Source organism: Ranitomeya variabilis, chromosome 5 (assembly GCF_051348905.1).
Source record: "Ranitomeya variabilis isolate aRanVar5 chromosome 5, aRanVar5.hap1, whole genome shotgun sequence".
NCBI lineage: Eukaryota > Metazoa > Chordata > Amphibia > Anura > Dendrobatidae > Ranitomeya > Ranitomeya variabilis.
In genome coordinates this window covers 419,289,672-419,361,760 of record NC_135236.1, presented here as the reverse complement: position 1 = coordinate 419,361,760, position 72,089 = coordinate 419,289,672, and the positions used below count along the sequence as shown (strand labels likewise).

At 44.0% G+C, this 72,089-nt stretch overlaps 1 protein-coding gene across 5 annotated transcripts; it reads right to left on the bottom strand.

Moving 5' to 3' along the window:
* Positions 1-11,841: 11,841 nt before the first annotated feature.
* DYRK2 (dual specificity tyrosine phosphorylation regulated kinase 2) lies at positions 11,842-69,220 on the bottom strand. Of its 5 annotated transcripts, none has more exons than XM_077265220.1 (3): positions 69,018-69,220; positions 26,559-26,683; positions 11,842-17,454 (listed from the first exon to the last, which is right to left on the bottom strand). In XM_077265220.1, exons 1-3 carry the CDS (start codon positions 69,019-69,021, stop codon positions 15,853-15,855), a joined length of 1,731 nt encoding a protein of 576 aa, XP_077121335.1. In that variant the 5' UTR covers positions 69,022-69,220; the 3' UTR covers positions 11,842-15,852. The 5 variants fall into 5 exon arrangements, with proteins under 5 accessions (XP_077121335.1, XP_077121336.1, XP_077121337.1 ...); XM_077265221.1 differs by lacking the exon at positions 69,018-69,220 and adding an exon at positions 29,828-30,614; XM_077265222.1 differs by lacking the exon at positions 69,018-69,220 and adding an exon at positions 29,513-29,800.
* Positions 69,221-72,089: the final 2,869 nt, after the last annotated feature.

Genomic DNA, 72,089 nt, shown 5'->3' with positions numbered 1-72,089 from the left:
AAGCCTTCCTAATGTAAACAAATCCCTCAGCAGTAGAACTGCTTGAGCAAAACATACCCAGGCTTCCATCACAGGGCCCCCCAGCTCTGCGATACATACCATCCATTAATCACATGACCAGTCGCTATGCCAATATATATACACATACATACATATATATATATATATTTTTTATTTTTTTTACAGTGGGGGAAATAATAATTTGCACCCTTGCTGATTTTGTAAGTTTGCCCACTTAAACATGAACATACTACAATTTTAAGGGTAGGTTAATTTTAACACAGAGATAGAATATCAAAAATAAAATCCAGAAAATCACATTGTATAAAGTATATACATTGATTTGCATTTTGCAGTGAGAAATAAGTATTTGATCCCTATGGCAAACAAGACTTAATACTTGGTGGCAAAAACGTTGTTGGCAAGCACAGCAGTCAGACGTTTTTTGTAGTTGATGAGGTTTGTGCACATGTCAGGAGGAATTTCGATCCACTCCTCTTTGCAGATCATCTCTAAATCATTAAGATTTTGTGGCTGTCGCTTGGCAACTTGGAGTTTCAACTCCCTCCATAAGTTTTCTATGGGATTAAGGTCTGGAGACTGGCTAGGCCACTCCATGACCTTAATGTGCTTCTTTTTGAGCCACTCCTTTGTTGCCTTGGCTGTATGTTTTGGGTCATTATCTTGCTAGAAGATCCAGTCACGACCCATTTTTAATGTCCTGGTAGAGGGAAAGAGGTCACTCACGATTTTATGGTACATGGCTCTGTACATTTCTGTTCTTTGGGTCATAGGCATTTCTCTTCCTCTAAACACGGCGAGTTGAGATAATGCCAAAGACCTTAATTTTTGTCTCATCTGACCACAGCACCTTCTACCACTCACAGAATCATCCAGGTGTTCATTGGCAAACTTTAGACGGGCCTGCACATGTGCCTTCTTGAGCTGGGGGACCTTGCTGGCACTGCAGGATTTTAAACTTTTACGGTGTAATGTGTTACCAATGGTTTTCTTGGTGACTTTGGTCCCAGTTGCCTTGACATCATTAACAAGTCACCCCTGTGTAGTTTTAGGTTGATCTCTCACTTCCTTCATGATCAAGGGTAACCCATGAAGTGAGATTTTACTTGGTGCCCCAGACCAACAGTTGTCTCCTTCTCACCCAGCGTCTTACTTATGGTTTGCAGCCCATTCCAGCTTTCTGTAGGTCTATGATCCTGTCCCTGACATCCTTATAAAGCACTTTAGAGATTAGAGTCTGATTGAGTCTGTGGACAGGAGTCTTTTTTTTTTATATATAAAGGTGACTATGTAAGACAGCTGTATTTAATGCAGGTAATGAGTTGATTAGGAGCGTCTAAATGGTCTGTAGGAGCCAGAACTCTTAATGGTTGGTAGGGGATCAAATACTTATTTCTCACTGCAAAATGCAAATAAATTTATATAATTTATACAATGTGATATTCTGGACTTTATATTTGATATTCTATCCCTCAATGATAAAAATAACCTACCCTTAAAATTATAGACTGTTCAGGTCTTTGTCAGTGGGCAAACTTACAAAATCAGCAAGGGATCAAATACTTATTTCCCCCATTGTATATACAGCTCTGGCAAAAGTTGAGGGACCACTGCAACAAAACCCTGTCATGGGCAGCCCAATCTCCAGACCTGAACCCCATTGAAAACCTCTGGAATGTAATCAAGAGGAAGATGGATAGTCACAAACCATAAAACAAAGAACTGCTTAAATTTTTGCGCCAGTTTCAGTGTGAAAGACTGGTGGAAAGCATGCCAAGACGCATGAAAACTAAAAATCATAGTTATTCCACAAAATATTGATTTCTGAACTTTCACAGTGTTCAGGCACCCGCCTGAGCTTAAGCCCCGCAAAACGGGAGTCAGGCAGATGCGTCGAGGGGCCATGGACTATAACGTTGGCAGAGAGATCCGTGTATCATTGTCAGGCATGTACGTCTACTGGAGGCAGACACTCAGACGTAGTAGACTATACATTTGCTCTGCCGATACCATTATGGTCTACGGGTCCGTAGACGCAGACGACTGAATCCAGTTTTGCGAGGGGAATATGGAAGCATGCCCCGTCGGGACCACCAAGCGTGTAACTAAATGCAAAGTGAAAGCACCCTAACAGTAAAGATTTGCTACCTTTGATTTTAAGTGTAACCACTTTCCTCTCTTTTTTTTTTTTTTTCCTACAAGATATATTACCGTGTATCTTGGGGTACATAATTCATTAAGATGAATAAATAAGCGAAGGGCAATAAAACTGTAAATACAAATTCATAAATTTATAGTTCGGGGTTACTTTCTACTGTACGGTTATAGCTTATTAAAATCCTATTACATCTAATTTATTTGCAAAATCTTGAAGAGTGGGATGGAGAGTAGAAAACCAGAGCTCATCAGCTAGTTGGCCGTAATTCAAAGAACAGTGTCATTTATTAAAGCCTACTACTTGCAATGGGAGAAAAATTTATATTTCATTTAGAATGCTCCTCCAGAACTGGAAAGTAAATGAGAATGATTTTCATGCTGTACTTGCTTAGATGACCAGATTAACATTTGACGAATATGAAATGAAAAATATTAGAGAGACAATCATTGAAATCAAACATAAAAGCAGGAATAAAAATAAAAGCGTGGTGTATGGATATATATTAATTGTCCACCCGCTTAAGGCCTCATTCAAACATCAAGATATCCAAATAAATAGTTCAAGAATTGTTAATAGTTTTTTTTCAAATCAGGGATTAGTCAGCTTTTACCATTAGTGATTTTTACGTGTCAAAAAATTAATTATAAAGCTTCTTTACTTATTGCAACGTTAATCGCAATCAGCACCTGGACTGCATACTGATGTCATTCATTTGCCGCCCTGGATTTTTATGGACTCGTTATCCTTTATGGGCAATTTAATGTGCAACTCCAATCAAAAATGGGACAGGTCTACCTGATTTTGCTGGCGGATATACGGTCCGCCAAAAAACGTTGACATGTGAATAGCATCATAGATTAATTGGTACTTTTTCTATCAGAAAAAAACCATGGATAGAACATGTATGTAAAACAGACATCTGAATGGGGCTTAATACTGTGTTGGTCACCATCAAACAACCAAAATAGCCATGTCTTGTCCAGGCAATGACTCCAACAGAACTCAAATTGTAATTGTTGTATCTGCTTCAAGATGTTAGCAGATTATCACATCCCGCAAATCCTTGATCAATAAGAAAAATTTCAAGTTATAATTTCATACGCCACAATTTCATTACCATCATTTATATTAAAAGGTTTCTATTTTTCTCACTGTTTAAAAAAAATTACAGTATATGCAAATTATTCTTAATATAATTCCTTGATAATGTGGAGATCAGAGTTCTGTTGGGACCATATTATCAGTTCCAGGACTGCTTGCTTTTGGTCAAATTTGGAATTGTGCTGCTGCAGAATAAATTTGGAGCCAATCAAATGCTTCTCTTATGGTATTGCATGACGAGAAAGTATCTTTGTGTATTTCTCAGCACTGAGGACACCAAGAAATGGACAACAGTGAGGACCATAGATGTAGAGGTCAGCCAAGGAAGTACGGTATTCTGCTGAAGAATGGCAGCCAAAAGTCAAACCTTTAACATGGAAACAAAGCCAAGAGCCACAAAACATAAGAACTGGGGTGCAGAAAAATGGCTGTGGGTGCTTTAGACCAGTGTTCAACAACTCCGGTCCTCAAGAGCCACCAACAGGTCATGTTTTGAGGATTTCACAGTATTGTATTGCACAGGTGATAATTGCATCATATTTCTCCCATATTTCCATCAAACTTGACTTAAACATCTACAGTAATTACCAAAAGTGTTGGCACCCTTGAAATTGTTCCAGAAAATTATTCTGGTTACACGTTTTGCTATACACACACGTTTATTTCCTTTGTGTGTATTGGAACACAAAAAAAAAAAAAAACAGAGGGAAAAAAAAATTAGACATTATTTCACAGAAACTACCAAAAATGGCTTGCACAAAAAATGTTGGCACCTTCAACATAATACTTGGCTACACACCCTATATAATAAATTAAATAAAATGTTTCAAAATAACCATCTTACACCTCTCAGCTGGAAATTTTGTCCAACTTCAGGGGTGCCAACACTCCCGGCCATGACTTTATATCAATATCGATGCAATTAACCTGATTTTATGATTATATTATAGCCCAGAATTGCCAATATTCCTTATGCTAGCATCAGGGAATCCACAGAATACAGCAGCAAGACTGATCACTTTTACATAACAGGGAAGTTGGTCTTGTCTATTGAACAATAAAAGTAATGCCTTCTCATCAATGGTAAACTGATTGTATCCTGAAGGTTTTTTGCTGTGCACAGTCAATAGGTGAATTACTTGGTTTCCATTGTAAGAACAGTATTCTATGAGCATGAAAGTAAAAGAAGTGGAGGATGAAATTTAATAGAAACACCAGAGCAATAGAACATGTTTTCCAGGAGCAGCTGTTCAGTTTATACATTCAAGAGATGATAGCTTGTGACAGGCAAAAACCGACGGACAATGCAGCTGCAGCCTAAGGAATAAGGCAATTGCATTATAATGCGCCCTCCATAAACATGTGGCTTTTAGATGGTGTACATGATAAAATGATGACGCCAAAAAAGAAAAGATCATAAAGTTGTAGACCGTGTTATATAAAGCACCATTCAGATTATACATTGTATCATCCAAACTAGAGTAGGGAAACATTCTAAGTTCTACATCTGAAGTATTGTTAAAGCCTAGATTAAGTACTTGCATGCATATACACATGGTCACAATTGTTGGTACCCCTCGTTTAATGAAAGAAAAACCCACAATGGTAACAGAAATAACTTAAATCTGACAAAAGTAATACATAAAAAAAAATCTATGATAATCAACAAATGAAAGTCAGACATTGCTTTTCAACCATGCTTCCACAGGATTTAAAAATAAATAAATAAATAAAACCCATGAAATAGTCCTGGACAGAAATGATGGTACCCTTAACTTAATATTTTGTTGCACAACGTTTTGAGGCAATCACTGCAACTGCCAATGAGGAGCTGCGGAGACACCATCACGTGTTTCTCAACGCAGGCAGTGAATAGCCAGGCCTTTCCCCGGGAAGGAACAACCAAGGGAAGGGCAGCATCCAATAAAGGAAAACATCCAATAAAGGAAAACCACCTATGCCAAGCATGGTATCCATCCACAGACAGCTGTTTCGGGGTTTTTGCCCCTCATCAGTGTGGAGTAGGAAACTGGCTATCAGGAGCAGTGCCTAGTAGAAAGACTATAAAGGCACGGATGATTGACCTCGTGGAGACCAAAACACCCAACACTGCGGAGACACCATCACGTGTTTCTCAACGCAGTGATCCAGAACACTGCCCCCAAATATGCAAATGCAAGTAGAGGAGCTGCGGAGACACCATCACGTGTTTCTCAACGCAGGCAGTGAATAGCCAGGCCTTTCCCCGGGAAGGAACAACCAAGGGAAGGGCAGCATCCAATAAAGGAAAACATCCAATAAAGGAAAACCACCTATGCCAAGCATGGTATCCATCCACAGACAGCTGTTTCGGGGTTTTTGCCCCTCATCAGTGTGGAGTAGGAAACTGGCTATCAGGAGCAGTGCCTAGTAGAAAGACTATAAAGGCACGGATGATTGACCTCGTGGAGACCAAAACACCCAACACTGCGGAGACACCATCACGTGTTTCTCAACGCAGTGATCCAGAACACTGCCCCCAAATATGCAAATGCAAGTAGAGGAGCTGCGGAGACACCATCACGTGTTTCTCAACGCAGGCAGTGAATAGCCAGGCCTTTCCCCGGGAAGGAACAACCAAGGGAAGGGCAGCATCCAATAAAGGAAAACATCCAATAAAGGAAAACCACCTATGCCAAGCATGGTATCCATCCACAGACAGCTGTTTCGGGGTTTTTGCCCCTCATCAGTGTGGAGTAGGAAACTGGCTATCAGGAGCAGTGCCTAGTAGAAAGACTATAAAGGCACGGATGATTGACCTCGTGGAGACCAAAACACCCAACACTGCGGAGACACCATCACGTGTTTCTCAACGCAGTGATCCAGAACACTGCCCCCAAATATGCAAATGCAAGTAGAGGAGCTGCGGAGACACCATCACGTGTTTCTCAACGCAGGCAGTGAATAGCCAGGCCTTTCCCCGGGAAGGAACAACCAAGGGAAGGGCAGCATCCAATAAAGGAAAACATCCAATAAAGGAAAACCACCTATGCCAAGCATGGTATCCATCCACAGACAGCTGTTTCGGGGTTTTTGCCCCTCATCAGTGTGGAGTAGGAAACTGGCTATCAGGAGCAGTGCCTAGTAGAAAGACTATAAAGGCACGGATGATTGACCTCGTGGAGACCAAAACACCCAACACTGCGGAGACACCATCACGTGTTTCTCAACGCAGTGATCCAGAACACTGCCCCCAAATATGCAAATGCAAGTAGAGGAGCTGCGGAGACACCATCACGTGTTTCTCAACGCAGGCAGTGAATAGCCAGGCCTTTCCCCGGGAAGGAACAACCAAGGGAAGGGCAGCATCCAATAAAGGAAAACATCCAATAAAGGAAAACCACCTATGCCAAGCATGGTATCCATCCACAGACAGCTGTTTCGGGGTTTTTGCCCCTCATCAGTGTGGAGTAGGAAACTGGCTATCAGGAGCAGTGCCTAGTAGAAAGACTATAAAGGCACGGATGATTGACCTCGTGGAGACCAAAACACCCAACACTGCGGAGACACCATCACGTGTTTCTCAACGCAGTGATCCAGAACACTGCCCCCAAATATGCAAATGCAAGTAGAGGAGCTGCGGAGACACCATCACGTGTTTCTCAACGCAGGCAGTGAATAGCCAGGCCTTTCCCCGGGAAGGAACAACCAAGGGAAGGGCAGCATCCAATAAAGGAAAACATCCAATAAAGGAAAACCACCTATGCCAAGCATGGTATCCATCCACAGACAGCTGTTTCGGGGTTTTTGCCCCTCATCAGTGTGGAGTAGGAAACTGGCTATCAGGAGCAGTGCCTAGTAGAAAGACTATAAAGGCACGGATGATTGACCTCGTGGAGACCAAAACACCCAACACTGCGGAGACACCATCACGTGTTTCTCAACGCAGTGATCCAGAACACTGCCCCCAAATATGCAAATGCAAGTAGAGGAGCTGCGGAGACACCATCACGTGTTTCTCAACGCAGGCAGTGAATAGCCAGGCCTTTCCCCGGGAAGGAACAACCAAGGGAAGGGCAGCATCCAATAAAGGAAAACATCCAATAAAGGAAAACCACCTATGCCAAGCATGGTATCCATCCACAGACAGCTGTTTCGGGGTTTTTGCCCCTCATCAGTGTGGAGTAGGAAACTGGCTATCAGGAGCAGTGCCTAGTAGAAAGACTATAAAGGCACGGATGATTGACCTCGTGGAGACCAAAACACCCAACACTGCGGAGACACCATCACGTGTTTCTCAACGCAGTGATCCAGAACACTGCCCCCAAATATGCAAATGCAAGTAGAGGAGCTGCGGAGACACCATCACGTGTTTCTCAACGCAGGCAGTGAATAGCCAGGCCTTTCCCCGGGAAGGAACAACCAAGGGAAGGGCAGCATCCAATAAAGGAAAACATCCAATAAAGGAAAACCACCTATGCCAAGCATGGTATCCATCCACAGACAGCTGTTTCGGGGTTTTTGCCCCTCATCAGTGTGGAGTAGGAAACTGGCTATCAGGAGCAGTGCCTAGTAGAAAGACTATAAAGGCACGGATGATTGACCTCGTGGAGACCAAAACACCCAACACTGCGGAGACACCATCACGTGTTTCTCAACGCAGTGATCCAGAACACTGCCCCCAAATATGCAAATGCAAGTAGAGGAGCTGCGGAGACACCATCACGTGTTTCTCAACGCAGGCAGTGAATAGCCAGGCCTTTCCCCGGGAAGGAACAACCAAGGGAAGGGCAGCATCCAATAAAGGAAAACATCCAATAAAGGAAAACCACCTATGCCAAGCATGGTATCCATCCACAGACAGCTGTTTCGGGGTTTTTGCCCCTCATCAGTGTGGAGTAGGAAACTGGCTATCAGGAGCAGTGCCTAGTAGAAAGACCAGTGTCTCCGCAGCTCCTCTACTTGCATTTGCATATTTGGGGGCAGTGTTCTGGATCACTGCGTTGAGAAACACGTGATGGTGTCTCCGCAGTGTTGGGTGTTTTGGTCTCCACGAGGTCAATCATCCGTGCCTTTATAGTCTTTCTACTAGGCACTGCTCCTGATAGCCAGTTTCCTACTCCACACTGATGAGGGGCAAAAACCCCGAAACAGCTGTCTGTGGATGGATACCATGCTTGGCATAGGTGGTTTTCCTTTATTGGATGTTTTCCTTTATTGGATGCTGCCCTTCCCTTGGTTGTTCCTTCCCGGGGAAAGGCCTGGCTATTCACTGCCTGCATTGAGAAACACGTGATGGTGTCTCCGCAGCTCCTCTACTTGCATTTGCATATTTGGGGGCAGTGTTCTGGATCACTGCGTTGAGAAACACGTGATGGTGTCTCCGCAGTGTTGGGTGTTTTGGTCTCCACGAGGTCAATCATCCGTGCCTTTATAGTCTTTCTACTAGGCACTGCTCCTGATAGCCAGTTTCCTACTCCACACTGATGAGGGGCAAAAACCCCGAAACAGCTGTCTGTGGATGGATACCATGCTTGGCATAGGTGGTTTTCCTTTATTGGATGTTTTCCTTTATTGGATGCTGCCCTTCCCTTGGTTGTTCCTTCCCGGGGAAAGGCCTGGCTATTCACTGCCTGCGTTGAGAAACACGTGATGGTGTCTCCGCAGCTCCTCTACTTGCATTTGCATATTTGGGGGCAGTGTTCTGGATCACTGCGTTGAGAAACACGTGATGGTGTCTCCGCAGTGTTGGGTGTTTTGGTCTCCACGAGGTCAATCATCCGTGCCTTTATAGTGCAACTGCCAATGAGACTTCTGCACCTCTCGGCAGGTATTTTGGCCACTCCTCAAGAACAGAGCAAACTGTTCCAGTTGTCTCGTGTTTGACGGTTGCCTTTTCCAGACGGCATGTTTCAGATCTTTCCAAAGATGCTCAATAGGATTTAGGTCAGGGCTCATAGAAGGCCACTTCAGAATAGTCCAATGTTTTCCTCTTAGCCATTCTTGGGTGTTTTTAGCTGTGTGTTTTGGGTCATTATCCTGTTGCAAGACCCATGACCTGTGACTGAGACCAAGCTTTCTGACACTGGGCAGCACATTTCTCTCTAGAATCCCTTGATAGTCTTGAGATTTCATTGTACCCTGCACAGATTCTAGACACCCTATGCCAGATGCAGCAAAGCAGCCCTGGAACATAACAGAGCCTCCTCCATGTTTCACAGTAGGGACAGTGTTCTTTTCTTGATGTTTCATTTTTCCATCTGTGAACATAGTGCTGATGTGCCTCGCCAAAAAGTTCCATTTTTGTCTCATCTGTCCATAGGACATTCTCCCAGAAGCTTTGTGGCTTGTCATCATGTAGTTTTGCAAATTCCAGTCTGGCTTTTTTATTATTTCTTTTTCAACAATGGTGTCCTCCTTGGTCGTCTCCCATGAAGTCCACTTTGGCTCATATGACGGACGGATGGTGCGATCTGACACTGATGTTCCTTGAGCTTGAAGTTCACCTTTAATCTGTTTAGAAGTTTTTCCGGGCTCTTTTGTTACTATTCGTATTATCAGTCTCTTTGATTTGTCATCAATTTTGCTCCTGCAACCATGTCTGGGGAGATTGGCTACAGTCCCATACATCTTAAATTTCTGAATATGTGCAACTGTAGTCACAGGAACATCAAGCTTCTTGGAGATGGTCTTATAACTTTTACCTTCGACATGCTTGTCCATAATTTTTTTTCTAATCTCCTGAGACAACTCTTTCCTTCGCTTCCTCTGGTGCATCTTGAGTGTGATACAGACCATGTCACCAAACAGCACAGTGAGTATCTGTAGCCCTATATACAGGCCCACTCACTGATTCCAAGATTGTAGACATCTGTGATGCTAGTTGGTGGACACACATTTAACATGTCCCTTTTGTCACATTATTTTCAGGGGTACCATCATTTCTGTCCAGGCCTATTTCATGAGTTTTATATTTTTTAAAAAGTCTGTGGTAGCGTGGTTAAAAAGCAATGTCTGACTTTCATTTGTTCATTTTCATAGATTTTTTTTTTTTTTTATCAGATTCAAGTTATTTCTGTGACCATTGTGGGTTTTTCTTTCATTAAACGACGGGTACCAACAATTTTGACGTGTGTACATAAGATTTCAACATAGTGAAATCCAATCATTATAATTAAAAGGACATAAAAATGGAACTTAAAGGGGTTGTCTACTACTAAGACAACCCCTTCTTATTCTCCACGCTTGCCTCCGATAAAATAAAAAAAACCTTATACTCCCCTCCCGTTCCAGCGGTGTTAGCACTCGCGGTCCCAGGGCTCTTGTACGGTTGCATGACACATGGTGCCTGGCGCCCAATCAGTACTGGCATCACTGTCCCCACCTTCTGTCAACTTGAACATGAAGAGGAAGCCCGATCAGTAGCAGCCTGGCTTTCATCGTCATGTTCAGTTTGCTTGAAGTCGGAGGGACAGTGACACCAGTGCTGATTGGGCTCCGGGGTCATGTGTCATGCAACCGCACAAGAGCCATGGTACCGCAGTGACGACGCCAACATGGGAGGGGAGTATAAGCTTTATTTTATCAGGGCCAAGCGTGGTGAAGGAGAATGGGTTGTCCAAGTAGTCGACAACCCCTTTAATATCTTTTGTGCACGCAGTTATAAGAAGCCAATTGACTAGGGATTGGCAAAAAGCACACATAGGGCATTCTCAAAATAGAAAGCGGTTTTATTGTGCTCAGCTTGAGATGCTGTGAAACCACAGCAATTGAATAGCCTTAGATAATACCCCAGCTCCTGCTGCTCCACTGGTTGGATAAACCAACATCAATATGTACCAGAGGGAGAAATGCAGGTGTTCAGCACTGACGGTAAGGAGTTCACAGGATTCAGATAAAGATAGATAGTAGTTAATTTCCAACGAATTTTTAGGTCGAACGGACCTCTTCCTAGGGGGACCACAATTTAGAGCTTTATTGTGGTTCCACTGAGGAAGACATCTGCTCAACCTAAAACCGCGTTGTAAATAAACCAGAATCTATTTCTATTCACCTGAATCCTGTGAACTCCGTACCGTCAGTGCTGCACACCCGCATTTCTCCCTCTGGTGCATTATGTGAAGCTGACAATTTAGTGGTAATGTATTACCCATGGAATCTAAGGATAAAACTTATGCTTTCCGAAAGCAGAAGCCATGAGCACAGGTCTCATACGCACAATGTCCTGTTTTGAAATGTTACCTTTTTGACTGTGTCTACCCACTGATTGCATAACTAAGTGACATCTATACTACATGAAGTAGACATGAAGTTGGAATTTTGGAAAACCAGTTTTACCCTAGATAAACATTTGTGAAATAATGTGAGCTGAATCCTGAGAGAGAGGAACCTGGCATCCTGATTTTCAGGATTGTAGGCGTTGGACATTTATGGCATGTCTAATCTGTAAGCCATGAATATCTTATAGTAGGAAAGCCTTTAAAGACAAGGTCAACCATTCATATGACAAAACACGAATGAGGAGCTTTTCTGAATCTTCATAGAAGCAAAAACCTCTCAGCCCAATTTATAAAACAGGCAAATAAAGGCAAAAGGGACATACGTTTTATTCTGAAATGATCTCTGGCCACGACAATAAATTTTAACAAATATTCACTGGAAATGCATTCTTTCATCTGCTGTTCAATACATACAGTATTATAAAACTGGCCACTGATTCTAGTCCACTAGAACATCTCCAATGTAAAAAGTGGAGCCAGCAGCATCGCACAGAAAATGTACAAGTCCACATTCAATCCAAGGGTTTCACATATTATCAGTACACACAATTGCAGCATATTACAGTCACATGTCTAAGATGTTGCTCATGAAGCAAAGCGAAAGCCTAAGGCCGTGGTTATTACAATCAATCCCAAAAGCGAGAATGCTCTGAAGACCTCGTAAGGAGCAGGTTTCGTGTATCCGATCCCTCATGTGGCATTCAACATTCTCCATTTAGGATGCTGGAGGTCTCGGATTAATAACCAGAGACATAAGCTATTGTGAGAATTCACATAGAAATCTTCATAAGAAGATATCTGCCACGATGTAAAAAAAACCAAAACAAAAATAAAAACCTTCAATACAAGATCACTCACAGTCATGTTTATGATAAATGTGATCACGGGGCTACACTGTAATCTAGAGAAAAGCAGGAATCTGCCGGAAACCCTTCTAATAAGGGTACGAGACTTACCGACTGTCCCTCTGGGTTACAGTAGAGCCCAACGTAAGAGCATATGCACTCCAAGGTCAGACATGAAGAGAGGCTCAAATGCCTCGCACCTAGTAAAAGTCCCCGGCTTCACGAGGCCAGGTTATTAGAAAAGGAATGCACTTTGGTTCTTACCAAATGCCCTGGGATTGAACACACTACAAAAACTGAAAAAAATGTTTGAGGTAATTCTTCAAAGAAAAGAAAGATTTCCTACCAAGTGTAGCATAACAAAACATTGTACAAAAAGAAGGATCGGTGTACAAACGTAGGGAACCAATAAATCATGGATTGTACCTGGAGATTGACTCAAGAGCTTCCTCAACCCTTCAATAGCATGGAAGTCATTTCCAGCAGTCTGGTCAGCGAGAAGAAAACAATACTACTGTTATCATTCTTTGTAAGGCCTCGAAGTAAGATGGTGATATTAAGACAAGTCCGAACAATCTGTAATAAAGATGCCTTTACCGCGAGGAGTAAAATGAGGCCAAAACATGCCCAGCATGGCATCAGTGTCAGAAAGGCACGTGGTTCACAAAGGGCACAATTTAACTCCTTCTGTTGCTGCACTTTAATTATAAACATACTTATGAGCTAAATAAGCCCCAGAGGGTTCATAAAACTGAGCTAAACAAGACTGCAACCAAAGAAACAGCAACGCATTGTGCCATCACGACCGCTGTGAATAGTCCAAGACGTCCCTCGACAATGGGAACCTGTGAGACGCAATATTGTTTCCAGGACAACTTATAGCAGCTCAGCCCTTAAGAAAGTAATGACAAACTTGCACTTAACATGCTTAGTGTTTTTCCGCTTTACACTACAAAAGGCTTCAGAGAAGAGAGCCGCTATAAACTGAGACATTGCATGGCTGTAAGTTCAAAAGTAAAAATAGACGTGTTCAATTAGATTGGAAAAATGGGTAATAGCGCCACTTAAGTCCTCAGGCTAGGACTGGTACAGCAGCTCTTATCCATCTACTTGAATGGGGCAGAGCTGCATTACCATATATTGCCCATGGACAAGAGCGGCGTTGCTACTGAAAGAAGGCACCCATGCTTTTCCAATATTACACAACTCTATAAAAAACTAAAAAAAAAAAAAAAGTCCTGACACTAAGCTACAGACACAAAATAGATGACGAAATAAGTGCATTCAATGCCCAGTGGGCGCAGGAAACATACAACATATTAATGGGGTCATCATTAAATTAGAGTTTAGAATATATAGTCCATATTCTGCTGGCACAGTCAGTGACGGCCAGTGTTCTTTCACTAAACACAATGTGCAAATTACCAGTGTGAATATTTAGTCTGACAACTATATAGAAAGAGCCTTCTATAATAAATACATCCCTATAATTGGAGCAGACGGCTAGGAATTCTTCATATTAACGAATATTAACTCAGATTACGGATCAATACAGTTTACCTGTGAAAAGATGGCAAACACTGTAAAATAAAGTGTTAAAAATTCACGTTGCCTCACATCAGTGCCGATGCTGAACTGTGCCTTTATCGAAAGTTTAAGAAAACGGACCACCAGCAGATCTAGTGGTATTGGGGGACCATGCTTTAAGTGCAACTAGAAAAACACAGCTGCAGGCTTGCAGAGTAAAGAAAAAGGGGTTAACAGTCATTCCTTCAAAGGATCAGTCTTTTCAGGATTTTACCATTGGGGTAGATTGTGCTATGGTGGAAATTTTAGAGAGGGATTTATAGATTTTTGCTGTAAAGATTTATTTTAATTATTAATGTGACTAAATTCAAGCTCACTGCTCCTGGGACTGAATGGTATTCCGACAGTGCTATAAAAGCAGGGAAAGATAATATTGGGCAGATACCAAACTTTGAATTGTATAATCCATGTCACAGAGGGTCTTCCCCGACCAGCAAATTCTGGCAGGTCAGACTACCTAGAACACCCATGCTGAGAAGGGAAGTCATGGTGTAAATATTTTTAATGCCTCTACTAAAGGCCCCATACATACTAGATTATAGTTGTCCAAAGCCGACAATTTAGTATGTACCGGGGTCTCGGACTCTGCCTCCCCCGGTAATGTTGGGTGAGATAAGGGTTGGAATTTAAAATACCCGACCATTTTGTTCTTTACCAATGCAAGTTTGCAGCAGCCTACTTTGCTCTCCCTATAGAGAATGCATGAACACTTGGCCCAGCTAAGCATTCATGTGCATGGAGGACAAAGCAGTTGGCTATAAACTCAAGGCATTTGGGCACCTTAAGTAGTAGGAGGTACTGAAATCCATACCCATCCACAACCTAAAGTAATTCCTATATTCTGTATACCTTATCACGATTAATCCAGGTCCTAAATGGGGGTGGTACATAACAGATCCTTTCCTGAGGAAGGAATTCGTATCTGCTAAACACCAGCTCAATTTTTATTAAAGGACAGCTGAGTTAAAAGTTTGCAGCCCTTTACACTTTCCACCTCAAGAGAAGACAAGGAGCCCGGAAGACCCCCTTTTCTTCTTAATCCTTTTCCACTTTGGAACTTGTGTATGAACTTACATTTTTCGACTTTCCAATTGTTTAACTACTACACTATCATTCTCTTTCTTTTTTGTGCCTTGTGCATGGATCCTCTCTTTAGTGGTCCCGGTGTCATACCCCAACCCATGGTGCTCTGCCCTATGCATAGCATGGTGGATTGATAACGATCAACGTTCTGTTGTGGTCAGAACAAGTAGTGGGGTTGATTGGGCACATACAAAAGAAAAAAAAAAAAGTTAATGTATACCTGACAATCCCTAAGTACCTAAAATAATAAATATATGTATTGAAATCTTTTAAAAAGGTTCACTTTCCCTCATACCAGTTTACTTGCTTAAAAACCTTGTCCATCAGTTCTTTGAAAGACATGAAAAAATATGCAAAATGCATACTCCACAAGGGATGTTTTCACTCCAAATGTGCACTGTATATGCATACCATAGTGTGCGTCTGTACGAAGTAGTTGAAATAATACAGGGCTAGATTGTAGTAGTGCGACAGTCACGGCTTTAAAAATGAATCAATGCTAGTTAAACCATCTGAAGACAATAAGTTATGTTTAACAGTCACCAAGTCAGTGGCCAGCCACTGATTTTGACACTTTCTAGACAAAGCCAATTATAAACTATATACTTTAAAAAAAAAAAAATGATAAAACCTTAAAGCATCGTCCCCAATGTTTAAATACAAAATTGCATTATTACTAAAAAAAAATGACAATGGCTGCACAGAAAGAGAGTTGTTACAAACAGAGCGATTAAAAATATTCTGAATGCGAGCTGTAAGCATAAGGCTCAACAAGGTGTTCGAAGAGTTGTTCATTAGATCAGCTAACAAGCTTTGGCAACACAGTCCTCTGCTGAATATTTCCATTGGCGTCAGTCATTTGGGCCAAATTAGTTCTTAGTTTTGCAGCTGAGCCTGATGTGGGAGGTAACTTAGAAATGGATGTTATAGCACCAGAGCTTTCAGTTATTCTTTTGGAAGAGGCCTTTTCTCCAGTTGGAGGCTTTGGCAAGCGTCTACGTAGCCAATGGTGTCGTAACGCCTGGCTGGGCGTCATGCGCAAAGCAGGATCCCATTCTAAACACTGTGCTAGAAAATCAAGAAACATGGGATCATCACAGCCTTTCAAGGCAGTTACCCAGTCCCTACTTCCAGGAGGGCCTCGTAGTTTTCCTCTTCGAGAACGGCTGCCGTTCAGAACCACAGACCCATCTGGCAGAGTGGTAACAGTGCAATAACGAGGGTAACCTTTGGAGCTGACAAAATTCTTGCCCCGTTTTGAAGAATCAAGCAATTTTTGAGATGGCATCCCCAGTAATTCAATCATACATGCCAATTGATCTCCTTCATCTTCACCAGGTAAAAGTGGATAACCAGTCAACAATTCTGCTAGAATGCAGCCCAAGCTCCACATGTCAATAGGCATGCCATAGCGACCGCCAAGTATTACCTCTGGAGCTCGATAAAAGCGGGACTGTATGTATGTGTACACACGCTGATGCTCATAACAGCTGGAACCAAAATCGATCACTTTGATGCCACTTCTACCCTGTTGTTTCAATAAAATATTTTCCGGTTTAAGGTCACAGTGGATTATTCTGTTTTTGTGCAAAGCATCCAAGCACTGTAAAATTGAGTGGGCAAACTTGCGGACTAAAGGCAGGCTGAAGCCTTGAAATTTGTTTTTCTTTATGAGCTCATAGAGATTCATGCTCAGCAGCTCGAACGTCATGCAAATATGATTGCGGAATGTAAAGTTCTCCAACATGTGGATGACGTTCATGTTGTTGTCTTTATCCTGCTTCTTTAGATGCTCCAAGATCCGTATTTCTTCTGCGGCTTGACGATGGAAACGTTTCTCATTCCTTACCATTTTTAAGGCCACGTGCTGATGGAGTTTGTGATCATAAGCCTTCACAACTTGCCCAAAACTTCCTTTGCCAATTACTTTAAGAACTTCGTAACGGTAAGCAACATGATCATGTGGCACTTGCACATAAGAACCCTGGACATCATCGTAACCACCATTATTTGAACCACCAATCACACCTTGACGCTTCTTTGCATTTGGACCCAAAAAGTGAATTTCAGGATAGTTGAAAATTTCATGGTGCTCAAAAGCGGTTAGTTTTTGCATGTATTGCTTCATTGCTTGTTCTGGGGTTAATGAAGAGGACTTTACTTTGGTTGTCCCATCTGAGGATTTCAAAGAGCTAGAACTTCCTTGTCTACGGTGTGTGCTTTCGAGTTGTCTATCGGAAACAACAGGCAATCCAGTTTTACTAACAGCTGTGAGCCCGTTGGGTTGTGTTGTCAGAACAGTTCTTTTGTTGCTATTGTCTTCAAACAGCTGCTGAACCTGGATCTGTCCATGGCTGCTAATGTGCAGATGTTCATTCATCGTGTGCTTATTGCCTCCAATCTGAAATACACAATTTCATGTATTAAGTTTTTTCTTTAAAGGAAACAATTATGTTAACCATCTCAGAAAATGTCAGCATTGACGTGAACCTTGCTCTGGCTCATTGCTTGCATACTTCAACCAGGCAAAATGATAATGTTGTTTACTTTACGTATCCGTTCACACACAGTCAGATACTGCTGTCACCTTGTCACCATTGTTTTTTCTTCAAATTTCCAAAGCATTAAGAAGGGATGTCCTACTAGGACAACAATTCCATAAAGGGGAGTTATCATAAAATGACCTATTGTTTAAATGGAATCGGTCAGAAAATTTCAAACCCAAACTATTTATATGTGCATGCAAAGGGCCTGAAAAAAGTATTCATACCCTGTGAACTTTTTCACATTACATCAGCAAACTTAAATGTCTTTTTCTGCGATTTTATATGATTTACCAACACAAAGTAGCAAGTATTGTGAAGTGTAGAGGAAATTATACATTGTTTTATAAATATTAAAAAAATATATAAATCTGAAAACTGACGTGCAATTGTATTCAGCACCCTGTAGCCTGACACCTCTAAATAAAATGCCTCCAGAAGTTACATAATTAGTAAAATGAGTCCACTTGTGAGTAAATTATTCTCAGTGTAACTACAGCTGTTCTGTGAAGGCCTCAGAGGTTTGTTGGATAATATTAGGGCTCAAGCAGCATCATGAAAACCAAGGAACACACCAGACAGGTCAGGGATAAAGTTGTGGAGAAGAATAAAGTAGGCATCACGCTTGGAACATGGGTAAGTCCGGCGAAAACACAGCATACAAATAAGACGGGATAGAAAAAGGAGAGGAAGGCACTAAAGGTAGGGCCATCTCCTGATACCAACCAGTGACTCTGTCCCTAAGCTTCCCTAATCCCCTAAGCAGGTCCTTCCCCCACCCTGATGTCACAGGCCTTGTCCCTGACTGTCACCGCAATGTACCCTGGTTAGTGCACTGGCCATCAAGGACGCTAGGTAATACACAGGGGAAGAGAAACACGGAACAGTCAAAAATTGAAATACCCAGCTCCTGCTCAGCTGCTAAGCTCCAAACCAGCAGAGAAAAAAACAGTAGTATAGCAGAACTCCCAAAGCAGCAACACCACTGTCACACTCGAGTGCCACACACCAAGGTGGTCTTGCATAGAACAAAAACACTATAACCAACTATTTAAAGGGAGATTGGAGTGACTACCAACCAACATCAGCTGACCAGCCTAAAAGAACAGCCAGCAAGTGACTGACATTAACTCTTGCTGGACCAAAATGAAAAAACAATATTTTGATTTCAGCAGACCTAGAGTTGCCACAAATCCCTTAACCCCTTCCCGACATGTGACGGAATAGTACGTCACATGTCGGGACCCCCGCTTTGATGTGCGCTCCGGCGGTGAGCGCACATCAAAGTCGCGACATGTCAGCTGTTTTTTGCAGCTGACATGTGCGCGCAATAGTGGCGGGTGAAATCGCGATCACCCGCCGCTATTAACTAGTTAAATGCCGCTGTCAAACGCAGACAGCGGCATTTAACTACCGCATCCGGCCGTGCGGCCGGATATGAGCGCATCGCCGACCCCCGTCACATGATCGGGGGTCGGCGATGCTCCTCCATTGTAACCATAGAGGTCCTTGAGACCTCTATGGTTACTGATCGCCGGTGGCTGTGAGCGCCACCCTGTGGTCGGCGCTCACAGCACACCTGCAATTCTCCTACATAACAGCGATCTGATGATCGCTGTTATGTAGCAGAGCCGATCGGGCTGTGCCTGCTTCTAGCCTCCCATGGAGGCTATAGAAGCATGGCAAAAGTAAAAAAAGTGAAAAAAATAAAAAAAATATAAAAGTTTAAATCACCCCCCTTTCGCCCCAATCAAAATAAATCAATAAAAAAAAACCCCAACCTACACATATTTGGTATCGCCGCATTCAGAATCGCCCGATCTATCAATAACAAAAAGCATTAACCTGATCGCTAAATGGCGTAATGAGAAAAAAATTTGAAACGCCAGATTTACGTTTTTTTGGTCGCCAGGACATTGCATTAAAATGCAATAACGGGCGATCAAAAGAACGTATCTACACCAAAATGCTATCATTAAAAACGCCAGCTCAGCACGCAAAAAATAAGCCCTCACCTGACCCCAGATCACGAAAAATGGAGACGCTACGAGTATCGGAAAATGGCGCAATTTTGTTTTGTTTTTTGCAAAGTTTGGAATTTTTTTTCACCACTTAGGTGAAAAATAACCTAGTCATGTTAGGTGTCTATGAACTCTTAGTGACCTGGAGAATCATAATGGCAGGTCAGTTTTAGCATTTAGTGAACCTAGCAAAATAGGCAAGCAAAAAACAAGTGTGGGATTGCACTTTTTTTGCAATTTCACTGCACTTGGAATTTTTTTCCCGTTTTCTAGTACACGACATGCTAAAACCAATGATGTCGTTCAAAAGTACAACTCGTCCCGCAAAAAATAAGCCCTCACATGGCCAAATTGACGGAAAAATAAAAAAGTTATGGCTCTGGGAAGGAGGGGAGCGAAAAACGAAAACGGAAAAAGCTCCGGGGGTGAAGGGGTTAATGATTTGTGACAGCAGGGTTTAGTTATAAAAAAATAAATAGCCCAATCTCTGAACATCTCACGGAGCACTGTTCAATCTCTCATCCAAAAATGGAAGGAGTATGGCACAACTGCAAACCTAAAAAGACATGGCCGTCCACATAATACGTACATCCTAAGAAAGGAGAACACTAATTAGAGAAGCAGCCAAGAGGCCATGATCATTCTGGAGGAGTCCAGCTTGCAGTATTAAAAAAGTCATGAAGGGGACACAGCTAGCATGTGGCGAAAGTGCAAACTCTATGTAAACACTGTGTGGCAGAAAACATTAGCCTGAAAACAACATCCCCAAAGTAAAACATGGTGATGGCAGAATCATGCTGTGGGAAGGCTTTTCTTCAGCTGGGACAGGAAGTTGGTCAGAGTTGATGAGAAGATAGAAAGAGCGAAATACAGGGCAATTATGGAGGAAAACCTGTTAGAGGCTGCCAAAGTCTTAAGACTTGGGTGTAAATGCACCTTCCAGCAGGACAATAACCCTAAAAATACTGCCCGAGCTACAACGGAATGGTTTAGATCAGAGTACTGTATATTCATGTGTTTCAATGGCCCAGTCACAGACCGGACCTAAAGCCCATTGACAATCTGTGGCAAGACTTGATAATTGCTGTTCATAGATGCTCATCATCCAATTTCACAGAGAGAGAGCTAGTTTGCAAGGAAGAATGGGCAAAAATGTCATCCTCTAGATGTGCAAAACTAGTAGAGACATACCTCAAAAGAGCTGCAGCAGTAATTGCAGAGAAAGGATTTCTAAAAAAGTATTTACTCAGTGTAAGTGGGGAAGGGGGGACAGAATACAAATGCACGTCACCACTTTCAGATTTACACCTTTAAAATATTTCTAGAACAATGCCTCGTTTCCTAGATATTTCACAAATACTTGCTAATATGTGTTGGTATATCACAAAAATATCTCCCAAAAAATACATTAAAGTTTGTGGGTGTAACATGCAATAATGCGGAAAAGTTCTTCACGGGGGTATACCGTAAATACCTTTTAAAGACACTATAGATCTTTCCAAGATAAATCCAACAATACCTTTACATAACAAGTCCATTCTTATGGTACTAAGAAATCAGCAATTTTGATATGCAAATGAGGCTGAACAGCTATTTGTAGATCTGAAGTCTCTGTCACTCCAGCTCTATTCTCTGTGCTGTGCTGTGTGACTTCAGGCAAAAATGTTGTCAGTCAAACAGAGGGTAGAAAACAAAAGTGCAGTGCCATGATTTTGCTAGGATGGACGCCTCCCAAAGAAGCAGAGCAAAACGCGCGTTGGGGCAGAGGGATGCCATAGTATCCACTGGGATTTGTGCAATACAGCTATACATCCACGTTTTTCTGCTATTTTAAAAGCCCCGTCTCACATAGCGATTTACCAACGATCACGACCAGCGATACGACCTGGCCGTGATCGTTGGTAAGTCGCTGTGTGGTCGCTGGGGAGCTGTCACACAGACAGCTCTCCCCAGCGACCAACGATCAGGGGAACGACTTCGGCATCGTTGAAACTGTCTTCAACGATGCCGAAGTCCCCCTGCAGCACCCGGGTAACCAGGGTAAACATCGGGTTACTAAGCGCAGGGCCGCGCTTAGTAACCCGATGTTTACCCTGGTTACCAAAAAAAACAAACAGTACATACTCGCCTTTCGGTGTCCGTCAGGTCCCTTGCCGTCCGCTTCCTGCTCTGACTGAGCCGCCGTACACTGAGAGCAGAGCGCAGCGGTGACGTCACTGCTGTGCTCTCACTTCTCACTGTACGGCCGGATCTCAGTCAGTGAGAGCAGGAAGCAGACGGCAAGGGACCTGGACACCGAAAGGCGAGTATGTACTGTTTGTTTTTTTTTACATTTACGCTGGTAACCAGGGTAAACATCGGGTTACTAAGCGCGGCCCTGCGCTTAGTAACCCGATGTTTACCCTGGTTACCAGTGAAGACATCGCTGGATCGGTGTCACACACACCGATTCAGCGATGTCAGCGGGACCTCAACGACCGAAAAAAGGTCCAGGCCATTCCGACACGACCAGCGATCTCGCAGCAGGGGCCTGATCGCTGGTACGTGTCACACATAGCAAGATCGCTATGGAGGTCGCTGTTGCGTCACAAAACTTGTGACTCAGCAGCGATCTCGCTATGTGAGACGGGGCCTTAACATCGGACCTAACAAATCATTGCACTGCACTTTTGCTTGCGGCTAGCAGACATTTGGCCTTTGGTTCACTAACAGGCTGACTTACAAATCTTTCCACGTAGGCATGCTTATATAGCAGCCATTAACCACTTGTTTTTTTACCCTGTTTTTCCTGTGATACCTTACTGATATCGTATTTGCACTTTATACAACCAATTGTTTTCAACCCATCACAGATCGGTTCTCGTATTTTTATAGGCATAGTGTTAGGCAGAGTATCTAATCACTGAGGGATGCTATACGAGCAGCCTTTGGGTACAGTCCCTGGGTAGTTCAGTCATGACTACTTACCATTGGCATATTTTGTAACTGATTAGGATTGGTAGAATATATAATTGCATGTTTACATCCTGTGACATACTGTGAACAGAGTCCTTTTTATCCAGCATCTTTCTTTGTTAAATTTACTTTTTTAAATACATTTTTTTTAACAGTTCTCAATAAAATATAATATTTTACTTGAACTGAATATACTTTTACCTGGGTAACTTATCTGTGGTAAATTTGGTGGCCGTAAAGATAATTGTCACATGCATCATTTCTGCCATAATCAAGGCGACTGGCCTGACAAGCCCATCAAAGACTTCAGCTGCTAGCTTTGGAATCCACAGTAACCAGAAAATCAGACTCGCCTTTATTTCTGGCAACATTGCTAAATAAGATAATTTTGGTACCCATAACTGATTAGGCATCATAACTTATACAATTCTGGAATCTAAAGGTGTCTCCAAGGTAACAGCTATTAACAGATAAGACAATGCTGTACACCAAGATGAAATGTTTTCTATCATTTAGAATACTAGCTGGCTCTACCACTGCAGTGTAATATATGCAGCTCACAAACAGAGGGATCGGCTGACAGTCATGTTTACTATGCCAGCTTAATAGGTGCCCCCAGACATAGATCAGACTGGTTGCTCTCCCAGTCCTGGTTTCTCGGGGAGATAAATAGCATTTGAGGGGTCTCCAGATACTTGTCCATCTCTGCCTATCGAAATAAATCCATGTATGGCTATAAGGAAGCAGGGCAAGACAGCTCTTTACCATTCACCTAAGGGTATGGCCATCTTAAGTAACAAGCGGAGACATGATTGAGGATATTGAAGGTATGCAACAGAAGAGCAGCAGAAGAAAACAAGGAAGTAAATAGACATTTACTACCAAATCCTTTTATTGTAGCTGGGAACTATAAGGGAAAGGTTTGCTGGACGGCTCAGTGACCCCAAGACGACGACCACCGAACAGCAGCAGAACGGGGAACTGACATCTTATTCCTAAAATGTTTCAATACGGAGCAGCTGTCCGCCACCTGTCTGCCCAATACCACAGCATCCAACAGCTGCTATACACTAAAAAGCAGAAAAGATGTAGCTGGTGTAAAACAGGCGCCACACGAGCTGACCGAATGTGACCCAGCACAGATAATTAACTAAAAACTCTGCATCCTCTAATGAATAATACAAGGCTCAACTATAAAAAGCCATTAACTGCCATTTGTATCTCTTAGAGAAAGTTCAGGGAAGGTGAAGAAGAAACCAGATGACTACAGCCAGAGTCTGACAAAAAGAAGACTCAAACGGAAAATAATGGAATGTATCTCAATGGTGGGTCTAAATCTGAAAGAATGATATATTTACACAAACACTGAAACACCACAACATACACAACACAATATACCTAACCGCTGAAATAACACACAATATACCCAACCGCTGAAATAACACAATATATACCCAACCGCTGAAATAACACAATATATACCCAACCGCTGAAATAACACAATATATACCCAGCCACTGAAATAACACAATATATACCAAACCGCTGAAATAACACACAATATACCCAACCGCTGAAATAACACAATATATACCCAAGCGCTGAAATAACACACAATATACCCAGAAACTGAAATAACACACAATATACCCAACCGCTGAAATAACACAATATATACCCAGCCGCTGAAATAACACACAATATACCCAAGCGCTGAAATAACACACAATATACCCAGCCACTGAAATAACACAATATATACCAAACCGCTGAAATAACACAATATATACCCAAGCGCTGAAATAACACAATATACCCAACCACTGAAATAACACACAATATACCCAGCCACTGAAATAACACAATATATACCAAACCGCTGAAATAACACAATATATACCCAAGCGCTGAAATAACACAATATATACAACCACTGAAATAACATAATATATACCCAACCGCTGAAATAACACAATATATACCCAACCGCTGAAATAACAATATATACACAACTGCTGAAATAACACAATATACCCAACCGCTGAAATAACACAATATACACAACCACTGAAATAACACAATATATACAACCACTGAAATAACACAATATACACCCAACCGCTGAAATAACACAACATATACAACCACTGAAATAACACAATATATACCCAACCGCTGAAATAACACAATATATACCCAGCCACTGAAATAACACAATATATACCAAACCGCTGAAATAACACACAATATACCCAACCGCTGAAATAACACAATATATACCAAACCGCTGAAATAACACAATATATACCCAAGCGCTGAAATAACACAATATACCCAACCACTGAAATAACACACAATATACCCAGCCACTGAAATAACACAATATATACCAAACCGCTGAAATAACACAATATATACCCAAGCGCTGAAATAACACAATATATACAACCACTGAAATAACATAATATATACCCAACCGCTGAAATAACACAATATATACCCAACCGCTGAAATAACAATATATACACAACTGCTGAAATAACACAATATACCCAACCGCTGAAATAACACAATATACACAACCACTGAAATAACACAATATATACAACCACTGAAATAACACAATATATACAACCACTGAAATAACACAATATATACCCAACCGCTGAAATAACACAATATATACCCAACCGCTGAAATAACACAATATATACCCAACCGCTGAAATAACACAATATATACCCAGCCACTGAAATAACACAATATATACCAAACCGCTGAAATAACACACAATATACCCAACCGCTGAAATAACACAATATATACCCAAGCGCTGAAATAACACACAATATACCCAGAAACTGAAATAACACACAATATACCCAACCGCTGAAATAACACAATATATACCCAGCCGCTGAAATAACACACAATATACCCAAGCGCTGAAATAACACACAATATACCCAGCCACTGAAATAACACAATATATACCAAACCGCTGAAATAACACAATATATACCCAAGCGCTGAAATAACACAATATACCCAACCACTGAAATAACACACAATATACCCAGCCACTGAAATAACACAATATATACCAAACCGCTGAAATAACACAATATATACCCAAGCGCTGAAATAACACAATATATACAACCACTGAAATAACATAATATATACCCAACCGCTGAAATAACACAATATATACCCAACCGCTGAAATAACAATATATACACAACTGCTGAAATAACACAATATACCCAACCGCTGAAATAACACAATATACACAACCACTGAAATAACACAATATATACAACCACTGAAATAACACAATATACACCCAACCGCTGAAATAACACAACATATACAACCACTGAAATAACACAATATATACCCAACCGCTGAAATAACACAATATATACCCAACCACTGAAATAACACAATATATACCCAACCGCTGAAATAACACACAATATACCCAACCGCTGAAATAACACAATATACCCAACCGCTGAAATAACGCAATATACACAACCGCTGAAATAACACAATATACACAACCGCTGAAATAACACAATATACACAACCGCTGAAATAACACAATATACACAACCGCTGAAATAACACAATATACACAACCGCATAAATAACAATAAATACAAATACTGAAATAACACAATATATACACAACCACTGAAATAACACAATATATACAAACACGAATATATACAAGCAGTAGAATAAAAATACTAACAATGAAAAAGCCCATTTATTCCTCCGGTAATGTACAGGAACCTTGTAGCCTCCCCAGCAGACATGAAACAGACGCCTCTGCTGCTTGGCTGTCACCCTGGCTGCACCTTGCACATTTATTTCTATAAATATCAATGTCTTGGCTGAATTTAGAAGCCAAAGACGATTAACAGACAATCTAGGAAGGCTAATAGGCTAATGTTGTACTGGCCATCCGAGATGCTTACCGTGTGTGTTGCGTTGCTGGTTCTTAAGGGCGGCAATGATACCGGTGATGATGGCACTGTTCCTGCTGCAGAACGGGGCAAGGCCGGAGACTGCTGCAGTTGGCTAGTACCCTCACTTCCTCTGCCTAAAATGCAAGGGGGAAAAAAAAACACATGATTCAAAACAGTTATAGCAAATATGTCCATTACATCCCGCTAATGTCCGGTGCCGAGCGCACTGCACCATGTGAGATCCCGGCTACACCCAATGTAATAGAAAACCGCGAGCATCCAGTGCAGGGTAGATGTATGGCCATGATACACAACACAATAAACTTCTACTATAGTACTATATATAACATGGAAAAGAAAAGGTGCATAGCAAGAGATAAGACACAGGCCACCGTGCCCTGCAGTGTGGGGTCATACGTCACTGCCATGCCCCGCGCAGAACGTCGCCGCAGGAGGCCGGGCCCTACAGAGAGGGTTCATAAGTCACCAATATGCCCTACAGAGAATATCGTCACACACAGGCCATGCCCAGCACCAGCCATAGCCACAGACAGCCGTGCCCGGTGTAGGACACAGCCACAGGCAGCCGTGCCCAGTGCCAGCCCCAGCCGCACACAGGCCGTAACCGGTGTAGAACACAGCTGCACACAAGCCCGTGCCCGATGCGGGACGCCGGCCCGTGCCCGCTGCGGGACACAGCCACACACACAGCCGTACCCGGCGTAGGACACAGCCACACACACAGCCGTACCCGGCGTAGGACACAGCCACACACACAGCCGTACCCGGCGTAGGACACAGCCACACACACAGCCGTACCCGGCGTAGGACACAGCCACACACACAGCCGTACCCGGCGTAGGACACAGCCACACACACAGCCGTACCCGGCGTAGGACACAGCCACACACACAGCCGTACCCGGCGTAGGACACAGCCACACACACAGCCGTACCCGGCGTAGGACACAGCCACACACACAGCCGTACCCGGCGTAGGACACAGCCACACACACAGCCGTACCCGGCGTAGGACACAGCCACACACACAGCCGTACCCGGCGTAGGACACAGCCACACACACAGCCGTACCCGGCGTAGGACACAGCCACACACACAGCCGTACCCGGCGTAGGACACAGCCACACACACAGCCGTACCCGGCGTAGGACACAGCCACACACACAGCCGTACCCGGCGTAGGACACAGCCACACACACAGCCGTACCCGGCGTAGGACACAGCCACACACACAGCCGTACCCGGCGTAGGACACAGCCACACACACAGCCGTACCCGGCGTAGGACACAGCCACACACACAGCCGTACCCGGCGTAGGACACAGCCACACACAGCCGTACCCGGCGTAGGACACAGCCACACACAGCTGTACCCGGCGTAGGACACAGCCACACACAGCCGTACCCGGCGTAGGACACAGCCACACACAGCCGTACCCGGCGTAGGACCCGGCCACACACAGCTGTACCCGGCGTAGGACACGGCCACACACAGCCGTACCCGGCGTAGGACCCAGCCACACACAGCCGTACCCGGCGTAGGACCCGGTGTAGGACACAGCCACACACAGCCGTACCCGGCGTAGGACCCAGCCACACACAGCCGTACCCGGCGTAGGACCCGGCCACACACAGCTGTACCCGGCGTAGGACACAGCCACACACAGCCGTACCCGGCGTAGGACACGGCCACACACAGCTGTACCCGGCGTAGGACCCAGCCACACACAGCCGTACCCGGCGTAGGACACGGCCACACACAGCTGTACCCGGCGTAGGACACAGCCACACACAGCCGTACCCGGCGTAGGACCCAGCCACACACAGCCGTACCCGGCGTAGGACACGGCCACACACAGCTGTACCCGGCGTAGGACCCAGCCACACACAGCCGTACCCGGCGTAGGACCCGGCCACACACAGCTGTACCCGGCGTAGGACACAGCCACACACAGCCGTACCCGGCGTAGGACCCGGCCACACACAGCTGTACCCGGCGTAGGACCCAGCCACACACAGCTGTACCCGGCGTAGGACCCAGCCACACACAGCCGTACCCGGCGTAGGACCCGGCCACACACAGCTGTACCCGGCGTAGGACCCAGCCACACACAGCCGTACCCGGCGTAGGACCCGGCCACACACAGCTGTACCCGGCGTAGGACACAGCCACACACAGCCGTACCCGGCGTAGGACACGGCCACACACAGCCGTACCCGGCGTAGGACACAGCCACACATAATAGACATAACGTGCCGGCCCCAGCCATACGTAACAGACATAATGTGCTGGCCCCAGACTGCACACAAGGGTGGGCACACATTAGGACCAGCCATGCGGCCATTGTTCAGGGCTTCCCATTAGATGGGCCATGGAGCAGCTTTCCCTAGTGACAGGTCTCCCGGTCACCGCCGGTTCCGTCTCCAGGTACACGGACCAGACAAAGCGGGGAAGGCGGGTGTTAACCCCGTCGGGCCCCTGCCAGGCCTGCAGGAACATGTCTGGAGAGGGTGGCAGCACAGGCAATGGCCACAGCTGTGGCAGTGGGAGCAGCAGGCGCCGCCTGTCACCTGCAGTGTCCCCGGAGCTCACGTTTCATTGTCCCGCGATCAGCCCTTACCGCTCGGATGCACCGCCGCAGCCGCACACGGTTTCCTCGTTAACATGGCGGCTGAGCAGGGCGAGTACAGCCGGGCGCAGGGACCTGAACTCCGGACTCTTGATCCCCCACCGTCTCCACGACCTCCGCTCCCCGGCTTCGTCTCCGACCAGCGCGACAGCGCCCCGGCATCCCCGACCTCGTCACCGACTCACAGCACGAGCAGCCCTCCGCTCCCGGCGATCACCCAGGGGAGTCAGTGTGGGAGGAGAGCAGCCGGGAACACAGGCCCCGCCCCCCGCACTGCGGCCACTCCCACACACTGACCGCCCACACGTCTCACCGACCCTCGCACAGGCAGAGCGGCGGCTGGAGCTGCTGTCGAGGCCGTACTGCTGCCTGTCTGGCTCGGAGGCGGGCGGCGGTCACACGCTCTGGAGCGGGAGGAGGAGACGCCACTTCTGGTGACCAACCGTTGGCGAGCGGCTGCAGTGTTGCTAAGCAGCGACATGACACACTATGCACAGACTATCAACAAGAAAAAGCCGTGCGGGAGGGCGTTTGTTTTTAAGAATTAAGGTGGCAGGAGGCGGTGTGTAATCATCAGATGGCCGGCAGACGATGGCAGACGAGGGCGGGCCCGAGAAGCGAGAAGTACCTGCTGGCGGAGGCTGTCATTAGTGCAGTCCTGTAGCCTCTCCGGCATGGCGCCCCCTAATCCCCCGGATCACACACTGCACCCAGACCTCCAGCACATGGGCTAGCTGGCTGACAATGCGCGCTGTGTTGCTAGGACTCCATGTGTTTGGTTTGGCAGCCATCCATTGTCACCTGCTGCCATCACACAGTGCCCCACTGGTGGCATGCACAGGGCTGTGGGAGTTACTGGTTGTAGGGTCAGACGGGTTTACTGACAGAGCAGCTGTGTGTTAGTATCCCTGACAGAAGAGGCCATGGATGGGGGCTGGGATGTATAGGATCTGTATGGGGCGGGCTTCCTGTACAGTATTATGCCATAACCCTGGACCACCAAGAGTCCACAAAACTGGATTTCTGCCTAAGAAGAGCGCAGCAGCCGATGACAAACCCATACTGACTGGTGCGCTCTGCATAGGCGCTGACTGAGATGATGAAGGCTGCCCTTTACTCTCCCGCAGAGACCTACTGGGGAACCTGTGCTGGATTTAAACAAATTACCACCTGTAAAAAACACTAAAGTTACAATAAACTTTGAGAAAAGTTTTTAGATGCCACATCTAATTCTAATGAGGATTGGGGATAGTGTGAAGAATAAAGTTAAGGTAATAAAGTAGTTACACAAAAAAAAAAAAGTACAAAAAATATAACAAAGTTTAGCTTTGGTTTTAAAATTTGATGTAAAAATTCAGTAAAAAGAAGAAAATCGAGGGTGAAACTGATTACATTAGAATGTTCTAGCAATCTAATACACATGCTTGGGCAATAAGGGCTTCAATACTGGACTGGTGGGAGGGACTCGGAAGTGCCAGTGGTCCATGGAGCAGGAGGGCAGCGTGGTTCTCTGGCCATACGCCAGTCCTGCCCATCACATGAGTTACTGGTTGGCCACTGGTTAGATCACATGTTGCAACTTCATGTCAGTCCAGCAGTTTTCTGACCTTGGATCAGTCGGTAGAAAAGAAAAAAAAATCAAGAAACAGTTGCACAAATGCTTCATTCACTTTTATGGCGAGGGTGGTGGTGTGGGGGGGTAATCAGCTGCTTGAAGAGATATTCCCCCAATATCAATTTCAGCTCAGTGATTTAAAGGCCAAATATAAATAAAGTTGTAAAATACAATCAATTCCTAACAGCGGTCTCTGCTGACATCACACAAGGGCACACCCTGTAGCTCCTTTATGGCAGGTCGCACATGCTCAGTGGGTACCTGCAGAGAGGCAGTGTATGTGTGATGGCACCATCCTCACTGCACAGGGTGCAGACTTGTAGGATCGCTGCTTCCAAAAGGTGGCACTAGAGTTCTAGTCCTCTTCCTATCTGAAGAGACAATTTGCATATTTAACTTCCCAGAGGAGCATTGCAAGGCTTAAAAGTCTCAGCTTGAAAGACATGATCAGATTGGATGCGGTGATCATCTACTTCACTTTTAGTCTGCGATATGTTTCTTCTTTCACTTAGGTTTCAAGAGAAAAGTAATCAGAAGAAAAATCCTAGCATTTCTGAAAGTTGAATCATGGTTACACACAATATTGAATGCAATCCACTAGTAAAATAGCGGCTACAGCAACTTGGAAAGTAGTGCAAGTAATGCAAGGGACCCAGAGGAGAGGTTACCTGTGAACCTCATAGACTTATAGGAGAAAATTGCTGGGGATGCCAAATCCCCTTTCTTATCGGGAAGGGAATCTGTCATGTTGAAAATTATATCTAATTTCCAGGAAGGATGTTATATAGCAGGAATTGATCAGATGTGCATTTTGTTGGGAAAAGTTTCAGTAAAACTTTCATGTTATTCTTGGATACCCCTGGTTTTTGTGTGCATATGAGTCCAGTGGGCAGTCTGACTAGTGATTTAGAGTCTTCCCAGTTTGACTGCACGCCCACTGAACTCGTATACATTTGTGTGAAAGTGTTTGCCCCCTTCCTGATTTCCTATTCTTTTGCATGTTGCAAGTAACACAAAATGCAGTTACATGAAGGTCTTCATTAAGGGCAAATGAAATCCAAACCTACAGGGCCCTGTGTGAAAAAGTGATTGCCCCCTAAATGTAATAACTGGTTGGGCGTCCTTCAGCAGCAACAACTGCAATCAGGCATTTGCAATAAATGAGTCTTTTACAACACTCTGGAGGAATTTTGTCCCACTCATCTTTGCAGAATTGTTGTAATTCAGCCACATTGGAGGGTGTTATGACCTGGTGGTTAAGAGGCCACACTGATTTGACCTGGTGGCTAAAACGCAACATTGAACGAGCTCTGAGGAGGTGGTATCTCTACTGACCGCAGTCCCTAATCCTAACAACAACACTAGTAATAGCCGTGGGATGTTCCTGACTCTCCCTAGACACCTCTTCACAGCCTAAGAACTAGCTACCCCTAAAGAAGGAAATAGAAAGCTATCTTGCCTCAGAGAAAACCCCAAAAGGAAAGATAGCCCCCCACAAATATTGACTGTGAGTGGAGAGGGAAATGACATACACACAGAAATGAAATCAGATATCAGCAAAGGAGGCCAATACTAAACTTGATAGACAGAAAAGGATACTGTGCGGTCAGTATAAAAAACTACAAAATCCACGCAGAGTTTACAAAAATGAACAAAGAAGCTGGACAAAAAGAGACATATTTGCAGAGCAATAGAGTCCAAAGCAAATGGACAAACAAGAACAAGCAAAAACATATCTTTTGCTGACAAGGACAGGCCATATGAGAAATCCAAGGAGAGAACCAAATCCAACCTAAGACATTGACAGCTGGCATGAACTAAAGCCCAGAGCAGGTTTAAATAATAAACCCAGGCAAGGCGATTAGTGAAGGCAGCTGCTACAGCTACCTAAAGGAGCAGCAGTTCCACTCGAAACCACCAGAGGGAGCCCAAGGGCAGAACTCACAAAAATACCATTAGCAACCACAGGAGGGAGCTCCAGAACGGAATTCACAACAGTACCCCCCCCCCTTGAGGAGGAGTCACCGAACCCTCACCAGAGCTCCCAGGCCGATCAGGATGAGCCAAATGGAAAGCACGAACCAAATCGGCAGCATGAACATCGGAGGCAACAACCCAAGAATTATCCTCCTGGCCATAACCCTTCCACTTGACCAGATACTGAAGCTTCCGCCTCGAAAAACGAGAATCCAAAATCTTCTCCACCACATATTCCAATTCCCCCTCAACCAACACCGGAGCAGGAGGATCAACGGAGGGAACCATAGGTACCACATATCTCCACAACAAGGATCTATGGAACACATTATGAATGGAAAAAGAAGCTGGAAGGGCCAAACGAAAAGACACCGGATTGATAATTTCAGAAATCTTATAAGGCCCAATAAAGCGAGGCTTGAACTTAGGGGAAGAAACCTTCATAGGAACATGACGAGAAGACAACCAGACCAGATCCCCAACACGAAGCCGGGGACCAACACACCAACGACAGTTAGCAAAACGTTGAGCCTTTTCCTGAGACAATGTCAAATTGTCCACCACAAGAGTCCAAATTTGCTGCAACCTGTCCACCACAGAATCCACACCAGGACAGTCAGAAGGCTCAAGCTGCCCTGAAGAAAAATGAGGATGAAAACCAAAGTTACAAAAGAAAGGCGAAACCAAGGTAGCCGAACTAGCCCGATTATTAAGGGCAAACTCGGCCAACGGCAAAAAGGTCACCCAATCATCCTGATCAGCAGACACGAAGCATCTCAAATAGGTTTCCAAGGTCTGATTGGTTCGCTCCATTTGGCCATTTGTCTGAGGATGGAATGCTGAAGAAAAAGACAAATCAATGCCCATTCTAGCACAAAAAGACCGCCAAAACCTAGAAACGAACTGGGAACCTCTATCAGACACAATATTCTCCGGAATACCATGCAAACGAACCACATGCTGAAAAATAATGGAACCAAATCAGAGGAGGAAGGCAACTTAGGCAAAGGTACCAAATGGACCATCTTAGAAAACCGGTCACAAACCACCCAGATGACAGACATCTTCTGAGAAACAGGAAGATCAGAAATAAAATCCATGGAAATATGCGTCCAGGGCCTCTCAGGAATAGGCAAGGGCAAAAGCAACCCACTGGCACGGGAACAGCAAGGCTTAGCCCGAGCACAGGACTGCACAAACGAACGCACATCCCGCAACAAGGAAGGCCACCAAAAGGACCTAGCCACCAAATCTCTGGTACCGAAAATCCCAGGGTGACCAGCCAACACTGAACAATGAACCTCAGAAATTACCCTGCTAGTCCATCTATCAGGAACAAACAGTTTCCCCACTGGACAGCGGTCAGGTTTATCAGCCTGAAACTCCTGAAGTACCCGCCGCAAATCAGGGGAGATGGCAGAAAGAATCACCCCCTCCTTGAGGATCCCAGCCGGCTCAAGAACCCCCGGAGAATCAGGCAAAAACTCCTAGAAAGGGCATCAGCCTTCACATTCTTAGATCCCGGAATATACGAGACCACAAAATCAAAACGGGAGAAAAACAGAGACCACCGAGCTTGTCTAGGATTCAACCGCTTAGCAGACTAGAGGTAAATCAGATTTTTATGATCAGTCAAGACCACCACGTGATGCTTGGCTCCCTCAAGCCAATGTCGCCACTCCTCAAATGCCCACTTCATAGCCAACAACTCCCGATTGCCGACATCATAATTACGCTCAGCAGGCTAAAACTTTCTGGAGAAGAAAGCACATGGTTTCATCAAAGAGCCATCAGAATTTCTCTGAGACAAAACGGCCCCTGCCCCAATCTCAGAAGCATCAACCTCAACCTGAAAAGGGAGAGAAACATCTGGCTGACGCAACACAGGGGCAGAAGTAAAACGACGTTTAAGCTCCTGAAAGGCCTCAACAGCCGCAGAGGACCAATTCATCACATCAGCGCCTTTCTTTGTCAAATCGGTCAGAGGCTTCACCACACTAGAAAAATTAGCAATAAAGCGACGATAAAAATTAGCAAAGCCCAAAAATTTTTGAAGGCTCTTTACAGATGTGTGTTGAGTCCAATCATGAATGGCCTGGACCTTAACAGGGTCCATTTCAATAGCCGAGGGAGAAAAAATGAAACCCAAAAAAGAAACCTTCTGAACTCCAAAGAGGCACTTAGACCCCTTCACAAACAACGCATTAGCACGAAGGACCTGAAACACCATCCTAATCTGCTTCACATGAGACTCCCAATCATCGGAAAAAAACAAAATATCATCCAAATACACAATCATGAATTTATCCAGATAATTCCGGAAGATATCATGCATAAAGGACTGAAATACCGATGGAGCATTAGAGAGCCCAAATGGCATCACAAGATATTCAAAATGGCCTTTGGGCGTATTAAATGCTGTTTTCCATTCATCACCTTGTTTAATACGCATGAGATTATACGCCCCTCGAAGGCCGATTTTAGTAAACCAACTGGCACCCTTAATCCGAGCAAACAAATCAGAAAGTAAAGGTGAAGGGTACTGGAATTTGACCATGATCTTATTGAGAAGGCGATAATCTATACAGGGTCTCAAGGAGCCATCCTTCTTGGCAACAAAAAAAAATCCCGCTCCCAACGGCGACGAAGACGGGCGAATATGCCCCTTCTCCAAGGACTCCTTTATATAACTCCGCATAGCGGCATGCTCTGGCACAGACAGATTGAAAAGTCGGCCCTTAGGGAACTTACAGCCAGGAATCAAATTAATGACACAATCACAGTCCCTATGAGGAGGCAGGGAACTGGACTTGGGCTCATCAAATATATCCTGGAAATCCGACAAAAACTCAGGAACTTCAGAAGAAGAGTACGAGGAAATGGACATCAAAGGAATATCACTATGTATCCCCTGACAACCCCAACCAGTTACAGACATAGATCTCCAATCCAGCACTGGATTATGTACCTGTAACCATGGAAAACCCAGCACAACAACATCATGCAAATTATGCAACACCAAAAAGCGAATATTTTCTTGATGTGCTGGAGCCATGTACATGGTTAACTGTGTCCAGTACTGAGGTTTATTCTTGGCCAATGGCGTAGCATCAATCCCCCTTAAGGGAAGAGGGCTCTGCAAAGGCTCCAAGGAAAAACCACAGCGCTTGGCAAATTCTAAGTCCATTAAGTTCAGGGCAGCGCCAGAATCCACAAATGCCATAACAGAAAAGGACGACAATGAGCAAATCAGGGTAACAGACAAAAGAAATTTAGGCTGCACAGTACTAATAGTAACAGACCCAGGGACCCTCTTAGTACGCTTAGGGCAATCAGAAATGGCATGAGCAGAATCACCACAGTAAAAACACAGGCCATTCTGACGTCTGAATTTCTGCCTTTCTGCTCTAGTCAAAATCCTATCACATTGCATAGGCTCAGGACTCTGCTCAGAGGACACTGCCATATGGTGCACCACCTTGCGCTCACGCAAGCGCCGATCAATCTGAATGGCCAAAGACATTGACTCATTCAGACCAGCAGGCGTGGGAAACCCCACCATAACATCTTTAAGGGCATCAGAAAGACCCTTTCTGAAAATCGCAGCCAGGGCATACTCATTCCATTTTGTGAGCACAGACCACTTTCTAAATTTCTGGCAGTATACTTCTGCTGCTTCCTGACCCTGACACAGAGCCAGCAAGGTTTTTTCTGCCTGATCCACAGAATTAGGCTCGTCATACAGCAATCCGAGCGCTTGAAAAAATGCGTCAATATTGAGCAATGCAGGATTTCCTGGCTCAAGGGAGAATGCCCAGTCCTGCGGGTCACCACGCAGCAAAGAAATAACAATCTTCACCTGCTGAATGGGATCACCAGAGGAACGGGGTCTCAGAGCAAAAAACAATCTGCAATTATTTTTAAAGTTCAAAAATTTAGATCTATCCCCAGAAAACAAATCAGGAATAGGAATTCTAGGCTCTAATACCGTAGTCTGGACAACATAATCTTGAATACTCTGTACCCTTGCAGCGAGTTGATCCACGCGCAAGGACAGACCCTGAACCTCCATATCAGCACCAAAATCCTGAACCACCCAGAGATTAAGGGGAAAAAAAGACAAAACAAGCTACAAAGGAAAAAAAAATGACTCAGAACTTTCTTTTCCCTCTTTTGAGATGCATTTAACACATTGTGGGCCAGCTGTACTGTTATGACCTGGTGGTTAAGAGGCCACACTGATATGACCTGGTGGCTAAAACGCAACATTGAACGAGCTCTGAGGAGGTGGTAACTGTACTGACCGCAGTCCCTAATCCTAACAACAACACTAGTAATAGCCGTGGGATGTTCCTGACTCTCCCTAGACACCTCTTCACAGCCTAAGAACTAGCTACCCCTAAAGAAGGAAATAGAAAGCTATCTTGCCTCAGAGAAAACCCCAAAAGGAAAGATAGCCCCCCACAAATATTGACTGTGAGTGGAGAGGTAAATGACGTACACAGAAATGAAATCAGATATCAGCAAAGGAGGCCAATACTAAACTTGATAGAGAGAAAAGTATACTGTGCGGTCAGTATAAAAAACTACAAAATCCACGCAGAGTTTACAAAAATGAACTCCACAACGACTCACGGTGTGGAGGGGCAAATCTGCTTTCCCAGAGCTTCCAGCTAGCCTGAATATGACATAGTGACAAGCTGGACAAAAAGAGACATATTTGCAGAGCAATAGAGTCCAAAGCAAATGGACAAACAAGAACTAGCAAAAACTTATCTTTTGCTGACAAGGACAGGCCATATGAGAAATCCAAGGAGAGAACCAAATTCAACCTAAGACATTGACAGCTGGCATGAACTAAAGTCCAGAGCAGGTTTAAATAACAAACCCAGGCAAGGCGATTAGTGAAGGCAGCTGCTACAGCTACCTAAAGGATAACCACAAAAACCTCTCTGACATATTTAAGTCAGAAGCAAAGGCTATAGTTAGCCTATATAGCAAAGAAAAATACCTACTCAAAACGACATGCTATAACTGGAGAAATAAGAGTTATACTAGGTATAGATAAAGTAGAAAAAATTCAAGTTTATTGGAAATACACATAACATAGACTAGACATTTTACATGAATAAAATGAAGTGGTACATGTGCAAAGACAACATACTGGGGTAACCATCGCCCTCTAGCAACCCTGGTCACTTAAAGCCTATCAATCCATATGTAAAGTGCATGTGCATAGTATTAAGGCACAGAAGGGTAAGTGTACTGCCAGGTGAAAGCCCTATCTAACACCGCAATGAGGAAATAATCACTGAAAGGGAGTTGGCAGACACCGCTGACAAAGGTTGGAGGGTCCTAGGACGGGTGTGAAGAAAAAAGCCCCCCGACGCGCGTTTCGCGTCCCTAATCGACCGCTTCACACTCCCTTGAGAAAGCGGTCGAGCTCCAGAACGGAATTCACAACAGGAGGGTTTCTGAGCAAGAACCGCCTTCTCAAGGTCATGCCACAGTATCTCAATCGGATTAAGGTCAGGACTTTGACTAGGCCACTCCAAAGTCTTAATTTTGTTTTTTTTAAGCAATTCAGAGGTGGACTTGCTGGAGTGCTTTGAATCATTGTCCTACTGCATAACCCAGCTTGAAGTCACAACAGATGGACGGACATTCTCCTTCAAGATTTTTTGGTAGACAGCATTATTCATAGTTCCATTGACCACAGCAAGTTTTCCAGGTCCTGAAGCAGCAAAACGGCCCCAGACCATCACACAACCACCACAATATTTTACTGTTGGTATGATGTTCCTTTTCTGAAATACCATTTTACTTTAACGCCAGATGTAATGGGACATACACCTTCCAAACAGTACAACTTTTTTCTGATCAGTCCACAGAGAATTCTCCCAAATGTCTTGGGATCATCAAGATGTTTTCTGGCACAACTTAGATGAGCCTTTATGTTGGTGGCCCGATTATAACGCATCGGATATTCTAAAATATGCATGTCCACGTAGTATATTGGCCAGTGACGTAGTATATTGCACAGTGACATAGTATATTGCCCAGTTACGTAGTATATTGCCCTATTGCCTAGTGACATAGTATATTGCCCAGTGACATAGTATATTGCCTGTTGTGAACTCTATTTTTAGGCTCCCTCTAGTGGTCACAAGCGGTACTGTGTAGTGTTGTCTTTCTGCAGGTTGGCTGTATCAGCTGGTTCGTTATCCTTGGTGGGTTTCCTATTTAACTCACCTGGATACTCAGTTCCTTGCCTGCTATCAATGTATTCAGTGCTCTTCAGATTCCTTGTGATTACCTTGCTCCCAGCCTCTCCAAGACAAGCTAAGTTTTTGTCCGTTCATTTTTTGATTATCAGCATTCATCATGTTTCTTGTCCAGCTTGCTAAGATGTGATCTCCTCGCTTGCTGGTTGCTCTAGGGGACTGAGTTTCTCCCCCCACACCGTTAGTTGGTGCGGGGGTTCTTGAAATCTCAGTGTGGATATTTTGTAAGGGTTTTTTACTGACCGCACAGACCCCTTTACTATTTTCTGCTATCTAGTATTAGTGGGCCTCATTTGCTGAATCTGTTTTCACCCCTGTGTATGTGCCTTCCTCTTACCTCACTGTTATTATTTGTTGGGGGCTTCTATATCTTTGGGGATTATTTCTCTGGAGGCAAGAGAGGTCTTTCTTTCTCTCTAGGGGTAGTTAGTTCCTCAGGCTGGCTCGAGACGTCTAGGATTTTTTAGGCACGTTCACCGGCTACTTCTAGTGTGTTTGGGTAGGTTCAGATTTGCGGTCAGTCCAGTTTGCCACCTCCCTAGAGCTTGTCCTATGTTTGTTACTTAGCTGGAGTAATTCGTGATCCTCAACCACTAAGGATCATAACAGTATAGCAGGCCAGAAAAGTGTTTAATGCATCGCAGAAGTGGGATAAAAAGAAGACCTGAGTACATTTTTTTTTTTTTCCTCCCGCTTGTCCTTTGCTGCAGTCTGTTTAGCTTCTTTCATCCCCTTGAACTCTGGGTGGTTTTGAGCTCAGCTGCAGACATGAATATTCAGACTCTGACTTCTAGTGTGGATCATCTTACTGCACGGGTGCAAAGTATTCAGGATTTTGTTATTCATAGCCCTATGCCAGAACCAAAGATACCCATTCCTGAGTTGTTTTCTGGAGATAGATCTAGGTTTCAGAATTTTAAGAATAATTGTAAGTTATTTCTGTCTCTGAGACCTCGTTCCTCTGGTGATTCCGCTCAGCAAGTTAAAATTGTTATCTCCTTGTTGCGTGACGACCCTCAAGATTGGGCCTTCTCTCTGGCGCCAGGAGATCCTGCATTGCTTAATGTAGATGCATTTTTTCTGGCTCTTGGACTGCTTTATGAGGAGCCTAATCTTGAGAATCAGGCAGAAAAAGCGTTGCTGGCTATCTCTCAAGGTCTGGATGAAGCAGAGGTGTATTGTCAAAAATTTCGGAAATGGTCGGTGCTTACTCAATGGAATGAGTGTGCCCTGGCTGCAAATTTCAGAGAAGGTCTTTCTGAGGCCGTTAAGAATGTTATGGTGGGGTTTCCCACCCCTACAAGTCTGAGTGATTCTATGGCTTTAGCCATTCAGGTTGATCGGCGTTTGCGGGAGCGCAAATCTGCTCATCCTTTGGCGGTATTTTCTGAACAGAGACCTGAGTCTATGCAATGTGACCGAACTCTGACCAGAATTGAGCGACAAAGTCATAGACGTCAAAATGGGTTGTGCTTTTACTGTGGTGATTCTACTCATGTTATCTCAGCATGCTCTAAACGTTTAAAAAAAATCGCTAAACCTGTCACCATTGGTACGATACAGCCTAAATGTATTTTGTCTGTTACTTTGATTTGTTCTTTGTTGTCCTACCCGGTTATGGCTTTTGTGGATTCGGGTGCTGCCCTGAATCTGATGGATTTGTCGTTTGCCAGGCGCTGTGGTTTTGTCCTGGAGCCTTTGGAATTTCCTATTCCTCTGAGGGGAATTGATGCTACGCCATTGGCTGAGAATAAGCCTCAGTATTGGACGCAAATGACCATGTGCATGACTCCCGTACATCAGGAGGTGATTCGCTTTCTCGTTCTGCATAATTTGCATGATGTTGTCGTTTTGGGTCTGCCATGGCTGCAGGCTCATAATCCAGTTTTAGATTGGAAAGCTATGTCTGTGTCAAGTTGGGGTTGTCAGGGAATTCATGGCGATACTCCGTTGGTGTCTATTGCTTCTTCCACTCCTTCTGAGGTCCCTGAGTTTTTGTCTGACTACCAGGATGTATTTGATGAGCCCAGGTCCAGTGCCCTGCCCCCTCATAGGGATTGTGACTGTGCTATAAATTTAATTCCTGGTAGTAAATTCCCTAAGGGACGACTTTTTAATTTGTCTATACCAGAGCATGCCGCGATGCGGAGTTATATAAAGGAGTCTTTGGAGAAGGGACGTATTCGCCCATCCTCTTCCCCTCTTGGTGCAGGATTTTTTTTTGTGGCCAAGAAGGACGGTTCTTTGAGACCTTGTATAGATTATCGTCTTCTGAATAAAATCACAGTCAAATTTCAGTATCCTTTGCCACTATTGTCTGATTTGTTTGCTTGGATTAAGGGGGCCAGTTGGTTCACTAAGATAGATCTCCGTGGTGCGTATAACCTTGTGCGCATTAAGCAGGGAGATGAATGGAAAACAGCATTTAATACGCCCGAAGGCCATTTTGAGTACTTAGTGATGCCTTTTGGACTCTCTAATGCTCCTTCTGTGTTTCAGTCCTTCATGCATGACATCTTCCGAGAATATCTGGATAAATTTATGATTGTTTATCTGGATGACATTTTGGTCTTTTCTGATGATTGGGAGTCCCATGTGAAGCAGGTCAGGATGGTGTTTCAGGTCCTGCGTGCTAATGCTTTATTTGTGAAGGGCTCAAAATGCCTCTTCGGAGTACAGAAGGTCTCCTTTTTGGGTTTTATTTTTTCTCCTTCTACTGTGGAGATGGACCCAGTCAAGGTCCAGGCTATTCATGACTGGACTCAGCCTACGTCTGTTAAGAGTCTTCAGAAGTTCTTGGGTTTTGCTAATTTTTACCGTCGTTTCATCGCTAATTTTTCTAGCGTGGTTAAACCTTTGACGGATTTGACCAAGAAGGGTTCTGATGTGACTAATTGGTCTCCTGCGGCCGTGGAGACCTTTCGGGAACTGAAGCACCGGTTTTCTTCAGCTCCAGTCTTATGTCAACCAGATGTCTCTCTCCCTTTCCAGGTCGAGGTTGATGCTTCTGAGATTGGAGCAGGGGCTGTTTTGTTGCAGAGAAGCTCTGATGGCTCTGTGATGAAGCCATGTGCTTTCTTTTCAAGAAAGTTTTCGCCTGCCGAGTGGAATTATGATGTTGGTAATCGGGAGTTGTTGGCTATGAAGTGGGCATTTGAGGAGTGGCGACATTGGCTCGAAGGAGCTAAACATCGTATGGTGGTCTTGACTGATCACAAAAACCTGATTTACCTCGAGTTTGCCAAGTGCCTGAATCCTAGACAGGCTCGTTGGTCGCTGTTTTTCTCCCGTTTCAACTTTGTGGTCTCATACCTGCCTGGTTCGAAGAACGTGAAGGCTGATGCACTTTCTAGGTTTTTTGTGCCTGACTCTCCGGGAGTTTCTGAGCCGGCTGGTATTCTCAGAGAGGGAGTGATTTTGTCTGACATTTCCCCAGATTTGCGACGAGTGCTGCAGAAATTTCAGGCGGATAGACCTGACCGTTGTCCACCAGAGAGACTGTTTGTCCCGGATAGATGGACCAGCAGAGTTATTTCCGAGGTTCATTCTTCGGTGTTGGCGGGTCATCCTGGGATTTTTGGTACCAGAGATTTGGTGGCTAGGTCCTTCTGGTGGCCTTCCTTGTCGCGGGATGTGCGTTCCTTTGTGCAGTCTTGTGGGATTTGTGCTCGGGCTAAGCCTTGCTGTTCTCGTGCCAGCGGTTTGCTTTTGCCTTTGCCTGTCCCGAAAGGCCTTGGACGCACATTTCCATGGATTTTATTTCGGATCTTCCAGTATCTCAGAAAATGTCTGTCATCTGGGTGGTCTGTGATCGTTTTTCCAAGATGGTCCATTTGGTGCCCTTGCCTAAGTTGCCTTCCTCCTCCGATTTGGTTCCTCTATTTTTTCAGAATGTGGTTCGTTTGCACGGCATTCCTGAAAATATTGTGTCTGATAGAGGATCCCAGTTTGTGTCCAGGTTTTGGCGGACTTTTTGTGCTAAGATGGGCATTGATTTATCTTTTTCGTCGGCCTTCCATCCTCAGACTAATGGCCAAACCGAGCGAACTAATCAGACGTTGGAAACTTATTTGAGATGTTTTGTTTCTGCTGATCAGGATGATTGGGTGACTTTTTTGCCATTGGCCGAGTTTGCCCTTAATAATCGGGCTAGTTCTGCTACTTTGGTTTCGCCTTTTTTCTGCAATTCTGGTTTCCATCCTCGTTTTTCCTCGGGTCAGGTTGAGTCTTCTGACTGTCCTGGGGTGGATTCTGTGGTGGATAGGTTGCAGCAGATTTGGAACCATGTGGTAGACAATTTGAGGTTGTCACAGGAGAAGGCTCAGCGTTTTGCCAACCGCCGCCGCGGTGTGGGTCCCCGACTTCGTGTTGGGGATTTGGTGTGGCTGTCTTCTCGGTATGTTCCTATGAAGGTCTCCTCTCCTAAATTCAAGCCTCGCTTCATCGGTCCTCATAAGATCTTGGAAATCCTTAACCCGGTGTCTTTTCGTTTGGATCTCCCAGCATCGTTTGCCATTCATAATGTGTTCCATAGGTCTTTGTTGCGGAGGTATGTGGTACCTGTGGTTCCTTCTGTTGAGCCTCCTGCTCCGGTGCTGGTCGAGGGAGAATTGGAGTACGTGGTGGAGAAGATTTTGGATTCTCGTATCTCTAGACGGAGGCTTCAGTATTTGGTGAAGTGGAAGGGCTATGGTCAGGAGGATAATTCATTGTTTGTCGCCTCTGATGTTCATGCGGCCGATTTGGTTCGTGCCTTCCACGCGGCTCATCCTGATCGCCCTGGGGGTCTTGATGAGGGTTCAGTGACCCCTCCTCAAGGGGGGGTACTGTTGTGAACTCTATTTTTAGGCTCCCTCTAGTGGTCACAAGCGGTACTGTGTAGTGTTGTCTTTCTGCAGGTTGGCTGTATCAGCTGGTTCGTTATCCTTGGTGGGTTTCCTATTTAACTCACCTGGATACTCAGTTCCTTGCCTGCTATCAATGTATTCAGTGCTCTTCAGATTCCTTGTGATTACCTTGCTACCAGCCTCTCCAAGACAAGCTAAGTTTTTGTCCGTTCATTTTTTGATTATCAGCATTCATCATGTTTCTTGTCCAGCTTGCTAAGATGTGATCTCCTCGCTTGCTGGTTGCTCTAGGGGACTGAGTTTCTCCCCCCACACCGTTAGTTGGTGCGGAGGTTCTTGAAATCTCAGTGTGGATATTTTGTAAGGGTTTTTTACTGACCGCACAGACCCCTTTACTATTTTCTGCTATCTAGTATTAGTGGGCCTCATTTGCTGAATCTGTTTTCACCCCTGTGTATGTGCCTTCCTCTTACCTCACTGTTATTATTTGTTGGGGGCTTCTATATCTTTGGGGATTATTTCTCTGGAGGCAAGAGAGGTCTTTCTTTCTCTCTAGGGGTAGTTAGTTCCTCAGGCTGGCTCGAGACGTCTAGGATTTTTTAGGCACGTTCACCGGCTACTTCTAGTGTGTTTGGGTAGGTTCAGATTTGCGGTCAGTCCAGTTTGCCACCTCCCTAGAGCTTGTCCTATGTTTGTTACTTAGCTGGAGTAATTTGTGATCCTCAACCACTAAGGATCATAACAATTGCCCTATTGCCCAGTGACATAGTATATTGCCCAGTTACGTAGTATATTGCCCAGTGACATAGTATATTGCCCAGTGACATAGTATATTGCCCAGTCACATAGTATATTGCCCAGTGACGTAGTATACTGCACAGCCACGTAGTATATTGCCCAGTTACATAGTATATTGCACAGCCACGTAGTATATTGCCCAGTGACATAGTATATTGCCCAGTGACGTAGTATATTGCCCAGTGACGTAGTATATTGCCCAGTGACGTAGTATATTGCACAGTGACGTAGTATATTGCCCAGTGATGTAGTATATTGCCCAGTGATGTAGTATATTGCCCAGTGACGTAGTATATTGCACAGTGACGTAGTATATTGCCCAGTGATGTAGTATATTGCCCAGTGACGTAGTATATTGCCCAGTGACGTAGTATACAGCACAGAGCCATGTAGTATATTGCCCAGCCATGTAGTATATTGCCCAGCCACGTATGTCACAGGTTAAAAAATAAAAAATAAACATATACTCACCTTCCGAGGGGCCCCTTGTTGTTCTGTTGCCTGTGTTCGGTTCATGCGGCAGCTTCCGGTCTGAGGGTGTGATGACGTCGCAGTCACATGACCGTGACGTCACGGCAGGTTCTTCTCGCGCAGGCGCGCAGGGCCTGTGATGACGTCGCGGTCACATGACCGTGACGTCATGGCAGGTCCTTGTCGCACACCAACCTTAGCACCGGAACCTGCCGCTTGCATGGACCGGTCACCGGAGCGTCGGAAAGGCGGCGGAAGGTGAGTATATAATGATTTGTTATTTTTTTTTAATTATTTTTAACATTAGATGTTTTTACTATTGAGGCTGCATAGGCATAACGCGGTCCATTACCGCTGGCATTGACCCTGTGTGAGCCGTGACTGCAGGGAGTATGGAGCGGGTGCTGGGCAGTGACTGCAGGAGAGTAGGGAGGGACTAATCGGACTGTGCCCATCGCTGATTGGTTGCGGCAGCCATGAAAGGCAGCTGGCGAGACCAATCAGCGAATGAATATCCGTGACGGAAGTTGCCGACAGAAAGACGGAAGTACCCCTTAGACAATTATATATATAGATTCCTCAACATTGGTTTTTGTCTTGGAACTCTGCCATGTAGGCCATTTTTGCCCAGTCTCTTTCTTATGATAGAGTCATGAACACTGACCTTAAAGGGAACCTATCACCCCGTTTTTTTCGGTATGAGATAAAAATACTGTTAAATAGGGCCTGAGCTGTGCATTACAATAGTGTAGTTTGTGGACCCCGATTCCCCACCTATGCTGCCGAAATACGTTACCAAAGTAGTCATTTTCGCCTGTCAATCAGGCTGGTCAGGTCGGATGGGCATGGCTTCTTCCCCCAGATATTGCGTAGTTTTCCGTTGGTGGCGTAGTGGTGTGCGCATGTCCAAGGTCCCCAATCCTGCACGGGGGGGTGAAAATAGCAGCGATGTCCGTTATTCCATTGGTGGTCGGTGGGCGCGGCCATCTTCCTTTGGCCGCGCGTGCGCAGAAGCGGCGCTCTGCTGGCCGCGGCTTCAGGAAAATGGCCGCGGGATGCCGCGCGTGCGCAGATGGATATCGCGGCGGCCATTTTCCTGAAGCCGCGGCCAGCAGAGCGCCGCTTCTGCGCACGCGCGGCCAAAGGAAGATGGCCGCGCCCACCGACCACCAATGGAATAACGGACATCGCTGCTATTTTCACCCCCCCGTGCAGGATTGGGGACGTTGGACATGCGCACACCACTACGCCACCAACGGAAAACTACGCAATATCTGGGGGAAGAAGCCACGCCCATCCGACCTGACCAGCCTGATTGACAGGCGAAAATGACTACTTTGGTAACGTATTTCGGCAGCATAGGTGGGGAATCGGGGTCCACAAACTACACTATTGTAATGCACAGCTCAGGCCATATTTAACAGTATTTTTATCTCATACCGAAAAAAACGGGGTGATAGGTTCCCTTTAACTGAGGCAAGTGAGGCCTGCAGTTCTTTGGATGTTGTTGTGGGGTCTTTTGTGACCTCTTGGATGAGTCGTTGCTGCACTCTTGGGGTAATTTAGGTCGGACGGACATTCCTAGGAAGATTCACCACTCTTCCATGCTTTTAGCATTTGTGGATAATGCCTCTTACTGTGGTTCACTGGAGTCCCAAAGGTTTAGAAATGGCTTTATAACCTTTTCCAGATTTATATATCTCAATTACTTTGTTTCTCATTTGTTCCAGAATTTCTTTTGATTGCGGCATGATGTCTAGCTTTTAAGGAATCTTTTGGCTTTCTTCACTTTGGCAGGCAGGTCTTATTTAAGTGATTTCTTGATTGAGAACAGGTGTGGCAGTAATCAGGCATGCATGTGTGTAGGGAAATTGAACTCAGATTCCCAAAGATGTGATAAACCACAGTTAATTTATGTTTTAATGGGGGAGGCAAACACTTTTTCACACAGGGCTATGTAGGTTTGGATTTCTTTTTCCTCTAATAATAAAGACCTTAATTTAAAAACTGCATTTTGTGTTACTTGTGTTATCTTTGTCTAATATTTACATTTATTTGGTGGGCTGAAACATTTCAGTGTGACAAACATGCAAAAGAATAGGAAATCCGGAAGATGGCCAACACATTTTCACGCAACTGTACATATAGAAACACTAGTGATTTCAATGAATACAGAATCTTTTCATCAAATTGTTTTTATAACATTTTTTTAGGGAGGGGATGCAATACACACGAAGGAAGATTTATAACAAAACTATCAAACACACCACAAAAGATGGAAAGAAAGGGGGGAGTGAAGAGGGATACAGGGGGAAGAAAACAAGAAAATAAAAAACAAGATAAAAGGTCAACTCAGCCTGAAACACCCATTTTAAAGGAGAAGTTCAAAAAGGGATTTCTTTAAAAATCAACTAGTTTTGGTATTTTAAACGTAAGTAGAGATGGAAGAGACTTAAATTAGAAGGAAAAATGAAGTTCCAAAGAGACCATCCTAAGTTGTATTTCGGAATTGTATTATTTCTTATTGCATAAGAAAGTTCAAACACATTATTTGATGTGACTTTATAGATAACCTCAGATATGGAATTAATAATTATTTGCTTCCATTTGAAAATTATTAGCATTTTAGTAACTAAAAGAATATGAATGGCTTTAGGTCTTGTTTTTGGTGTGAATATTTCTGGATCTAATGCTAACAAAGCTAGTAAATAGGAATTTCCTGATCACAAACCTTTTTTATTTGTTTGAAAGATGCTTTCCATACATTTTTAGTTAATGGACAGTCCCACAGAACATGGAATAGATTTCCTTTGTGACCACATTCTCTCCAACATTGATCAGAGTGTTCTGGGAAAAGTTGGTGTAATGTCGCTGAAGTGTTGTACCATCTTATTAATGTTTTGAGATGAATTTTGTGTCAATTTGCATTAATAGTATGTGACTATGTTGTTTTTAAAGCTTTTTGCCAATTTCCTAATGTAAATTGGGAACCAAAGTCTTTTTCCCAACTGATAGTGTAGTTGTGCTTCTGGAAAGAAGTGTCTCTGTTACATATGTTATATATATTTTTTATTCTATAATGCTTTCATCCCAGGGTTCTTAATCAACATTAATGCTTCATAGAATGTTAGAGTTGGAAGGGACCTCCAGGGTCATCGAGTCCAACCCCCTGCTCAATGCAGGATTCAATTCATTCTGAGTTTATTCCTTAAGTGTTTCCTAAGTTCTATCTATGAATAAAATTCAATTTCTGGAAGGTTAAATTCTATTTTGACATGTTGAAAGGTGTGAAAAGAATACTGAATCTTTTCTAGCAAACAAATATCATTCTGTTCAGCTTATTCTCCGTACCGTGTTGTCCACAGATCGAACTTCATGTGCCACGTGACATAGTTCACTTTAATACCCATACCCAGATATTACATAGATGATAGTAGGAACAATAAACACAAATAGATGAGAAGAACCACATATACAGGAATTTCTTGTGCTGGTTTGAGTGAGAATGAGTTAGCGTTATGGTTATGCCGCACCCCAGGTTACCGGTTGGTGCAGTGATGTTGCTTTTCCTTCGGGGAAGGTAATGTCATGCTCAGAGGCAAAGGAGTTCTCTTCACCAGGTAAGACACACACATGCAACACATTCGGAATCCATGCCAGGAGGGGGAGCTCAACACCCGGATTCAGGGGAGCTTCCCTGTATAAAGATCCTGACCTGGAGGAGGAGCTAGTTAGTCTCCAGGAGGGAGAGATAGAAGAAGGAAGTCTGGAACTGAGTGCAGACAGGCCTGGCAGTCATGAGGGAGCTGCAGCCTCTGGGAAGGCATAACCTGTTGGGTTGCATGTAGAGCAGCCGGAAGGGAAGGAGCACAGGAGAGAGGCAGAGCTCAGAGGGGAACTGTTGCAGGTCACCCTCGAAGCTGAAGCGCATAATCCGGGTATCGGGAGCCCGCTGCTTTCGTGGATTCTAGGACATGGAGCAGAACCAGAGGGCATAACACTACATGTCACGTGCCCGCATCACGCCTGAGACGCAGCAGCACTGGAGGAGCCCGGGGCACCTGAGAGTCCCTGTAAAAAGGCTCAAGCTGCCCGTCGTGAAGGTACCTGTCCCAGGACAGGGGGAAACTGGAGGACCTTGTAGGAAGCTTAAAGCAGCAGGGACCTCACTTAGGCGCAAGTAGGAAAGGCTCATGGACCTATACTGGGAAAAGAGAACTCTAATTTGTCTCTGAGTCGGCCGGACCACCATCATCCGTGCCTGGTACCCTGGACTGTGGCCTGTAACCCACAAGTAAACCAGGTAAAGACTTATCACTTGTCTCCTACATTTATTCACCGGCCTTACCATCTGCGCCACACACCATAGGACCCCTGGGGACCCCGCTTCACCTGTGGGAAGTGTAACATCTGGGCTGCCGCAACATCCCCCAGGGGACCCCTCTAATGCAGCGTCAGTCCCCCTATTGACCAAACCCCACAGGTGGCGTCACGACAAACTTTGAACATTTAACTCCCTTTAACATTGATACCCAGGGCCACGGACCGGGTCGCAGCCACCGTAACATCCCCCTTTGCAACCGGATCCGGTACCGAGTATTCCACTGCCCTGTGGGCACGTCAGTTAGAAAAAAGGATTGATTGCAGGGAGTCATGGAGAATGTGATTGTTATAATTTCTTGAGTAAAGCCATGACTTTTTTTATTATTGCTTCTATTGCCAGAGTGGAGTATTCCTAGAGTCATTATCTAGTCTTGGATTTGGGGCAATCCAAATAGATATGGAACACATCACCAAATGCCCGCCATTGCTCAAAGAGAACCAATCGCAAGATTTAGCGCATCTAAACTGCTGCCACCACCTTTGGTGTCGCTTAATTAGGATCCTAGCTTTCAGTCCCTTACAACACTGTAGCTTGTCATACCTGCAGCAATTAATGGCAGATATCACTCTCCCTGTAAATCTCTTAGATAATTGGCGCAGAATAGTCCTATGGCCAGGTATGGAGCAACCTCGGCCCCTGATATGGGCCTACTAACCCAACCCATCAGTCAGACCCACTGAAGTAGTGATCGACTGCAGCTGTCACATTCGGTGCAAGCCTAAGTGGAAATAAAAATGAATCCCAGAAAAATCCTTTAAACCTAATGTACACATTAGAGCTGTATGCATGGAACTTTTTTGGTGGCTGTGAAGAATATTGGAGATATGATTTCATGACAATCATTTGTATCCTATTTGGCGTGGGATTATAAAGCCCCCTTTCCTTTGTCCAGCAGGGACTCAGCAGGAAGTGCAATATTCTCAAAGACTCAAGAAGAAAGCTGGCACCTAGCTCAGCATGGGGGTCAAGCCTCCAAAGGCTGTGAATGACAGATCTCACACCTTGAGCCAGCTCAGAGCAGGACAAAGGCTTGCAATATAGTCATGCTGAAGCTACCAAAAAACATTCTAGAAACATAATCCCTTCAGGAGTTATGGAGATACTATATATCCCAGCTGTACATCGTGTATATTTCTGAGATCTCCAGAACTTGGCAAACGTCTTCCAGGGTCTCTATCCGTTCTAGCACCACAGGAAGGGGAGTTAAGTAGAATGGCCAGTAGGAACCAGATAGCAAAGATGAGTTTAGTCTCAACGAGTAGCAGGATCCGATGGCACCAAACCCACCTCCCTAGAATGTGATTGAATCTTGTATGTGTGTCCATTAAAGAGTTATGACTCATCGTAGGTTTTGGCGTTTTTAACTGCTAGAGGAATGGGGAGGGGCCTTGGGTTCAGCCCTGAGGGCTGGATGCCAGTGACCCAAAGGGGATAAATGCTAGTGTAAACCCATGTGATTCTCTTTGTTATGCATGCAGTCCACTTTGAAAGGGGGGTACGGCGAGTAACATGCTATCAAGGACCTAGGAACCAGCTGGCAACCCCTTGCCCCCTGTGGCCCAGCGCACACATGTTCGAACATCAATGAGGTAATTGACATGATTTTTCTGCTTATATGTTTTGTCCTACCACTATTGTATTTGCATATCTGACCATTGTATGAATATAACCATTGTGTATATAGTGTATTGTCTAGTGTGCCCTTGGTGATTACATATATAATTTAACCTTGGGCTGCTCTTTTATCTCGATCCATGAATCCACACGTCCGTTTCTCGGTTTAACTTTCCATGCTACTGGGGATGGTTTCTGGCCCGATATAATAATAATAATAATCTTTATTTTTATATAGCACTAACATATTCCACAGCGCTTTACACACATTATCATCACTGTCCCCAATGGGGCTCACAATCTAAAATCCCTATCAGTATGTCTTTGGAATGTGGGAGGAAACCGGAGTGCCCGGAGGAAACCCACGCAAACACGGAGAGAACATACAGACTCTTTGCCAGGCTTATATCTAACGAGGAACTGGTGGCAGTCCTGCTGGGCTGGCAGCCCTCTGTTACACTGGTCAGTGACTGCATGGGCTGCATCTTCTCATTCCCTGGGCCCGTGTGGACAAGGGGCATGTCTGTAAAACTATACCAAGCTGACCTTACGTGTCCCCAAAGGGTGCAGAATGTCACGTTGGTGAAAGTGAGACCATATTACGTGATCCATCTGACCTAATAGTGACACTAGGCGGGTGGCGAGCAGGGCTTTGGAGTCGGAGTCGTGGAAATTGAGGAGTCAGGGCTGTGGAGTCAGTAAGCCAAACCTCCGACTTTGACTCCTCAATTTCCATGACACCGACTCCAACTCCACCAAAATGGGCTCTGACTCAGATTCCACGACTCCAACTCCACAGCCCTGACAGGGCTGTGGAGTCAGTAAGCCAAATCTCCGACTCTGTCAGGGCTGTGGAGTCGGAGTCGTGGAATCTGAGTCAGAGCCTATTTTGGTGGAGTCTGAGTCGGTGTCATGGAAATTGAGGAGTCGGAGGTCTGGTTTACCGACTCCTCAGCCCTGGTTTCGAGGTATGAGTTCATCACAGTGGCACCTAGTTCTTACTCTTTCTACGGCCTACTAGTAACTCCATATAGCACTGTATTATGAAAGTGTTTTTTTCTTGGAAGAAATAGTATGTAGCACAGTATCACTTGGAGCTGTTCACTTCTTTACGAAGGCGGCAGGAAAATTCATCATCTCTTATACTTTACTATCCGTAATGAAATAGTTCAGCACATACTCATGTTTTCTAGTTAATTCATCCACTCATGATATGACAGATGGCTGTGGTGTTAATATGTTGGTGTAATGACCTTGGCTCTAGTGTCTACACCATCTGAGTAATGATTATTGCCAAAAGCTGTCTGTTCTCACCAGGAAATTCACTAACCAATCTGTACTATGGCAAATACGCTGTCCAATGAGAAAATATAATATGAATAAATTCTAGAATTATGTTTTGGCAGGTATTTGCTCAGAAACCAGACACTGGGCCAAGGAATAGATGAGAGCAGTCGGTTATATAAAAATATCCATTTTTACATATTTTACTGTAGGTATTAGACAGTAAAATTGTTACTCCCAATGGTGCTGCACGCAATTTGTGGACCCACTGTGCCACAGGACTGGGCCTGCCCAGGAAGGCGTGTGACTAAGTGGCTACCTGGTGTTCACTGGAGCTCCTGATGGTGGAGACAGACTGGGTTGCAGGTAGACACCAGGTACCAATCCTAGGCAGATTCTGGTACTGCAGCTACTGACCCCATGGGTCAGACTCGCTGGCAATGACTTGGGCTATGTTCAGATACACTGGTCTAGGATACTGGATCGGACTCACCACACTGGTACCAGGGGACAACGTTCAGGCACTGGCCATACTGGGACAAGGGGTCTTTGGGAACAGGACTGGCCGTACCGGAACCAGGGAACTTTGGACCAGGGGAAAACATTCAGGACACTTGCCGCACTGAAACCAGGGATTCGGGTTCATGACACTGGCTGCACTGGGACCAGGGACCTCACAACTGCACTGGTAGACCACCACACCACCTAATGCTTCAACTCATTGCTTGGCGACTTCCTAATGGAGAGGGAATCTGTCATATAGGATGAATCCCAGAAATTGGCTGGGATCCATCTTTATGGTGTACACATTATACTAAATGCCTCTCAGCAACAAGCTGAGGGCAATTAATATGTGTGCGTGCTGCCCCTTTAAAAGCACGAGAGCATTGAACACTAGAAGGGACGCTGGGAACTGTGGCACACACAGCAGCAGAGGACAGGGACCATGCCGAGGGCTGGGGCGGTGAGTAAGCTGCCGTCCCTGCTTGGGCTTGGATGGGAAAGGGGACACCATGCAGAGGCACTGGCCATAGCTCTACAGTAAGCTGCATTATGCCCCTTCTACAAGCCCGCAAATACTCTCTGCAGAGGAGTTGAATGCTGACACCTCTTCATAGACACTCTAAAGGGCTACGACTCCTGTCCACTAGAAGAAAAGTGACATTTCTCACCATAATCACTGCTAGGATGCTTTTCTCTATCAAGCCATCTACAGCATAGGACGGAGCGAGCGTAGTACCAGGAACTGGGCATTGGGAAATTTCTCTCTGTTCTTTGAGATTAGCTACCACCCCGCAGGATTCAAGGACCAACTTGAGTTCCTCTGCCTGGTTGCATAGTAGAGACTTGGCAAAGGCCACTGCCTTGATGTTCTCTTCACCAGACCACCTAGAAACTGACGATACCTCCTCTGGGTTCCTCTTCAGCCTGGTCTCCAAGATGGCATGTCCACCAGGCTGGGAGATTCCTGGGGGAAGATCATTGGTACCATAATCGGACTGTGTGGGGACATCGCCCCCACTTCCCTTTCTTCAAAGACACCAGCACACAGCAACTCGACAACTAGCAGACCTGGTGGAGAAGACTGCGACACTGCTCATTTACCTGGACATATGGGGACCAGACAGCTCTTGTGACTTGATTGTCCACAACGGAGCACCACACGGGGTCTCCAGGCTAGAACAGGCACATGAGTTCTCAGCTCTGGATGTCCTATGGGAATACCAGACAGCACATGGAAGGCGATTTTCTCTAGGTATAAGGCTCTGATCTGGTGCTTGAGTTGTTAAATCATGACTTGACTGTTTCTGAGTAGGGCTCACTTTTCACTTGACAAAACTCTCACTGAATTCCGGAGCTGTCGGATGGGAATCTGACACCGACTCTTCATGGCTTGCAGTACAAACTTTTCTGCCAAACCGAAGCCTCCACTTGACAAAGATACAGTCATAGTCATCTGTGGAGAGGGAATACTCCCAACATGGGCAGTCTCTCCCACTCCCATTCGCCCAAGGCTTTGAAGTTTTTTAAACTTCACTAGACAAAGACCGTCAGGATATTCCGCACAACACCAGCGATACCACAATCCCATCTCATGACTGAGTTTTGGCTTCTACTTTGCCTGCCAAACATGGTTGACCTTCACGGATTCTCCATGGGGGGCTGCCTCAAAAGGCTGGGGAATGGATGGTTTTTCAAAGGACAGAGACAGACTTGATGGTATCCTCACACGTGTCACCTGTCTGATCTGCTCCAGGAAGTTTATACAGAAGAGTCTGGGTTCAGCTCATGAAGACCTTAGGGAAGGCCACCAGGAAGGCCTGCAGATCCAATGTTCTGGGAGCCCCCTTTTCCCATAGCGGATTGAGCCATTTTAGGGCATCTCCTGCTAAGTAGGACATCAGGAATCTCACCTTGACCCGAGGAAAACTGGTGACTGAAAACTTCATAGTGCCGCATGCATTGCTTGAGGAACCTACTGCTTCGGATCCCCATAGTACCGAGGCGGATCACACAGGATGAGTTTAGCTCCTGAGGCATAAGTTTCGGGTTGCATAAGCACAGCCATAGATACTGCAACTTGGTCTTGCGCAACTGACATCAGGGCTTCCAATCGGGCACATAGTATCTCTCGATAGTCCCTCAGCTGCCGACACAACTCTGAGTGCAGAGAAGACTGAGGATCAGAGGGGCCCATGACCAAGGAAACTGTTACGCCCAACGGTGGCACACTGGAAATGTTGTTACACTGTGCCACAGGACCTGGCCTGCCCAAGAAGGGGCGTAGCTAAGCTGCTACCTGGTATTCACTGACACTCTTGATGGTGGAGACAGACTGGGCTGCAGGTAGCCACCAGGAACCACCCCTAGGCAAATCTCTGTACTGCAGCTGCTGACCACAATGGTGAGATTTGCTGACACCGACTAGGGCTATGTTCAGACACACCAGTCTAAGATGCTGGATCAGAGACTGTCTGCACACTGACTGGGGGACAATGTTCATGCACTGGCTACAATGGAACCAGGGGACTTCAGGAACAGGACTGGCTACACCGAGAACAGAGGACTTTGGATACAGGACGGGCCGCATCAGGACCAGGGTACAATGTTCAGGCACTGGCAACATCAGGACCAAAAGACTTCAGATTCAGGACTGGCCGCACCAGCACCAGGGGACAACGTTCAGGCACTGGCCACACTGGGACTAGGGGACTTTGGGGTTAGGGGACAACGTTCAGGATACTGGCTGCGCCGGGACCAAGTATTCGGGTTCAGGACCCTGGCCGCACCGGGATCAGGGATTTGGGTTCAGAACACTGGTGGCACCAGGACCAGGGGTTTGAGTTCAGGACACTGGCTGCATGGGGAGCAGGGGTTCGGGTTCAGGACTCCGGCCGCAACATGACCAGGGATTCTGGTTCATGACACTGGCCACACCGGGACCAGGGATTCGGGTTCAGGACCCTGGCTGCATCGGGATCAGCAATTCAGGTTCAGACTATGGCTGCACTGGGACCAGTGATTCGAGTTTAGGACACTAGCTGCACCAGGACCAGGTGACCTCAGAACTGCACTTGTAGACCACCACACTTACTAATGACTTCAACTCGTTGCTTGGTGACTCCCTAAGGGAGAGGGAATAATTAATATGCAAATTGCCTCTTCAGAGAAAAAGAGGACTTGAACTCTATAGTGCCACCTATTGGAAGTAGCGATCCTACAAATCACAATAAATCCTTTAACGAGTCTTGCAATATGACTTAGGATAAGAGCCAAATCAGTATCTCAATTCGCAGACACGGTGTTTCGGGCTGTTGGCCCTTGTCAGTGCAAAGAATGAAAACTGATTTGGCTAGGTGAGAGGCTCTGGACTGAGGTCTAAGAGGTATGGTTTCTCCTTGTGGAGGGTGACATGCCAGCTCTGGCTTGCCAAGGTGTAAGGAGGCTTATTCAACGTGCAATGCTCCTCTGGGAAATTTAATATGCAAGTTGCCTCTTCAGAGAAAAAGAGGACTTGAAATCTAAAGCACCACCTATTGAAAGTAGCGATCCTACAAGTCACAATCAACCCTTTAACGAGTCGTACAATTTGACTTAGGATAAAAGCCAAATCAGAATCTCAATTCGCAGACACGGTGTTTTGGGCTGTTGCACGGTGAATAAGCCTCCTTACCTTGACAAGCCAGAGCTGGTATATCACCCTCCACAATGATAAACCATACCTCTTAGACCTAAGAGAGAGGGCATTTTTTTACTACAGGATGAATCCCAGCAATTGACATGAGACTTTGAGCACTGTGTGGATGACGTAGGAGACGTTGTCCTCGTCCATCAAGAAAGTAGATGCGTTGTTTGCTGGGACTGACGTAGCACCAAGAGTGGTCTGGAGGTTGCCATTGGACTAGATAGCACAATTTGCATGCAGACGCACATAAAATACTTTTTTAAAAGTATGTGGGCACCTATGAAGTTATCAAGGGGTTATATGAACCCCATTTGCATACTTTAAAAGCTGATGGGCAGGGTTTATAAGGTGTAAAACTGTTGACAGGTTCCCTCCAATATCCTGACACTGCTTTTAGTGTAAAAATACTGTGACAAGTGTAAACCACAGGTCTGATCACTTTGGATTGCTTTATGCTCAATGGTTTCTTTTATCTCTATCTAGAGCAGTTAGAGATCAGTAGTTAAAAATAAACCCACAGAAGTTGTGTCAAAATAACAAAATAAGCTTTGCTCACCGTTTTTCCTGGCCAATCAGAGCTAAACCCTATAGGATAGAGGCTCACAGTGCACCTGCCTGGTGTCGCTGTAGCCCATGCACAAAGAGGGGGCAAAGATTGCATTACCGGCAAATTCATGCACTCATTTTACAGCAGCATTTGTGTGCATGGTCTTTGGACACGGTAGCTGCAACATAGGAACATAGGAATCTGATGAAAATCCTTGCGTTTTGATACTATTTTTTTTATTCTGCAACAACTTCGTGATCTGGTTTCTAGTCCTTTGTGTAATTGAAGTATAAAAATCTATGATTTATTGTCTTTGTCATTAAAGAAGACCTTTCATTAGTGTGAGGATGTCAAACTGTCCCCATCATGGATCGGAGTAAAATATTTTCATTTTTTTAATTGCTCCGCTCAGTTGCGAAGATATTAGCTTGTAAAGTTTAGGAACTGAAATCGATTTATCTGAAGCCATATTGAGTGTAAGTTGTACAAGAGTTAAAGGGAACCCGTCACCCCCCTCCGGCGTTTTTAACTAAAAGAGCCAACTTGTGCAGCACTAATGCTGCACTCTGTGAAGGCGGCTCTTCTTTTTGTGCTCCTTTCCAGCGCAGCAATATTAATTTTTAGAATTTTAGCGCCATACCTTTAGTCTGTCGGGAGGGGTATGTCTGTTCCCCCGGAAACAACCGCTTCCCAGCCATCAGTCAGCCCCTCTGTGCGCCGGGCGCCGCCTCCTCTGTCTTCTCTGTCTTGTCTGTCTCTGTGTGTGAAATGTCAGAACACACTGTGGGGCGGGATCTCGGGCCTCGGGTACACGCAGGCGCAAGATGAATTCCATCAGGTGATGTGAGTCGAAGGGCAGCGCAAACGGCGCATGCTCGAAAAACAAAAGCACAGCACAGGCACCGGGTACATTACTGAAGACAGAGGAGGTGGCGCCCGGTGCACAGAGGGGCTGACTGATGGCAGGGAGGCGGTTGTGTCTGGGGGGGAAAAATGTGCCCCCCGGACAGACTAAAGGTATGGCGTGAAAATTATAAAAATTAATATTGCTGCGTTGGAAGGGAGCACAAAAAGAAGAACCACCTTCACAGAATGCAGCATTAGTGCTATGCAAAGATAGCTAATTACAAGAACATTAGTATGGTTTGTTTCAGTAAGAAATACTTCTTTTTGTGGAATACTCTGTAGTATAAGTTTAGATTTAGTTGAAATGGCAATGAAAATAGCTTTATCTTTGACACTTTTTAAAACGTCTCATGTCATATATGTGTGTCACAAATTACACTCAAGGGAAGAGTATGTGGCAGGTCTATATATTAGTACATACATTTAGACAGACATAACTAACATAGCAAGCATAGCATATTGGAATGAAACATGTCACCAAAAATTGTCTGCCCTGTCAATTGGCTTCAATTTATAGGTAGATTAGAAGATAGAAAAGCTACTTCCTGAAAATGTAACTGGTGTTTCAAAAAGTCAAACAAAACAATCAAAACTATAGTATAGCAAATATTGTATTTTGAGGATGAAAATCAGGTATGTTAAGCACTGTGGTCTCCGTCCTACTAATATAAGCCTATAATACCCAACATTCTCTGATTTCCTCCTATAACTCATCCTCCAATAACTCTTCTAACATTTATGTGCCTAAACAGTAATACCTGTAACTCTGATTTAAATGCTATCAAAATGAACACAAATCATATTGACCAAGTGAACAGGTTTACAATTTCTAAAGAATTGCTTCTATTGTAATATGAGCCTTAAGAAGCTCAGGGACCTCAATATAATTTCCTACATGTTCTACTTTATAAATCACAACTAAGTAAATCTAAGTTGACTGGTCCATTGAGCAACCATAGACTACATAAATGGGAAAAAGAGGAATGTGAGATGAAGTCAGAAGTTGATTCAGCAGTAAGCAGTCCTTCATTTATTTTTCCTATTCCTTTTACTACACTACTGGCTATAGCTTAAAAAACTGCAAACTTTGAAATTTTCTCCAAAAATTGTGTGTAAAGCAAACCTTAGGTTACGTGCACAAGACCATTTTCTCTCCATCTGAGAAAAATCGTCCAATTATGCTGATCAGACTGATGAGGGTTTGATCAGAGTCTGATCAGTTTTTATCAGAGGTGGAGAGAAAAAAAAAAAAAAGTTTCTCCACCTTCTCCATTATGTCAGTCTGTGAAAATCGGACCATGATCGGTTGTCCATGAACCCATAGACTTGGATTGCTGATTTTGATCCGACCCTTGGATCAAAATCGGACATGTGCACAGACTGCACAGACCCACAAAATAACATGGGTATGAGTGCTATCCATGGATAGCACTCATCCGATATAACCAGTTGTGTGCACGAGCCCTTAGGCTATATTCACAGGATTTAGTTGATGCATTTAAAAACCATGAGTTTTTGAAGCTGAAATTGCCTCAGGATCAGTTTTTCTTTTCCTGAAGCAGTTTTGAAGAGTTTTTGGCGTGGACATGGATGCCAGTGCATCTCCAGCAGTCGCTTTCCTGAAGTGGTTTGGCCATCTGTTTTGATCTTGCATTGACTTTATCGCTGGTGTCTTTTACTCTATACTTTCAAGTATAATGAGGGGGCACTAGCCACTTGTTATTTCTTTTAACTGCTAGTACTTATGTGTTTCCAAATAGAGTTGAACAAATTTTTCAAAATTCGGTTCTGATTATGATTGTCAGCGAATATTGGTTTTGCAATATTTGCCGAACATAGCGGAACGTAATTGGCGTCAATGGGAGTAGAAAATACTGGATATGTTTGGAACCGATCATCAAACATAAATTCAGCACAAACAGGGTAGCAATATGGCACGAATATGGCAAATTTACATTTTGCGTCCAAATCCGAACATATTCACTCAACTCCAACCTCCAATTGGCTGTCATTTACCACCCCCCAGGGCCAGCCACCACCTTCTTTGACCACTTCACCACCTGGCTACTTAATTTCCTTTCTGCGGACATCCCCACTATAATCATGGGTGACTTCAAGATACCCATTGACACTTCTCTCTCAGCTGTCACTAAACTTCTATCTCTCACTTCCTCCTTCGGCCTCACTCAATGGTCTTCTGCAGCCACTCACAAAGATGGTCACACACTGGACCTCATCTTCACCCGCCTCTGCTCCCTATCTAACCTCTCTAACTCACCTCTTCCTCTTTCTGAGCACAATCTACTCACATTCTCTTCCCTCTCCACTCCTTGTCTACAATCCCCACCCCACAAACTTGCACACCCTCCCAGAAATCTTAAACACCTTGATCTACACTCACTCTCTGAATCCCTCCTCCCTCTCACAGACATAAGTTCCCTACATAATGCGGATGACGCTGCCACTCTATATAACACCACAATAGCTGTAGCTTTGGAATCTCTTGCCCCTCTCACACATACCAAAGCTCACAAAATCAACAGACAGCCCTGGCACACCAGCCTGACCAAAGAACTGAGGCGAGCTCCAGGGCTGCTGAGCGGATATGGAAAAGGTCCCACTCCAACGAGCACTTCATCGCATTCAAACAGTCCCTCACTATTTTCAAGATCACACTCGCCACAGCAAAACAAACCTTCTTCTCATCTCTCATATCCTCCCTGTCTCACAACCCTAAACAGTTATTCAACACCTTCAACTCTCTCCTCCGTCCCCCAGCACCTCCTCCCTCCCCACTCATCTCAGCTGAAGACTTTGCCTCATTTTTCAAGCAGAAGATTGAGAACATCAGAGACAGTTTTAGTTGACAACCCCCAGAGCCCTTCCTCCCAACTACCCAGCCCTCCACCTCCAAAACCAACTTCTCCACCATTACAGAAGATTGACTCTCCACTCTACTCTCAAGATTGCATCTCACCACCTGTACACTTAACCCGATCCCTTCCCACTTCATCCAAAACCTCGCCACAGTCTTCATCCCAACCCTAACCCATCTCTTCAATCTATCACTAACAATTGGTGTTTTCCCCTCAAGCTTTAAACATGTCTCAATCACACCTATCCTCAAAAAGCCCTCTCTTGACCCATCCTCTGTATCTAGCTCTCGCCCTATATCACTTCTCCCCTATGCCTCAAAACTACTGGAACAACACGTCCATCTTGAACTGTCCTCCCATCTATTTTCCTGCTCCCTCTTCGACCGCTTACAATCAGGCTTCCGGTCACACCACTTCACTGAAACTGCCCTAACTAAGGTCACCAATGACCTATTAACCGCCTAGAGCAAGCAACACTACTCTATCCTCCTCCTCCTGGACCTGTCCTGTGCCTTTGGCACAGTGGACCATTCCCTGTTGCTCCGGACCTTCTCATCCCTTGGCATCACAGACTTGGCCCTATCCTGGATCTCGTCATACCTAACTGACTGGACATTCAGCGTCTCCCACTCACACAGCACCTCCTCACCTTGCCACCTATCTGTCGGAGTCCCGCAAGGTTCAGTTCTAGGACCCCTGCTCTTCTCCATTTACACTTTTGGCCTGGGACAGCTCATAGAATCTCATCGTTTTCAGTATCATCTCTATGCTGATGACACACAGATCTACATCTCTGGACCAGATATCACCACCCTACTTACCAGAATCCCTCAATATCTATCCGCTATTTCATCCTTCTCCACTAGATTTCTAAAACTTAACATGGACAAAACAGAATTCATTATCTTTCCCCCATCTCACGCGACCCCCCCAACAAACCTATCCATTACAGTAAACGGCTGCCCACTCTCCCCAGTCCCACAAGCTTGCTGTCTCGGAGTAATCCTTGACACTGATCTCTCCTTCAAACCGCATATCCAAGCCCTTTCCACTTCCTGCCGCCTTCAACTCAAAAATATTTCACGGATCCGTACATTCCTAAACCAAGAATCTGCAAAAACCCTAGTCCATGCCCTCATCATCTCCCGCCTCGACTACTGTAACCTCCTGATCTGTGGCCTCCCCTCTAACACTCTCGCACCCCTCCAATCTATTCTAAACTCTCCTGCCCAACTAATCCACCTGTCCCCCCGCTATTCCCCAGCCTCTCCCCTCTTTCAATCCCTTCACTAGCTCCCCATTACCCTGAGACTCCAGTACAAAAGCCTAACCATGACATACAAAGCCATCCACAACCTGTCTCCTCCATACATCTGTGACCTCGTCTCCCGATACTTTCCTGCACTCAACCTCCGATCCTCACAAGATCTCCTTCTCTACTCCCTTCTTATCTCTTCTTCCCACAATCGCATACAAGATTTCTCTCGCGCATCACCCCTTCTCTGGAACTCTCTACCACAACATATCAGACTCTCACCTACCATCGAAACCTTCAAAAAGAACCTGAAGACCTACCTCTTCCGGCAAGCCTACAACTTGCAGTAACCACCGATTGACCAAACCACTGCACGCCCAGCTCTATCCTCACCTACTGTATCCTCACCCATCCCTTGTAGATTGTGAGCCCTCGCAGGCAGGGTCCTCTCTCCTCCTGTACCAGTTGTGACTTGTATTGTTCAAGATTATTGTACTTGTTTTTATTATGTATACCCCTCCTCACATATAAAGCGCCATGAAATAAATGGTGCTATAATAATAAATAATAATAATAACTCTGTTTCCAAACCCTGAAGTGGTTAAAAGACATGACATGGATCTTGTACAGTGCTGTTGTTTTGACATTGCTTTATATTAATTTTATGGGGCACTTTTGCAGCACTTTTTCTGTCAGATTTTGGGAGGAATCCGCTTGGAAAAGATACCATGTTTACAAACCATAAATATTTTTGCTATCTTTTGAATTGATGTGTCAAATTTGAAGCAAATTTCATCAGGACCCGCGTTAAATAGATGACATGTACTTTCTTTTCTTTCCCACCAGGCATTGGAAAAAAAACACTGAAAAATGTTCATATGTAGAATCTTTCTAGCATTTTGTTTTTTCAATTTTTGTGCTTTTTTTGTAGCATATCCACTCCAAAAATTATTCAAAATACTCTGCATAGAGTTTTAGTTTTTGATAATGTCACAGAAATAATCTAAGACAGCTTAAATTGTTCATATTCTTCTAGAGTTTTTTAATGTTTTTTTCTACTTCAGATTTTGAAAAACGCTTGGTAGGAAATAAGGAAAGTGCATGTCATTTCTTTCAAGAGCATCCTGATGTTAACCTCCCCAGTATGGGGGCTGTCAAATCAAAAGATGGTAAAGAGTACTTCAGGAAAAGAAAAAAAAAACTCTTCCCATTGCTTTAAAACCACTTCAGAAATACTTCCAGAAAAAAACTCCAAATCCTCTAAACTCTTCTAAAAAGAACGTTTCCTGAAAAAAAATCGTTGTTTTTGGAAGCCTCAAAAAACTCCATGTGAACATACCTCAAAAGAGTTGACCCTATCTTTGACATTAATGGCATATGGCTGATAGATGCAGAATATATGCTATGTTTGTAACCCACATCAGTCTAGAGAGCATTGTCCCACAACCCCCATTTAGTAAACGCTTTGAATAAAGAAGTAGCTACGCTTTTGTAGCTGTGTTCATTCACTTGTATGTAAGTTCTGAAAATGGGCTTGCAAATATAGCCAATAAAGTATGCTTGGCTTTCTTCTGAATACTCTTAGTAGTGAATGGTCAGAGATACACATGTATGGCCACCTCTTTGTTTACAGCGAAACATGGTTCTGGAGGACCCCATTTCTTGAAAATGCTGTGCTTCCCAGAAGTGGGATTTGCATCATTCTGACATTTATGGTATCTATCTATGAGATTGCAATAACTAAATAAATGTCTGATATTAGTATAACATTTTAAAATGTAGATTCACCTTTTCCGCATCCCTGTACGGTTGACCGTTGTCCTTTTTTAAACCCTACCATATAGCTAGTGCTCAGAAAAATGACTTCTCTTAGTGTAGTCAGAACCCCTGTATGTAAAGTAATCTGTTCCACAATACCATTCATCTTTTCCATACTGATGCATCATTCTGGATCAGACCATTGTCCACATATAAGAAAGGGGTTCTGACTACAATTAGAGTTCTGAAACAATTGGTATTCTTTTATTCATAGTTACATAGTTACATAATTACATAGTTATTAAGGTTGAAGGAAGACTTTAAGTCCATCTAGTTCAACCCATAGCCTAACCTAACATGCCCTAACATGTTGATCCAGAGGAAGGCAAAAAAAAACCCATGTGGCAAAGAGTAAGCTCCACATTGGGGAAAAAAATTCCTTCCCGACTCCACATACAGTGGGGCAAAAAAGTATTTAGTCAGTCAGCAATAGTGCAAGTTCCACCACTTAAAAAGATGAGAGGCGTCTGTAATTTACATCATAGGTAGACCTCAACTATGGGAGACAAACTGAGAAAAAAAAATCCAGAAAATCACATTGTCTGTTTTTTTATCATTTTATTTGCATATTATGGTGGAAAATAAGTATTTGGTCAGAAACAAAATTTCATCTCAATACTTTGTAATATATCCTTTGTTGGCAATGACAGAGGTCAAACATTTTCTGTAAGTCTTCACAAGGTTGCCACACACTGTTGTTGGTATGTTGGCCCATTCCTCCATGCAGATCTCCTCTAGAGCAGTGATGTTTTTGGCTTTTTGCTTGGCAACACGGACTTTCAACTCCCTCCAAAGGTTTTCTATAGGGTTGAGATCTGGAGACTGGCTAGGCCACTCCAGGACCTTGAAATGCTTCTTACGAAGCCACTCCTTCGTTGCCCTGGCGGTGTGCTTTGGATCATTGTCATGTTGAAAGACCCAGCCACGTTTCATCTTCAATGCCCTTGGTGATGGAAGGACGTTTGCACTCAAAATCTCACGATACATGGCCCATTCATTCTGTCACGTACCCGGATCAGTCGTCCTGGCCCCTTTGCAGAGAAACAGCCCCAAAGCATGATGTTTCCACCACCATGCTTTACAGTAGGTATGGTGTTTGATGGATGCAACTCAGTATTCTTTTTCCTCCAAACACGACAAGTTGTGTTTCTACCAAACAGTTCCAGCTTGGTTTCATCAGACCATAGGACATTCTCCCAAAACTCCTCTGGATCATCCAAATGCTCTCTAGCAAACTTCAGACGGGCCCGGACATGTACTGGCTTAAGCAGTGGGACACGTCTGGCACTGCAGGATCTGAGTCCATGGTGGCATAGTGTGTTACCTATGGTAGGCCTTGTTACATTGGTCCCAGCTCTCTGCAGTTCATTCACTAGGTCCCCCCGCGTGGTTCTGGGATTTTTGCTCACCGTTCTTGTGATCATTCTGACCCCACGGGGTGGGATTTTGCGTGGGGCCCCAGATCGAGGGAGATTATCAGTGGTCTTGAATGTCTTCCATTTTCTAATTATTGCTCCCACTGTTGATTTCTTCACTCCAAGCTGGTTGGCTATTGCAGATTCAGTCTTCCCAGCCTGGTGCAGGGCTACAATTTTGTTTCTGGTGTCCTTTGACAGCTCTTTGGTCTTCACCATAGTGGAGTTTGGAGTGTGACTGTTTGAGGGTGTGCACAGGTGTCTTTTTATACTGATAACAAGTTTAAACAGGTGCCATTACTACAGGTAATGAGTGGAGGAAAGAGGAGACTCTTAAAGAAGAAGTTACAGGTCTGTGAGAGCCAGAAATCTTGATTGTTTGTTTCTGACCAAATACTTATTTTCCACCATAATATGCAAATAAACTGATAAAAAAAACAGACAATGTGATTTTATGGATTTTTTTTTCTCAGTTTGTCTCCCATAGTTGAGGTCTACCTATGATGTAAATTACAGACGCCTCTCATCTTTTTAAGTGGTGGAACTTGCACTATTGCTGACTGACTAAATACTTTTTTGCCCCACTGTATGGCAGTCAGACTAGTTCCCTGGATCAACGCCCTATCAAGGAATCTAGTGTATATACCCTGTAACATTATACTTTTCCAGAAAGGTATCCAGTCCCCTCTTAAATTTAAGTAATGAATCACTCATTAAAACATCATACGGCAGAGAGTTCCATTGTCTCACTGCTCTTACAGTAAAGAATCCGCGTCTGTTATTATGCTTAAACCTTCTTTCCTCCAGACGTAGAGGATGCCCCCTTGTCCCTGTCTCAGGTCTATGATTAAAAAGATCATCAGAAAGGTCTCTGTACTGTCCCCTCATATATTTATACATTAAAATAAGATCACCCCTTAGTCTTCGTTTTCTATTTATACCTTAGGCAGCTGCAATAAAAGCCAGTTAAATTCAAAAGCTATTTTTTATTTTTTTCTTATCCTATCATTACCCAATGTTTTACGCATCATGAAATATAACTGAGCCACGAATACATTTTCTGGAAAAAAAAATAGTTTTGCAAAGTTTTATAAAGATATATGTAATATCTTTTTAAATATCAGAACTTGCAATCACAGCATACATGCACAATCATTTTGCTATAAAATTTGTCCCTGTTGTTGCACATCAAGCCAAAATCTTCACAGAAGGGTGTCTGCAAGACCCTTGCTTGTGGAGCAAATTTTTAAAGCACATTGCAAAATTTAAAAAATTGTATCTTTCAGTGGCGTGCTATGTTCAGGCTCTTATGTGTATTTTACACTTTCATAAAGGATCCATGCATGTGCCCCACTTCTCTACCAGGTGTCTCGAATCAGCCACTCTTGTTCTTGGGGACAATGGAACCCCAACAATCAGGGTATTATGATGCAACCACAATTAAAGAATGAGCTCACCTAATTTCATATGTCTGTGTTGCATCTACCTGTTCAGTTCAAAGACACCTCCTGAAAGTAGTCAGTATTTTTGGAAATTGTTCATCTAGCATCTCATGATATAAATACCCTTCCTTTAATTAAAAATAAACATAAAGTAGCCTGAAAACTTTTGCTTTTTTGAGTCCACTGTGGGGTTTTAATGATCATGAATTGCTGGACAAACTTTTTTCACCCAAATCATAATACTATAAAAGTCATTTGTGAAAGATCAGCATAATCTCTAATTTAGCTACTAAAAATTAAACTTCTGCTATAAATGTTTAGAAACATATCAAAGCAAGCCAAATTGTAAGTAACAACATACATTACACTGGTCTACAAAAAAAAATAAAACATTTCTGGCATGGACTTCAAGAACAGTTTTAGACTAATTTGAGGGTGCTGAATTCAAATTTGATCTTATAATTTCTCTATCACATCTTGTTTTTGCGCTACAGGTATATAGCCCATTTTCAAGAATTTCATGATAAATATAAGTAGTGTATGAAAAGTGCCAGTTTATACGGTTCACTAAGGTAAATTTAGTTTTCATTTAGTCTCCCAATAAATGTGACAATATCTTTGTTTTCTTTGAACATGCATAATTCCCATTTGTTATGATAACACCCTTGTTTTCTGTGCTACTGGGACAGTAGAGCTACAGCAGAGCATTTGGTAAAAACTGAATGGCCTCAGCGACAGAGTTTGGCATCTGGCAATAAGAATGTCATCCATGATCCTCTAGTGCAGTGTTTCTCAACTCCAGCTCTCAAGACCCAACAACAGGTCATGTTTTCAGGATTTTCTTAGTATTGCACAGGTAATAATTGCATCACCTGGACAGGCAAGCATTCAATCACCTGTGCAATACCAAGGAAATCCTGAAAACATGACCTGTTGTTGGGTCTTGAGGACGGGAGTTGAGAAACACTGCTCTAGTGGATAGGAAGGACATTGTCTTTCCTCCCTTACACATTAAACTTGGATTGATGAAGCAGTTTGTCAAAGCTCTCAATCACAGTGGAGAATGCTTTAACTATATATGTTCAACTTTTCCTGGTCTTAGTGAAGAGAAGAAAAAGGCTGGAATATTTGATGGACCTCAAATAAGAACACTTATGAGCAACCCAAATTTTATCACATCAATGAATGAGACAGAAGAAAGAGCTTGGAATGCACTTTGTAATGCGGTGCAGAATTTTCTAGGGAATAAGAAAGCAGACAACTATGAACAGATTGTGGAAGAGCTACTAATGAGTCTGTGAAATCTTGGATGTAGAATGAGTATCAAGATTCACTATTTACACAGCCATTTAGACTTTTTTCCAGAGAACCTTGGGGATGTGAGCGAGGAACAAGGGGAGCGTTTTCATCAGGACATTAAAACAATGGAAGAACGGTTTCAAGGCCGGTGGGACTCACATATGATGGCTGACTATTGCTGGAGCTTGATGAGAGACAACCCAGAAGCTGTACATCACAGATCAGCCAAGAAAAGAAAGTTCAAATAACTGCCATTTGCCATTCATCTGTGTGCCATATATACGTGTTTTTATATTTTGTAGTTTAATTCTGTAAGTATATTTGATTTGCTGTACATAGACTTTGTAATTTTTGTTATTCCTTGATTAAAAATATACAATGTAGTATCGAAAATCATGTGTTTTTATCATAAAACGTTAGATAGGAGTAATTTTCATCAAAAATTTAAAATATCTCGAAATCCTGATGTGATAGCCAAAAACGGAGTTCATATTCATAATCAGCAGCCAAAATTGACTTAAAATATGTTTTAAAACCTTTTGCCAGAAAAATTGCGTTGACCAGTGTTATAGTAATATGATAAAATAAGCAAAACATATAGTAAAAACTTCTATATATATATTTTATTTTGCTCTTTGAAATGCTGTTCTATTATAGCATTGCAGTAAAAACCCAATTTATTAAATCTAACTTACGATAAGGCATAACAAGTATCAAATAATTTCTAAAAACAATATGGTACCAGTATGATAACAGGGGCACATAACTAATTGCTAATTTAAAGGTAATGATCTACTTACCCATAATTATTCCTTGTTTTTTTCCGTATTGCTCATTAAAATAGAAACTGCAAGAGATAATCGCTGAGAGGTGAAAGTATAGTAGAAGCGCTAGCTTATTTTAAGTCTTGTTCCTGCGCTCCTGGTGCTAACAGGAACACTGCTGCTCCATGGCAAGTCTAGCAAAAGAGAAATATACAAGGAATGAATAGCCCACTTCATGCAGCTTGAACATGGGAGAAGATTACTATTTGTACCTGTACACTGTAAGAGATGCCAGATGGAGCTTCCTATGGAGGAGTGGAGATGTCACGCTAGCTGTCTTCTGAGATGAGATGAGGGAACATAAGGAGTGGGAGTTCATCATTATGTCGACAGGAGAAGCAGTGTATTTTTTGCCATGCTGCTTACCATAGACAGGAATCAAATGTCTTGTGTTGCCAACATTTACTTCCCGCAATAAACATGTCGAGAATCATTTCCAAGACTTGATGTAGAGCATTCTAGAATATAAATTCTTAAGAAAATTGAATAAATGAAAAGTCGAGTGAAGAGGGATTCTCCGTAAATTTGAAGAGAAAGAGTTTGTGTAGCTAAAAATTTGGAGATGGTAAGGGGACAATGATATTATTTGCCGTAGTCTGGACCACTTAAAGTGTGTGTATGAAATCATTTAATCTCAATAGACCTCTTAGTTTTTATGTAATTATTTAAAGGAAATCAACAGGCGGCACACTGTGGGAAATAGAGCTGGAGTGGCAGAGGCTTCAGATCTCATATATATAAACTGAAACACCTGACAAATATATTCTTCAAATAGAAATATTTTTATCAAATAAAGTGCAAAACTACAGCCCAGCAAGGTAATATACAACAAAGTAGTTAACTTTCAGTGCATACTGCTACCTTAAACAGACAATGATGTAGATCAACAGGAGAAACGCATACATGCTAAGTCACTGCAGGGAGGAACAAGACGCCTGCACACCTGTGCAACATTTCAGGAGTAACCTCCCCCTTCTTCCAGCATGCACAATGTATCCCAGGTACCATTTACACAGCATATGTCGTGATCACTTCTTAACAATGCCAGTTACAAGCACAATAATAGATTTGCTGTTTTTAAGAAGCGTTTAAGTTCATATGGGATTTTAGAGAGTGTGAGACCACTCTGACACACCAAATTGGACTTGCTGGGCTTGTGGCTGATTTTTTTAAATAGAGGCTTAAGATCTACCATAGTCCTTCAGCCTCGTTTGCATATCAATCAAAATGCTGAATTCCCAGTGACGGCGGAACTTATTAAAAGAGCTACTGGAAGGGGGGAGGGCTGTATTCCTGCTTACAGATTCCCTTTAAATAATATAGTATAATTTCAAATAAACATTTTCTTAATTCACAAGAGAGTATTGATTCCATATCTTAGAATCTGGTAATAATTGGAAAAGTAACACATATCTTTACCACATAAGAGAATGACATACGATAAAATGTTTATCATACGGAACAAGCTATTTGAGTCACATCTTAAGTTACCTTCACGCGAAACGACTTTACAACGAGAACGACAACGATCCGTGACGTTGCAGCGTCCTGGATAGCGATATCATTGTGTTTGACACGCAGCAGCGATCAGGATCCTGCTGTGATATCGCTGGTCGTTGAATAAAGTTCAGAACTTTATTTGGTCGTCAGACCGGCGTGTATCGTCAGGTTTGACACCAAAAGCAACGATACCAGCGATGTTTTACGCTGGTAACCAGGGTAAATATCGGGTTACTAAGCGCAGGGCCGCGCTTAGTAACCCGATGTTTACCCTGGTTTCCAGCGTAAAAGTAAAAATAACAAACAGTACATACTCACCTGCGCGTCCCCTGCCGTCCGCTTCCTGCTCTGACTGAGCGCCGGCCCTAAAGTGAAAGTAAAAGCACAGCGGTGACGTCACCGCTCTGCTGTTAGGGCCGGCGCTCACACAGTACAGGAAGCGGACGCCGGGGGACGTGCAGGTGAGCATGTACTGTTTGTTATTTTTACTTTTACGCTGGTAACCAGGGTAAACATCGGGTTACTAAGCGCGGCCCTGTGCTTAGCAACCCGATGTTTACCCTGGTTACCCGGGGACCTCGGCATCGTTGGTCGCTGGAGAGCGGTCTGTGTGACAGCTCTCCAGTGACCAAACAGCGACGCTGCAGCGATCGGCATCGTTGTCGCTATCGCTGCAGCGTCGCTTCGTGTGAAGGTACCTTTAGTAGACAAGTTCATCCAATCACACTGTAAAAAAGAGACATCACCCTTATCTGCTTATAAATGTATTTCAAATAGTTCTCTAAAAGCAACAGAATGTGCAAATACTCTCTACTGTAGAAGTATGCTCACATATGGCAGATTTTTTTCAAAAGGAGGAAGCTGTCAATCATGAATTTGGAACTCATAGATCACGAACCTGCTGGACTCCAAGCTCACACCATGTACATCAATATATATGAGCTACGATGATTATAATGTACCTTTTCTGAAGTTATTGACCCCAATTCATCAAGCCTGGCATCTACTACACCATTCTTGATGAAGAATTCAATGGAGCAAAATGGTCCAAATTAATTAAGAGTTGTTCGCCTCTTAGTGAACTTGGCTCATCTTCTAGTTTCCATGCGCCACCGTAATAAATGTAACTTACACCTCTTATGTGATGTAAATTATGACAAATGTTTTTTCCGTGCTCAGCTATGTCTGCTCCAACGCATCTCCACCCACTTTTCAAATACCTGGTGAAGCTGGCCGACACTGGCATGAAAACTCCCAAGCTGCTGCATTTTAGCACAATTACGAGTTGCGCAAAAAAAAGTGCAACATTTCAAACTGTTTTACATGAGAAAACTGGCAAAAATAATTTCATGAATCAGGGTCATCATATTTTTATTGAATACCACAATTAACCACAATAATACAGTTAACAGCTAAGCAGTTCTGTCAGAGAGAGCAGAATGTACCCTATGACAAACTCACCTTAGCCCTTGGTGACATTTGTTGTAGATGTAGAACATTAGTACTTTGTATTTAGTGTACAATGATGCCATGAAAGGGTAAGATGCA

Bases quoted from the DNA above. Each gene is read 5' to 3' on its own strand.
- DYRK2 (XM_077265219.1), bottom strand. From the start codon at position 29,236: ATGTTAACGAGGAAACCGTGTGCGGCTGCGGCGGTGCATCCGAGCG. The intron at 26,684-29,190 runs GTAAGGGCTGAT...CTTGCATTTTAG, and splicing joins TGCGGCGGTGCATCCGAGCG to GCAGAGGAAGTGAGGGTACT. The intron at 17,455-26,558 runs GTAAGCATCTCG...TGTGTATTTCAG, and splicing joins CCAGCAACGCAACACACACG to ATTGGAGGCAATAAGCACAC.